General features: G+C 40.6%; 3 protein-coding genes across 4 annotated transcripts; 2 read left to right on the top strand and 1 right to left on the bottom strand.

The window, feature by feature from the left end:
- Nucleotides 1–5,975: 5,975 nt before the first annotated feature.
- Nucleotides 5,976–13,453, top strand: LOC124259985. 2 transcript variants are annotated; one of them, XM_046694211.1, is made up of 4 exons: nucleotides 5,976–6,056; nucleotides 9,377–9,522; nucleotides 10,696–10,813; nucleotides 13,307–13,453. In XM_046694211.1, exons 2-4 carry the CDS (start codon nucleotides 9,384–9,386, stop codon nucleotides 13,434–13,436), a joined length of 387 nt encoding a protein of 128 aa, XP_046550167.1. In that variant the 5' UTR covers nucleotides 5,976–6,056; nucleotides 9,377–9,383; the 3' UTR covers nucleotides 13,437–13,453. The 2 variants fall into 2 exon arrangements, with proteins under 2 accessions (XP_046550167.1, XP_046550166.1); XM_046694210.1 differs by lacking the exon at nucleotides 5,976–6,056 and adding an exon at nucleotides 7,270–7,317.
- A 16,239-nt stretch (nucleotides 13,454–29,692) lies between these two features.
- Nucleotides 29,693–32,634, bottom strand: LOC124259981 (RNA-binding protein 25-like). Its single transcript, XM_046694205.1, has 2 exons — nucleotides 32,588–32,634; nucleotides 29,693–30,038 (listed from the first exon to the last, which is right to left on the bottom strand). The coding sequence occupies exons 1-2, from the start codon at nucleotides 32,632–32,634 to the stop codon at nucleotides 29,693–29,695; spliced, it is 393 nt and encodes a 130-aa protein (XP_046550161.1).
- A 10,829-nt stretch (nucleotides 32,635–43,463) lies between these two features.
- LOC124259993 lies at nucleotides 43,464–54,997 on the top strand. Its single transcript, XM_046694222.1, has 5 exons — nucleotides 43,464–43,485; nucleotides 46,565–46,639; nucleotides 47,259–47,359; nucleotides 51,117–51,222; nucleotides 54,126–54,997. Exons 3-5 carry the CDS (start codon nucleotides 47,272–47,274, stop codon nucleotides 54,619–54,621), a joined length of 690 nt encoding a protein of 229 aa, XP_046550178.1. The 5' UTR covers nucleotides 43,464–43,485; nucleotides 46,565–46,639; nucleotides 47,259–47,271; the 3' UTR covers nucleotides 54,622–54,997.
- The last annotated feature ends 17,092 nt before the right edge of the window (nucleotides 54,998–72,089 follow it).

Here is a 72,089-nt window from a genome sequence, read left to right as displayed (position 1 = left end):
CGGCATTAATGGCTACAACAAGGACTGGTCGGCTCGGAGTCAGTATAATATGTCTCTTAGGGGGCTATTCATGCTTCACTGCGGCATGATATCTCAGTGGGCTAGCACTATAAAACCAGCTTCAGCCTGGGCTAGTACAAGCAGCCACACATACACATACACACGCATGCACGTCGTCATATGAGCGAAATATTCTCAAGCACGACGTTAAACCCAATTTCACCTCACCTATTTCCCAACATAGGTACAATGTGTACCCTAATGTGTGAAAGCCCATTTCTTCTGACCCCCGCCGTGATATTGCTGGAATATTGCTAAAAACGGCGTGAAACTAAACTCCCTCCCTCCCTCACTAAGTACTATATATAAGTCCTAAGTGGTAACCCCACAGCTAAAACCCATGTGGATCAACAATCTCGGAAAGTTATAATATATGTTCCAGCCATCAAACCCCGAAATATTTGGTTTTTACTTGTTCTACATTTTTGTGTTTCCAGGGATTCTAGGTTACATTTTTATTTTCAACACATGAAACGTGTGAGACATGAAATGATGGCCTTGGAAGTCAGACTGGGACGTCAGACACGGTAACAGTTGTCGCCGACAGCACTGTTCGTTAGGTTTACTTATTGTTGAGGCGCCGCCTACATCACGCCTTTAAATACTCCCTTGTGCAATATACCAGTATTGTCGTTACGTCATCTGCGTGTTGGGATACCGTCCCCATCAACGTGGTCGAAGTCTGTGACAATGCCAAGGCGAAATGCTCTTCAGTAAATCGCTCTGTTTAGCATATGTCTGTGAATCAATATGTTTACATTATATATCAAATCTATACGCGTTCATTCAGGTGACAAATTTCTTTTTTAAATCCTCCTGCGTTATGTATAATTTCATTGTACTGTAAATAATTTTATGAGTTTTTTTTTATTGGTACGGAAATTCTGTGACCTTTCCGGGAAAATTGACATAACTTTATTGTTTTCCTTTGAAGCGCGTTTTACGTACAACTAAAGACACGTTTTATTTGAACTAATCTTCAAAAGTTTCACCATCAGATAGGTGAAACACATGCTCCATAATCGTAAGGCATCGTTAAAGTCCATTCCGACTATATAGTTTCAGCTTAAAAATCCCTATCTGACCCGTGAAGGTCCGGGTTAGAATTGATCTTCAGTAACCCGTGCTTGTCGTAAGAGGCGACTAACGGGATTGGGTGGTCAGGCTCGCTGACTTGGTTGACAGATGTCATCGGTTCCCAATTGCGCAGATCGATGCTCATGCTGTTGATCACTGGCTTGTCTGGTCCAGACTCGATTATTTACAGACCGCCGCCATATAGCTGGAACATTGCTGAGTGCGGCCTAAAACTAAACTCACTCACTCACTCACTCAGTAAAAATCGCTATCTACCTGGGATGACACCAGGTGTTCTCACTTGATCAGGAAGGAGGAGAGCACAAAGCCACATAGATTACATCGGTAAGCAAGCTCAGCATTATTTACATTGTTTTCTGAGTAACATTTTACAACATCTACTTTCATCTTTGACAAATTGTCCTGAACCTTTAAAGATAGAGATTCTGCTATGGCTCTGGTCGCCATGGTGACGTGCACTTTTAGCAACGAATACCTATGCGTGAAGGAACGAAAAGTTTTCCTTAAAATTCACGTGTTGGATGATTATCATTTAAGTTGAAAACTTAAATGTGAAATAACAATCAAATGTCATTTCTTATCTAGGATGTTGTTAGTTCGAACAAATGCTTTGCGCCTTTGAAAATCCACATGGTACTATTTCCACTATAAATATAAAAGACGTTGTTTCTTGATCGTATCAAGGAAGGATTTAAATTTCGAGACGACTTGGTGGTCCATTTCCTGGACCCAGCAGTATATCTCTCTTTACGGAATTTTCAGCTTTCGAATCCCGTACGAAAGAGGGATGGACAAGTCTTGAGCTTGTAGTGTCAAGCCAAACGTTACTGATGCCGTTGTTACTGGCGTTATATTCAACAGTATTTGCTGTGCCATGTGATGAAGTGGAGCGAACAGCCGGTATCATCACTGTTTGATAGTGATTCACGAACACCTGGTATCATCACTATTTGATAGTGATTCACGAACACCTGGTATCATCACTATTTGATAGTGATTCACGAACACCTGGTATCATCACTATTTGATAGTGATTCACGAACACCTGGTATCATCACTATTTGATAGTGATTCACGAACACCTGGTATCATCACTATTTGATAGTGATTCATGGACACCCTGGTATCATCACTATTTGATAGTGATTCAGGAACACCTGGTATCATCACTATTTGATAGTGATTCACGAACACCTGGTATCATCACTATTTGATAGTGATTGATGGACACCTGGTATCATCACTATTTGATAGTGATTCAGGAACACTTGGTATCATCACTATTTGATAGTGATTCACGAACACCTGGTATCATCACTATTTGATAGTGATTCATGGACACCTGGCGTCATCACTATCATGATTTGATAGTGATTCAGGAACACTTGGTATCATCACTATTTGATAGTGATTCACGAACACCTGGTATCATCACTATTTGATAGTGATTCACGAACACCTGGTATCATCACTATTTGATAGTGATTCACGAACACCTGGTATCATCACTATTTGATAGTGATTCACGAACACCTGGTATCATCACTATTTGATAGTGATTCACGAACACCTGGTATCATCACTATTTGATAGTGATTCACGAACACCTGGTGTCATCACTATTTGACGGCGATTCACGAACAAATGTTCATGTTGGTTTCTTTGAATCTGTTTGAATTAATTTACATAAAAAAAATATACTTAATTTTCCTCTTCAGTGTATTATTTGACAAGAAAATCCAATTACTCTCTCTATATTTACGATATGTTTATCATGTGTGTTGATATGAAAGATCCTATAACTACCAAACGTACAGGAGACAAGTACTGCAAGCTAAAGTTAGAAAAATAATTAATTCAAGATTCATCAGATTTGGGAATATGTTTCAAATAATACCAATACAAAATCAACACACTAAACTAAGTTTAGAAACGTTAACTTTACATTCAGTTGGACTTTTAGAAACTGATCAATTTTCCCTTTATAGTCAATATCAACCACCTGTTTTGTCGCACGTTTTACCGCTCACTGCCATTGTATCGGTGTTCAGTTATTTGAATTGACAAGTCACACATTGTAACATTCAAAGTGAATTTTGAATAAAATTTGGTAACAGCTGAAACGATTTCTTCATTCCAGGATTCTTTCGATGACAACATGAGGGGTGGGATAGTCCAGTGGTTTAATGTTAGCTTATCACGCCGCGAAACAAGGGTTCGATTCCGAATATGGAAGCAGCATGTGAAGCCTAAAGGCCTTCGTACTAGCCGATATTGATAGCCTGAATAGTGCTGGAAGTGGTGTTGTAACACACGCACGCACGCACGCACGCACACAGAGCGAATTATGGCGCCTTAGACAACTTACACTTTTTTTTGTAGACGCTGCGTACCTTTCCCAGAAGTCCAGCAGTGTGTTAGACTGGGCACTGTCTGGTATTTGATCTCTATTCCCCTAACCCCTATATATATATAGATATACCCTGGACCCATTTGCATGCAGTGATCGTTTCGGAACCTATTATATACCACAAGCTCTGTTTTCTTATCACGAAAGTAGCACATAAGACCTCTCGCGCAAATACAAATAGGACCATTATGCCGGGAAACCCGTGAAGATCCGATCTTGCAGCCCATGCTTGCTTCTACTCTTGAAGATCCATGATGGTACTGATCTCGGGTACGAGACCCGTTCTTGTCTCCACCCGTGAAGATCCATGATTTATTGGTTTCTAGAAAACCCATACTTACATTAACTCGGTGCGCCTAGTAGGCAGCAAGAGTTGTATGCTCCCCAGGGAGTTGAGATTGAAAATACGATATGCCGTTGTGATGGACATCCAGTGATCGAGGGAAAACAATGCGCCTTTGAGCAGTTGTACTGGATATCGGCGCTATACAAATGTTTGTTTGTATGTATGTATGTATGTATGTATGTATGTATGTATGTATGTATGTATGTATGTATGTATGTATGTATGTATGTATGTATGTATGTATGTATGTATGTATGTATGTATGTATGTATGTATGTATGTATGTATGTATGTATGTATGTATGTATGTATGTATGTATGTATGTATGTATGTATGTATGTATGTATGTATGTATGTATGTATGTATGTATGTATGTATGTATGTATGTATGTATGTATGTATGTATGTATGTATGTATGTATGTATGTCAGATCCAGGTTAAAATTGATCTCCAGCAGCCTATGCTTGTGTCCCCCCGAGAAGATCAGGTATCAGGTATCAGGTATTTTTGTGTTCAGCAAACCATACTTGTCTTCCCTGTAAAGATCCGGGTTACAGTTGGTCTCCATGAGCCCACTTTTTGTCTTCCCTGTGAAGATCCGGGTTACAGTTGGTCTCCATGAGCCCACTCTTTGTCTTCCCTGAAGAGATCCGGGTTACAGTTGGTCTCCATGAGCCCACTCTTGTCTTCCCTGTAGATATCCGGGTTACAGTTGGTCTCCATGAGCCCACTCTTGTCTTCCCTGTAGAGATCAGGGTTACAGTTGGTCTCCATGAGCCCACTCTTGTCTTCCCCTAAAGATCCGGGTTTCCAGTTGGTCTCCATGAGCCCACTTTTGTCTTCCCTGTAGAGATCCGGGTTACAGTTGGTCTCCATGAGCCCACTCTTGTCTTCCCTGTAGATATCCGGGTTACAGTTGGTCTCCATGAGGCCCACTTTTGTCTTCCCTGTAGAGATCCGGGTTACAGTTGGTCTCCATGAGCCCACTCTTGTCTTCCCTGTAAAGATCCGGGTTACAGTTGATCTCCATGAGCCCACTTTTGTCTTCCCTGTAGAGATCCGGGTTACAGTTGGTCTCCATGAGCCCACTCTTGTCTTCCCTGTAGAGATCCGGGTTTACAGTTGGTCTCCATGGGCCCACTATTGTCTCTCCCTGTAAAGATCCGGGTTACATTTGGTCTCTCCTTGAGCCCTCTTGTCTTCCCTGTAAAGATCCGGGTTATAGTTGGTCTCCATGAGGCCCACTCTTGTCTTCCCTGTAAAGATCCGGGTTACAGTTGGTCTCCATGAGCCCACTATTGTCTTCCCTGTGCAGATCCGGGTTTCAGCTGGTCTTCATGAGCCCACTCTTGTCTTCCCTGTAAAGATCCGGGTTACAGTTGGTCTCCATGAGGCCACTTTTGTCTTCCCCTGTAGAGATCCGGGTTACAGTTGGTCTCCATGAGCCCACTCTTGTCTTCCCTGTAGAGATCCGGGTTACAGTTGGTCTCCATGGGCCCACTATTGTCTTCCCTGTAAAGATCCGGGTTACAGTTGGTCTCCTTGAGCCCACTCTTGTGTCTTCCCTGTAGAGATCCGGGTTACAGTTGGTCTCCATGAGCCCACTATTGTCTTCCCTGTGCAGATCCGGGTTTCAGCTGGTCTTCATGAGCCCACTCTTGTCTTCCCTGTAGAGATCCGGGTTACAGTTGGTCTCCATGAGCCCACTCCTGTCTTCCCAATTGAAGATGGAATAAGAGTTGGTTTCAGCAACAAAAACTTGACGACATATGTGATCGGCTGATCAAACTCGCTGACTTGGTCGTCGTTGTTTGTGGTTTCCCGAACCACGTAGATTGTAGATTCAGGATATCAATTTCTGACTTGTTTGGTCCAGACTGGATTGTTTACAGACCGCCCTGTGTAGCTGGAATACTGAGAGCACGCAAATAGAGTTACTCAACGGTGTGAATTGAAATCAAATTTAAAAAGCAAATGTAAAACCCACTGTGTTTAAGCAGCAACGTTCGATATAAGCACATCGATATTCACGGTTAGTTCGTGAGCGAATATTCCAGTCAAAATCGTACCCAGGCAGGGACTGTGTGGCCTCAGACGTTCACTGCGACGGAAAATCGGATGATCCCTGACAACACACTGGTAAGGTCTGCATAATTCCATTTCCATGCTAACAAGAATTATTTACTAACAGTCCAATGTACCATCCTATACATTACATGCCATGTTCAAGAATCCTTGTTTGACATTTTAGAAGTTGAGACGTACAATATGGAACAAGTTTTTATGTATAACAACTTCTTTATTTCGTGAGTGCGACGTTTCGATACAGATTCTTGTACCGTTGTCAAGCTCGTTCCATAATGTTCAAGAATCACTAATAAATGTGCGAAAATTGAGGCATTAATTAGAAGTAGTTGTCATAAAGACATGCAAAGGCAAGTCAATTGTATTATGCCATTCCTCGCTGGAATAGTCGCAGCCTTTTTCTGCGATACTACTACCTTATCTGTTCTTAACGGTAAATAACATTTCGTCACTTGTATCAGATAACCTATAGAATACCTTTGTGGTCTTGGTTGCATTAGGTGACAAAGTAGGATATATTCTTGTTACTATATTGTTTTACCTTTTATAAATCTAAAGTCATTTTTAAACCGTCAAAGTTAGAGCATAAGCGGTCTTTTTTTCCAACGAAACAGATTCTACTGGTTGGAGAATAGAGACAGCTTACGCTCTAACTTTGACGGTTTTAAAAAATAAATACTTCAGATGTATAAAAGGTAAAACAATATAGCCTCTTCCCAACTTCTAAAACACCATTCAAAGAAGTCTGCACTGGGTGTAAAACACCAACATAGCGATGAAAAGTATACCACTAGTCCGTTTGAGTCAGAAACGGACCGATGAATTGCAAATGTTATCATTGTACAAAAATTGCCACATAAATATAAATAGTACACATGTTTATCATTTACTAATACCCAACAGCTGTCTTATATTTGAAAATTTTCCGGACTCCACCAAAAAAGTTGTTTAAGAAACTATCATCATTGAAAACGCAAAAGTTGTTATCTGTCGCGGCGGGGTGAAACCGCAGAAACGGAACAGCCACTATCTCGTCGTGCACGGGATACACATGCCTGATGAAAAATGAAGTTGAATGCTGACGTGAAACAGTTGATGATTAAAGTGTACGATTTTTTCCGTGCTGAAGCCGAAAGGGGCAAACCATTTTATGCCATTAATAAATTCCGTAAGCGGGCAGCAAAAGCTTTTGGAAGTATCAGCAAGGGTACTGTACAATGATAAATTTGCAATTCATCGGTCCGTTTCTGACTCAAACGGACTGTACATGTCCATCACAGAAAATCATGGACGAGACAAGGTCATCACGATACGGGTACGTCTATAATGATGTTTTCACTGTAAACACTGTACATGAACATTCAGTAAGGGACAGTGGTGTGCTTCTAATTAGACTTGACCAGATTTGACAGAGTGATCTGGAAAGGCATTCAAGTACCTTATTCCAGAATCCGCGAGATGCATATAAAGGGAGTTAAATCTTGCCCCTCATCTCACATTTCTCACAAGGCATTTGGGATAATGATGCTTTGGCCTTGAATGAAGACGCCGTTTTGACTTCGAGGATTTTTTTAATAGAAATTCAGAAAGAAAAATTGTTGATTAGGCAGTTAGAAATTGAATCTAACTAAAAAACCCGAAATCTAGTAAATTTTAAGCTGAAAAAGTGTAAGATAGAATTTCATATTAAAAGAATCAACTCGGAGTACAAAGTCATCTCTCTCATAGTACAACAACAGATCGTTTGATGTTATAGGGCAGACTAGACTTGTCTCGCCTTTCTCTGAACGTGATGTTGATCCTTACATTTTGAAAAGATGGTTAACAATTTGAAAGGCTTGAACGTCAATCAACCATGTTGCTGCAAAGTGTATTTCTGAAAAACATCGGGAAGTTTTTTTCTGTTTTACCTATTGACAGAGTTCTGATCATCAGACTGCAGTATTGAAGGCTTAGGAACTGGTTTTTGACGGTAAGAGGGAAAGGTTTAGGTCTGCTAAGAAAAGCAATGGCACTACTTTTGTTGAGTTCGTTCGGGAGAGAGGAAAGGTTGTGCAGTTCGCATGAGGTCAGTGGTGATCTTGCCAGTTGAGACAGTTGGTCTTGCTTGAGGATTTTAAGCAGTGTCCGTCACTAGACATTTGGACTTATTTTGATGAGCAGAAAGTTGCACCAGAATGCGATCATAATGTTAGTTTCAGCCAGTCAGGGTTTTCAGTTCACAGTATTGAAACCTGGAAAGGACAGTTCAACTACTAAAAGTTCTCAGTTTTGTTTTGATGTGTTGAATAAAAAGTCAAGTTCTACTCCAGCTGGTTCTTCTAAGATACTCCTGGATTTGGAGACTGCTGGTAGATATTGTGGTAAACCAGGGCTTGTCATTTCTGACTGCAGAAATCTCGCTTTGTAAAACAAGTTCTACTCCAGCCGGTTCTAAGATACTCCTGGATTTGGAGACTGCTGGTAGATATTGTGGTAAACCAGAGCTTGTCATTTCTGACTGCAGAAATCTCGCTTTGTAAAACATTCTTTCCCCAATGCCTTTCTGAATGTCAAGCCACATCTTTGTTTTAGTTTTGGCTAATGAGGAGCTTCTATAGACCAGTCATCAGTCTGTGAGAGAGGAGTACGTATCTTTCGTTAGTAAAGGGTTTGTGTCAGCTAAACGGCGTGCTTGAGAATATTTCGCTCATGTGACGACGTGCATGCGTGTGTATGTGCGGCTGCTTGTACTAGCCCAGACTGAAGCTGGTTTTATAGTGCTAGCCCACTGAGATACCATGCCGCAGAGAAGCATGAATACCCCACTCAGACACATTATACTGACTCCCAGCCGACCAGTCCTTCTTGTAGCCATTAATGCCGAGCCCCAGGCAGGGACCAACAAGTACCATATTTTAACGTCTTTTGGTATGACGCGGTCGAGGATCGAACCCGCGACCTTCCGCTCTCCGGGCGGACTCTTTAACCACTACACCACGGAGGCGGTAGCTAAAGGTGACAGTTCCAATAATGAGTCCATTACCGTTTTGGTGTGGTGCTCTTCAAACTCTGATTCTGGGTGGCACTTTCCGAAGAGGTATCAGCCCATTTTGAGGTTTTGTTCGCGGATAAAATACAACGCAGACTTGTCATCATGAACAGTTGGTGTCAATACTGATTTTCAGTAATCCATTCGTACAATGAATGTTCACCACTATTTTCCCTTTTAAGCCCAGTGGACTTTGAGTTTTGCCCGTAGAAGAGACTAGGTTTTGTCCCGGTATTGTCATGAAACTGAAAACAACCTTAATTGTTTTCCTTGGCGGGATGATACGCTTGTAATTAACTGACCAGTCGGTGGAAGTAAACATGTTGTGAGCATTTTATTTCAGGTTGAACATGCGTGTGTGTCTTGCCTTGTATTGTTTGACACACCTGTGTCTAAACCTGTGTCTACTGCCGGGAACACAGCCAACACCTGTAACACAGTATAGGGGCAAATCCTGCACCATCTCCAGTCTCGTCGTTGAGGAGAATGGTGAGGATGTTTCCCCTACCATCATAGTATTGTATTGATTGCTAGGGAATATCCCTTATGTGTTCACATGATAAGGTAAGGATTTACTTTACCATCATGATATTGTATTGATTGCTAGGTAATATCCCTTATGTGTTCACATGATAAGGTTGAGGATTTACTTTACCATCATGATATTGTATTGATTGTTAGGTAATATCCCTTATGTGTTCACATGATAAGGTAAGGATTTACTTTACCATCATGATATTGTTTTGATTGCTAGGGAATATTCCTTATGTGTTCACATGATAAGGTTGAGGGTTTACTTTACCATCCTGATATTGTATTGATTTATCTTTGTTTACCCCCTTTGTGTTTACAAGAAGGATGTTTCCTTTACCAACACAAGATTGTATTGGTTGTTCTTGGGCATACGCCGTATGTGTTCACAAGAGAATGAGTTTGTTTTTAAGCCAATCTTAGCAATATTCTTATACGAGAGAGGGACATCAGATATGGGCTTCACAAAATGTACCCATGTGGGGAATCGAACTAGTACCGTCGGCTTCGGCGTGTTGGGCGAACGCCCCACTGAGGTGGGTGAGGTGAAATTGGGTTTTACGTCGTGCTTGAGAATATTTCGCTCATATGACGACGTGCATGCGTGTGTATGTGTATGTGCGGCTTCTTGTACTAGCCCAGACTTAAGCTGGTTTTATAGTGCTAGCCCACTGAGATACCATGCCGCAGTGAAGCATGAATACCCCACTCAGACACATTATACTGACTCCGAGCCGACCAATCCTTGTTGTAGCCATTAACGCCGAGCCCCAGGCAGGAAACAACAAGTACCATATTTTAACGTCTTTTGGTATGACGCGGTCGGGGATCGAACCCGCGACCCTCCGCTCTCCGGGCGGACGCTCTAACCACTACACCACGGAGGCGGTCCCGAACGCCCCACTGAAAATACGCGTGTAAACGTCATGAGGAAGGAATGGTTTCGATTGCCAAGATGGTGTTAACCCATCCCCATCCGTGAATTATCCCTGGTAGGGGCGATGGGAATCAATCGTTTACATCATCTTGGCAATCGAACCGATTCCTTCCTCATGACGTTTAAACGGGTATTTTTTACCCATCAACTTAAATTCCTTTAAAATAAGATGTGTTTACTGTTGTTTATTACAGGAAAGAAATGTAAAATAAGCAATAGCGTGTTTCAACACGAATCAAGAGTTACCGCCCCCGACTGTTCCCTGGCGCTGGACTTGCGCTGTAACACTGGGAGCCTACAAGGATGCACCAAGTGAGTCTACTACAAAAGATGAAATGCCATTGAGAGCTTTCCAAAATATACTGAGACCCTTTCACCCAATTCCTACCCCCACATACTTGTTCGGAAGCAAAATCTTCGAGTGAGTGAGTGAGTGAGTTTAGATTTACACCGCTTTTAGCAATATTCCAGCAATATCAGGATGTGGGACACCAGAAATGGGCTTGGTTCATTGTAGCCATGTAGGGAATGGAACCCGGGTCTTCGGCGTGAAACCATACTCACTCACTCACGGGCGAAAGGGGTACGCTTTAACTAAAACGTTAAACGTTGCCATCAGGTGTGCGAGAAAAGATGGAGACGGCACAGCACAGGTTAATGAATCAATAACTTTGTCGGCACTTGTGCACATGCTCCGGATACACCTGGCTGTCCCTTTCTCTGCACTTCTCCCTCGTAACAAATAGTGAACTGTGTCAATATTTTAATGATACATGTAGTTTGTTAAACAACTTTTTTTAAACAACGAGGAGAGTTCTATGGATATACAACTTCTTTAATATAATATGAGAGACGTTTCGGTGTAGCTACTAACACCGTTATCAAGCAAATGAGATTTCTATGGATATACAACTTCTTTAATATAATATGTGACGTTTCGGTGTAGCTACTAACACCGTTATCAAGCAAATGAGATTTCTATGGATATACAACTTCTTTAATATAATATGAGTGACGTCTCGGTGTAGCTACTAACACCGTTATCAAGCAAATGAGATTTCTATGGATATACAACTTCTTTAATATAATATGAGCGACGTTTCGGTGTAGCTACTAACACCGTTATCAAGCGCGACGTTTCGGTGTAGCTACTAACACCGTTATCAAGCAAATTGTTAGTAGCTACACCGAAACGTCTCTCATATCATATTAAAGAAGTTGTATATCCATAGAACTCTCCTCGTTGTTCATCACACCAACTTCTATAGTCCGTTTGGCTCAAAAGCGGACCGATGAATTGCAATCTAACTCGAAAACTAATAAACATAAAATGCTCAATGAAACGCTGATCATAATCGAAACATCAGACCAACTCTGTGATTTGTTTGCAGAATTTATGTTTTAAAATTAAAAAAGTTGTTTAACAAACTATCATTAAAATTTTGACACAGTTCACTATTTGTTACGAGGGAGGAGTGCAGAGAAAGGGACAGCCTGGTGTTAGAGAAGCAAGTGCCGAGAACGTTCTTGATTCATTAACCTGTGCTGTCCCGTCTCCTTCCTTTCTCGCACACCTGGCTGTCCCTTTCTCTGCACTCCTCCCTCGTAACAAATAGTGAACTGTGTCAAAATTTTAATGATAGTTTTTTATTTTTAGGACATAAATTCTGCAAAAACCTCCCAGAGTTGGTCTGATGTATTTATTATGATCAGCGTTTCATTGAGTATTATATGTTTATTAGTTTTCGAGTAGATCGCAATTCATCGGTCCTTTTGAGCCAAACGGACTACCCTGACTTTGGTAACTTTTCCATAGCTAACCCTTTCTTAAACAGTTGGGGGCGGTGGGGTAGCCTAGTGGTTAAAGCGTTGGCTCGTCACGCCGAAGACCCGGGTTCGATTCCCCACATGGGCACAATGTGTGAAGCCTATTCCCTGTTGTCCCTCGCCGTGATATTGCTCGAATATTGCCAAATACGGCGTAAAACCAAACTCAGTCAGTCTTAAACAGTGATGGACAGTGTTGTGTATATTTTATGTACGTTTCAGCTACCTCTCTCTGGCCTGTGTTCACCACAATAACCTGGTGAAGAACGTCATAACGCCAGCTATACTGGCCGATACATACATGATCAATAGTTGACTGCACTGCGTGTTTATCTCAGAAAGGTTTAGTTTTAAACGTATTTTATTGTGAAAAAAGACCGAAGTGCTCTACTCAGTGCAGCGTTCCCGCCAGTAAAGTTGTATGCATATTGGACCAATGTAAATTGAAGCGCATATAAATCCCTGGCTCATATCGACTCTTTAACGTTTTGTTAGTTTGTTTATTTATTGTGTGAGGGGCGGTGGGGTAGCCCAGCGGTTAAAGCGTTCGCTCGTCACGCCGAAGGACCGGGTTCGATTCCCCATATGGGTACATTGTGTGAAGCGCTTTTCTGGCGTCACCCGCAGTGATATTGTTGCAATATTGCTAAAAGCGCCGTACAACCCAACTCACTCACTCACCGACTTATACACATCTACCCGTAAGATCCGGGTCTTCAGCGGGAACGGGTGGTCAGACTCGCTGACTTGGTTGACACATGTTATCGTATCCCAATTGCGAAGATCGATGCTCATGATGTCAATCACTTGCCTGTAGGTCCAAAGTCGATTATTTACTGACCAGTGTCATATAACTTACATATTGCTGAGTGTGTCGATAAACAAGTAAACCTATAAACAACATTTCTACCAGAGCTGAGGTATACTAAACCCATCTATTTATTCAAATGTATATGTCTTTGGTTTTTGTGTTTCTAGGACCGACCCTCCCACGTGCATACAGTTTCCTCCCGCTTGCACCAGGATCATCTACTCACGCACCGACACTGTCACGGGGTACACGTGCACCGAGTCCGACTATGTAGGATCCTATAATCGTCAGGAGTAAACGTGTAAAGATATACATTACCGGATATTGTTGTTTTGTTAATTGTATATTCATCAAAGTGGAGAGTCTTCCCAGATGATGATGGGAAAACGGCAATGCCCTGTGGTTTGTTTCACTTGCAGTCTATACCTACCTACCTACCTACCTACCCATCTATCTATCTATCTCACTGTCTGTCTATCAATCTACCCATCTGTCTATCTATCTATACCCGTGAAGGTCCGGGTTAGAATGAACCTTCAGTAACCCATGCTTGTCGTAAGAGGCGACTAACGGGATCGGGTGGTGAGGCTCGCTGGCTTGGTTGACACATGTCATCGGTTCCCAATTGCGCAGATCGATGCCCATGCTGTTGATCACTGGCTTGTCTGGTCCAGACTCGATTATTTACAGGCCGCCGCCATATAGCTGGAATATTGCTGAGTGCGGCGTAAAACTCAACTCACTCACTCTGTCTATCTATCTATCTTTCTATCTATCTAAAATCTGATAAATTCAATCTTTCTGTACCCCCCTACACTTTGAAGACATTTGGAGCCAGATCCTTCAACCGCTCTGCTGCTGTGCTTTGGAACTCCCTTAACGGGGTAGTAGGGTGGCCTAGTGGTTAAAGCGTTCGCTTGTCACGCCGAAGACCCGGGTTCGATTCTCACATGAGTACATGTGTGCAGCCCATTCTTGGTGTTCCCCGAAGTGATGTAGCTGCAACATTGCTAAAAGCGGTATAAAAACCATACTCACTCTTCCCGTTCACCTCAGATGTTCCCCTTCCTTGACTACTTTTAATCTGGCAGTTGTTCATGCCGTCATCCACTGGTTTGTTTGGTCCACTGTCATTATTTATTGGCCCCCGTGAAATGGCTGGGACAATCTGACTGAGCTAACAATTTCACGTTGTCACAACGTTGTCCTAACGTTATGCTGTCGTTGTTCTGTGGACTCTCATTTACGTTGTCACAACGTTGTGGCCTGACGTTGTGATACGCCATGTTTACGTCGCCACAAGGTTACGTTATTTGATACTAACGTATTTTACGTTGTCTTAACGTTCTATTTAACGTGAACAGCTGAACAGTACACAAGAAACAAAGGAGAAATTCACTTCAATGTTTATTCGTCAATTTGCGTGTTGGTTTGGTCGTGTGTCTCCTGTAGCTAGCTGTAGCTGAATAGTGAATAACGAATCTCAAAGTGAAACGTTTTACAGAAACTGAACGCTCTTTCGTGACAATTTATAAGAAACGTTGTTATAGTGCAGGGGCTTGTGTAATTCCGTGGGAATTGCATGTTAATTTTGGGAACCAATACTAATTGTAATCCCTGTTGTGTATGGAGTCAGGAAAAACATGGTTCCATTTTTCTGTTTGCTAGAAGTGTCATTGTGGGGTGATTGAATATGAGTTCCCAAAATTGCTTGCCACACCATTTCGAGAAAAACATGTTTTTATAAACCTATCACAATATAGTCATGTAGCATATCAAACAGGGTTGAATACATACCCTCTGCAACACGTTTTGGCAGAAGCAATTATGATCATAGTGTTTATTATGCATACATATATTATTGAGATTCATGATATATAATGGTAGTTGTAAAGCACACATCACAAGGTACATTTTGACATACTACATGCCTATGTTGTAATAGGTTTATAAAAATATGCTTTTCTCACATTGGTGTTGCAGTTACCCCAGAATGACACTTATAATCATCAGAAAAAATGGAACCATGTTTTTTCTGAATCCATATGCAATACTGATCACAATTATCAGTGGTTCCAAAAATTAACATGCACTTCCCACGGAAAGCATTTTTGCTACATAAGCCCCTGCACTATTATATTATAACGTCGTGAGAAACCCCAAACGTAACGCTTCCTCAACGTTGTGACAACGTGAAATTGTTAGCTCGGAACTAACCTACGACTAGAGGCGACTTACGGGATCGGGTGGTCAGGCTCGCTGACTTGGTTGACACATGTCATCATATCCCAGTTGCGTAGATCGATGCTCATGTTGTTGATCACTGGATTGTCTGTTCCAGACTCAATTAATCCCAAATATAACATATGTTACATTTGACCACTTTCTAAAATGGCATTGTGTATTTCATATTCACCCACTGCCGCCATATAACTTATTGACAGAATAACAGATGACAATGTGTCATATAGCAGAACAATGTATTAGACGGCAGAACAGTGTGTCAGTATAAGCAGAACAATGTATCAGACAGAACAATATGTCAGTAAGAGCAGAACTTTGTGTCAGACAGCACAATGACGTGTCAATAAACGAAGAACAATGTATTAGACAGCTGAACAATGTATTGGACAGCTTAACAATGTATAACAGATAGTTTTACGCCCCACACGGCAATATTCCATCTATATGGCGGCGGTCTGTAAATAATCGAGTCTGGACCAGATAATCCAATGATCAACAGCATGAGCATCGATTTACGCAAACGGGATACGATGACATGTGTCAACCAAGTCAGCGAGCCTGACCACCCGATCCCGTTACTCGCCTCTTACGACAAGCATGGGTTACTGAAGATCAATTCTAACAGGGATCTTCATGGGTCCAAAAGCAGAACAATTCATCAAATACTAGAACAATGTGTGCTTCTAGTAGTGGTGGAATCGTGGATGGTTCTGTCGACCAAAGCGTGCCAGATTTGCCCTAACTATATTTCCAGGTTTCTAGGTTTCCGGGTTTCTGGGTTTCTAGGTTCCTCGGTATCATCCCATTGTGATACACGCCTAATGCCTGGTACATCTGCTTCTCCCACATCAATCAGACGCTCTGTGATAAACTGAAATACTGTACAAAGCGGCGTAGTTCTGGCTAGAATGTCGGTGTCCGGTGTAGCTGTTGCTGACAACGACGACGTGTCACATTACCTGACCACACAAGCTGCTGCTGTTAATGGATCCTACTCCATCCAGACCATCATCATCACCCACTTGGTTCTCGTCCAACCACCGATCGCCATTTGATCACGTGGTGTATATTACTCTATAATCAATCCATATACTACTGGGTTCCTAGCATGCCGTGGTCTAGGATTGCCCAAGACAGTCACATCTGGCTGGGCGACGCCTCTGCCGAATTTTAGGCTAAATGCCTAGACACTTGTACAAGCCGAGGATCTGTAATCTCTAATTCACTTAGGATTTTCTATTGATAATGCTGGTTTGGCAATGAAGTGGTGCGTTTTGGCCTTTTCCCAATAATAATAATAATAATAATAATGTGTCCATTTATATAGCGCCAAATTCCACACTAGGTATGCTCATAGCGCTATCAATCAAGGCACAGCACATTATTACCCCGGATAACCCAAGCTGCCTGTTAGGCGCTAGAAGGTTATAGTCATATGACTTTTTCCACCAGGTACCCATTTTCCTGCTGGGTGAACAGAGACAATTTTGGACAAACTGACTTGCCTAAGGTGAAACCACATGTGTCACATGTGCTTCGTTTAGGGACAGGACTCAAGTCTAGAAACTCTCAGGAGTCAAGCTGCCAAACACGGTCACCCATCCAAAGACTCTCCGAGCTCGACGCTGCTAAACTTCACCAATTTGTGACCTGAGCTTTGAGCACAGCACCACGCGCAATCACAAACATTGACATTGTTCCATAATTTGATGTATGTTCAGGCTTGGTTGTGGTGCTCAGTAACCTTACACCCATCATCTGATACAAGTGGTTGTAAACGGCAACTTTGATAGTCTCCACGGGACTATGAATACACAATGCCATTTGGAAAGTGGGCAATTGTAACATATGTTATATTTGGAATTACACTTTCTCAGTAAAGTACAGATTGTTGGTTGAATTCTGGAATTCGAACTCGAAGGACTAGCTTAGTATTTCAAGAATTGCTTTTCACACGAGAACCTGGATTCGAATTTAAACCTTGGTACAATTAGTCTGCCTCGGTGTCCCAGATCCACGTTATTTTCACCCAGGTCTCTCAGTAAAGCAGAAACCTCAAAGGAAGCAAGTGTAGATGCTTCTCAGAAACTACTCTCTCACTTTGAGGCCTTTTCAGTTTAAATGGGGCTTTTTGTTTCCATCAAGATTTATACTATCATTAACTAAGAGTTAGAGTATTGTATATCGTTCGTATTCAATCCTTGGTGAGAGAGAGTCTGGATGGCAGCATGGTATAACACCGACATGTCATACAGAAGTTTAAAGATTAGTTCTCCATTAAGGTGCAATGTGTATTTCTCACCACCACAACTACACCATCACAGTTCCAGCCACACACCCACCACTCCCTACAGTGATATAACTGGAATATTGTATCATTCTTCTCATTTAATCATTAATTCACTTGTTCATGACGTAATAAATCACACACACTGACTCACTCATGCACAATGACTCACTCATGGACAATGACTCACTCATACACAATGACTCACTCATGGAAAATGACTCACTCACACGCAATGACTCACTCATACACACTGACTCACTCATACATGATGACTCACTCATTGACAGTGACTCACTCATACACAATGACTCACTCATACACAATGACTCACTCAAGGACAATGACTCACTCATACACGATGACTCACTCATTGACAATGACTCACTCATACACAATGACTCACTCATACACGATGACTCACTCATACACGATGACTCACTCATACACATGACTCACTCATACACAATGACTCACTCATTGACAGTGACTCACTCATACACGATGACTCACTCATACACAATGACTCACTCATACACGATGACTCACTCATTGACAGTGACTCACTCATACACAATGACTCACTCATACACAATGACTCACTCATTGACAGTGACTCACTCACACACAATGACTCACTCATACACAATGACTCACTCATTGACAGTGACTCACTCATACACACTGACTCACTCATACACAATGACTCACTCATACACAATGACTCACTCATACACAATGACTCACTCATACACGATGACTCACTCATGGACAGTGACTCACTAACACACAATGACTCACTCATACACAATGGCTCACTCATTGACAGTGACTCACTCATACACGATGACTCACTCATACACGATGACTCACTCATTGACAGGGACTCACTCATACACGATGACTCACTCATACACAATGACTCACTCATACACAATGACTCACTCATACACGATGACTCACTCATTGACAGTGACTCACTCATAGATGACTCACAGTGACTCAGTCATACACAATGACTCACTCATACTCACTCAATGACTCACTCATGGACAGTGACTCACTCATACACAATGACTCACTCATTGACAATGACTCACTCATGGACAGTGACTCACTCATACACTATGACTCACTCTCACTCACACAATGACTCACTCATGGACAGTGACTCACTCATACACAATGGCTCATACACAATGACTCACTCATGGACAATGACTCACTGACTCACTCATTCACAATGACTCACTCATGGACAGTGACTCACTCATACACAATGACTCACTCATACACAATGACTCACTCACACACAATGACTCACTCATACACAATGACTCACTCAAGGACAATGACTCACTCATACACAATGGCTCACTCATACACAATGACTCACTCATAGACAGTGACTCACTCACACACAATGACTCACTCATACACAATGACTCACTCAAGGACAGTGACTCACTCATACACAATGACTCACTCATGGACAGTGACTCACTCATACGCAATGGCTCACTCACAATGACTCACTCATGCACAATGACTCACTCATGGAAACTGACACACCCACTGACTGACTCACGTACGCACGCATGCTCACTCACTCACTCACTCACTCAGATCTTCATACAGAGTGTCAGTATCGACCGTTTGAAACCTCTGATTACTAACTGCGGTAACAGCAGCGACCCGTGCTGCTATAGATTCAACTACCGCGTCACGTGTGACAACGTATACAACAACATCAATACAACCATATGTTATCTAAATAATTACACAGCCAATCGGTCGGATCAAGGCCGCTAGTACGTGAAACTCTCAACAAGGTATACAAGTAAATCTAGGATCGGCAGTTTTGTACCGTGACAAATGTGTTGTTTTTATTTGCTTTTGATTAACATAACATATGTCGCCAAGACCAGATGTTTTACACGTAAGATTCACTAATTCAATCTAAGAATGCACACACCTAGATGTACCTGTAGAAAAACAGTCTAAAATTTGTCAAGATCTGTGTTGCTCAAGTTAAGTAAGGGGCAACTGAAAGTATTTGATTTTTGTATAATTGAAACTTGAAAGTACTTTTGTTAGATTTGATCTATATACTGAGTCAAAAAAGAAACTTCACAAAATGTAATCTGAAAAATAATGAATAATTTTTCTCTGATGATACATCTATGTATCCGAAATGGGATCCCTATCTTTCGACTCTAGAAAAACGTTAGCAAAACCCACTCAAACCCATCCATTCGTCGTGCAAATGACGTTAGTGCCAAATCAGGTTTTGCACGTGCAGTCGATCACGTGATCTTCGCATCGAAGTTTTCTTCATATGCACGTGTTTGCATTGGCCTCAAGAATTGAAAAAACACTTTTAAACCACAGTTCTAACGGTACTTGAAATGCCACGATTGTCAAATGTGCAACGTGAACGTGCCGTTGGCATGTTGCAAGCGGGAAGATCAGTTATTGACGTCGCAAGAGCAATGGGATGCAGCCGTCGTACTGTGTATGACTTGCGAGGTCGTCTACAACAAACTGGCACCACTTCTGATCGCCCAAAGGTCGGGTCGTCCACGTGTGACGTCACGAGCAGAAGACCGTCAAATCGTCCTACGTCACCTACGTGACAGATTTCTGCCGGCAACACGAACCAGGGCTGAGATGTTTAGAGGTCGACTGTCCTCACAGACCATTCGAAATCGGTTGCGGGCTGCCAATCTCCATTCTCGACGTCCATATCGTGGGCCAATATTGACGCCGTTTCATCAACGTCAACGTCTGCTGTGGGCCCAACGTCACCTCCGATGGACCAAGAGAGACTGGAATCGAGTCGTCTTTAGCGATGAATCAAGGTTTACCCTCAGATTCGCGGACGGCAGGCATAGAGTCTGGAGACGACGTCGTGAACGGTATGCCCAATGTTGTGTACAGGAAGTCGACAGATTCGGGGCGGAAGTTGCATGGTGTGGGGTGCTTTCTGTGGGAACAACCGTTCCCGACTTCTGGTCATCCGTGGAAACCTCACAGCTGCTGCTTACCGCGACCAGGTGCTCACCCTGAACTCGTTCCTTTCATGGCGGCTCATGGCCCAGGTCTACAGTTCCAGCATGATAATGCTCGGCCGCATACCGCGATGTTGACACGAAATTTCCTTCAAAACGCTGGAATCAACGTCATGGACTGGCCATCGAGGTCCCCTGACCTTAATCCAATAGAGCACGTTTGGGATGCACTTGGGAGAAGGCTTCGTGGTCTTAGGAACCAACCTCAGAATTTGCAGGAACTTGGCGCTGCCTTGCAAGAGCAATGGCGCAGAATCCCCAACCACGTGTTCACAAGCATCAGGCAGTCGATGAGGAGACGGTGTTTGGCAGTGGTGAATGCGCGGGGCGGCCATACACGATATTGAACTGAGAAATTTCGCATTTTTATTCTTGTGACTTGACATTCTGTATACCCATGTTTTGGAACGGCGGTGTAGCCTAATGGAACTGATTATGGCACTGTCAGTGTATCGAGTACATCACACAGATCTCAGCAATGAAATAAAAACAATTTAACCATCTTACCATCTCTTGTTTCTTTTTTGACTCAGTATATTTAACAAAAATCATTTATGTAGTAAATTGGCAAAATGTAACCTCTGACTGGGTAATTTGGGGTAGAGTAAAATATTTAGATGAAGACTAAAGCAAGAAGAAAATGAATTTCAGCAATTATCCCCTTCGATGTATGAAGTGTTGTAAATTTGTGTCGAATAAGCAAATCTACTAGTATTGTCTTCCAAGGATAAGATTTTCTTGCAAAACATTTAGAACGTGCACGAACATGAATGCTTTACACGTTTTATGGATAACAAAATCATGTTGCTCTTTATCACGATACCTGTGAAGATCCGGGTTAGAATTGATCTTCAGTAGCCCATGCTTGTCGTAAGAAATGACTAACGGGATCGGGTGGTCAGGCTCGCTGACTTGGTTGACACATGTCACCGTATCCCATTTGCGTAGGTCGATGCTCATGCTGTTGATCACTGGATTATCTGGTCCAAACTCAGTTATTTACAGACCGCCGCCATAAAGCTGGTGTATTGCTAAGTGCGGCGTAAAACTAAACTCACTCACTTCATCACGGCATGATGAAGGAGCCAGAATTAGCTCTGAATCGTCGTGATAAAGAATGAGTGAGTGAGTGAGTTTAATTTTAAATCACGTCAGCAGTAGTTCAGCCATATTGTCACTTGATCAAGTTGTACAGTTATACGACAGTTATAAACAATACATTTCAAACTGTTATAAAGAATAGAGACGTGGTTATCCATAACACGTGTCATGTTTTCACGGATAATATACTCATGCCAATAATGGTTGTCACCCACTTCAATTTTTTTAATTGGAGGAGGGGTGTAGAACTGCAGTTTTAAAGGAGTGACAACCAGGTGTGTGTGGGGACTTGAGGTAATAGCTATCTTCCTTATTTGCATATATAGCTTTTAGCATGCCAGTTTATCTGAAAAAAACCCAACATTTTTTTACATATTGTCAAATCAATGAGTTTATATGACTGATGTAACACACCTTGTTTTAAGACCTCATTATCTACTGGAGTATCTGGTTATTTTAGAACCAAATTACCCCTAAACATTGACTTGAAACAGAAATAGCCAGATCACCGAGATAACAAATTACTTTGTATTCCATAAATCAAAACTAGGCTGTCAGTAAGCCGTGTTACATGTGTTTGGTATGATCGAGTTACCTCCCTTGTCAGGCCTGTACACGTATATTGCACAGTCCGTTTTCATATTCCCATAGTTAATTTCTGTAATAAAATATGTTATTGATATGAAACCTTACAAATTTGAATTAACACTTTACTACAGATAATTTGTTTAAAGCCTGGGACTTTGTTTAAAAAAAATATTCTTGCATTTTCTGAGATCGTCATAGAATGTTATGTCACCTTCATGTATTGAACGACTGTCGCTCTGGTAATAATGGTAACTGATGTCAAGCGGCAAATATGGCACTATTCTGGCAAAACCCCTTGGAGGTGAAACTCTGATGGTAGATGGTGGGCTTGTATGACGACTAACGGTTTAGGATACTTGTTCAGAGTAGATTATGTTTCCATGCTCCAGAAGCAAAACCAGTGAGTGAGTGAGTGAGTGAGTGAGTGAGTGAGTGAGTGAGTGAGTGAGTGAGTGAGTGAGTGAGTGAGTGAGTGAGTGAGTGAGTGAGTGAGTGAGTGAGTGAGTGAGTGAGTGAGTGAGTGAGTGAGTGAGTGAGTGAGTGAGTGAGTGAGTGAGTGAGTGAGGAGTGAGTGAGGTGAGTGAGTGAGTGAGGTGAGGTGAGTGAGTGAGTGGTGAGTGAGGTGAGGAGTGAGTGAGTGAGGAGAGTGAGTGAGTGAGGAGGTGGAGGTGAGTGGAGCATGAGTGAGTGAGGAGTGAGTGAGTGAGTGAGTGAGTGAGTGAGTGAGTGAGTGAGTGAGTGAGTGAGTGAGTGAGTGAGCGAGTGAGCAATCTTTGCTTGCCGTAAGAGGCGACTGACGGGATCGGGAGGTCTGGATTGCTGACTTGGTTGACACATGTCATCGTATCCCAACTGTGTTGATTGATGCTCATGATGTTGATCACTGGATTGTCTGGTATAGACTCGATTATTTACAGAACGCTGTCATATAGCTGGAATATTGCTGAGTGCGTCGTAAATCTAAACTCACTCACTGACTCACTCGTATCTTAGTGAGCGATATTACATAAAAAAATGAAATATCAACACTTAAGGAATAATTCTACATGGTGTAGTTTCAAAACTATAACTTGATTTGAACCAACAACCAAACAAAAGAAAACGTGACGGAAGTGGGAAAATGCCGAGATTGAACGCTGCCAATGGCAACATCGCCATACGACGAAATGAAGCTGTGTTTTCACGCCATAGCTCGGTCCCTCGTATACTCATATACCGGCCTAAATTCAACCCACGATCGTCCGAGAAGTGGCAGGCCAAATGTCCCCTGTTTTGCACAAGATCGCTACTTCCGGGTCTTTCATCAACGTCATCAACTTTCTTCAGCCAGGCGTCAGAACGTGTGTCTGGTTTATAAACGGTATTGAACTAGACAATCAGGAATCGTGGTGAGAATTAGACCGAGAGGACCGGTATTTGTCCCCGTATTAAGAAGTCGTTTACATCTACGACAACGCATGCGGTGGAGTAGCACGGTACAGGCAATGACGTTGAGACATGGCAACGTGTCTGTCTCAGTGATGAATCACGATTTCTTCTATTAAGACAACATGACGGACAGCGTGTGTACCGACGTCGACATAAACTTTATGAGCTGGTTTTGACAGGTCGTCAATTTCGGTGTAGAAAGTGTGATGGTGGGTTGCATACACACGGTTGGGTTGTTTGTTCTTTAACAGCACACTCAGCAATATTCCAGCTATATGGCGGCAGTCTGTAAATAATTGAGTCTGGACCAGACAATCCAGTGATCAACAGCATGAGCATCAATCTACACAAGTGGGATACTATGACATGTGTCAAGCATGTCAGCGAGCCTGACCACCCGATCCCGTTAGTCATCTCTTATGACAAGCATGGGTTACTGAAGATCAATTCTAACCCGGATCTTCACAGGTTTCATACACGCGGAGATCTGACAGGAGGTGGTGGCAACATCCTTCGCTACATCGGCAACATTCTTCAAGGTGACCTTCTTGCGATTATCAACTGACAGAGAAGGTTGTTTCAAAATGACAACGTTACACCACTGGAGTCTTGCCGTACCTGAGTTCCTTCATAATTCAAACGTCAATGTCTTGAGCAGCCGAAGGATCTGCGAGATGAACTCGATAGATGCGTGCGTCGACTAGGAGTGAGTGAGTGAGTTTAGTTATACGCCGCTTTTAGCAATATTCCAGTAATATCACGGCGGAGGTCACCAGAAATGGGCTCACACATTGTACCCATATGGGGAATCGAACCCGGGTCTTCGGCGTGGTGACCGAACGCTTTAACCACTGGGCTACCCCACCGCCTCCGTCGACTATGAACATTGAACATGTATCACATGCTTCCTCACAGGATTGACGGGGCGGTGGGGTAGCCTAGTGGTTAAGGCGTTCGCTCGTCACGCCGAAGACCCGGGTTCGATTCCCCATATGGGTACAATGTGTGAAGCCCATTTCTGGTGACCTCCGCCGTGATATTGCTGGAATATTGCTAAAAGCGGCGTAAAACCAAACTCACTCACTCACTCACAGGATTGACACCCAGCAAGGCACTAGTGGTCCATCGTCTCGGACAATTGTCTTAGCCTCTCCAGGGTCCGGTGACCGGGTGTTTACAGTGTAATCACACTGACTCTTAACAAACGAAGGGGCTCCCTGGTTTATGTTTAATGCAGATTTATCGATCTGTAATCCCTGCCACGTGCGTGGTATCAACAGAAGATATCGATGTGTATCATTACCGAGGCGTGTCGGGTCATACATACCTGTCGGGTCATACATACTTATCGGGTCATACTTACCTGTCGGGTCATACATACCTATCGGGTCATACTTACCTGTACACATCTACACGGTGTCCTCCCAAAAGTTAGGCGTCCCAAACGTTAGACGCGTTAAAACAACAAAGGTTATGGTTGGTTGCACTGAGGTTCACTACACTGTTACCTTCGTTAATTAATGGACTAGTCCAAATGTACTAATCCAAACACAAAGAGAAGAGATTATGAATAATGACAATGACTTTATTTGACATAAAACAAAATAAGTTAATTCAATGTGATAATTTAAATGACCGATGGATGACTTTGTAATGACTTTATTTGGCATAAAAACAAAATAAGTTAATTTAACAAGACAATTTAAATGGTCAATGAAATCATTCAAGATTTAACATTTCACATCTTTCACATCATTCTCTATACAGGTAGGAATGTCAACCAAGTCTGAGCAAATGCTCAACTGCATCTGGGATACTTGCCAGTTATAATTAAATGTTAACCCTACACCCTGAACTTCTTTTTATATTTTGGGCGGTGGGGTAGCGTAGTGGTTACAGCGTCCGCTCGTCACGCCGAAGACCCGAGTTCGATTCCCCACATGGGTACAATGTGTGAAGCCCATTTTCGGGTGTCCCAAGCCGTGATGTTGCTGGAATATTGCTAAAAGCGGCGTAAAACTAAATTCAGTCAGTCTTTTTATATTTTATATTGTTTATGTTGGAAAAACAATGTTAGGAAGGAAGTAACTCCATTAGGTTAATGAAAACTCAAAAACATAAAAAATCTATAATCCTGTTTTTGATCAAAGGGAAGGTTGTGAAAACAAGTATGCAAAATCTATAATCTTGTTATGATAAAATTGAACATTGCGAAAACACATTTGGAGATCCCAGTGATTGAGTAAGCCAGTCAACATTAGTATTCTGATCAAAGTATTTCTGTACAAATGTGAAAACCATCTCGTCGGTGTATGGGACAGGTTCATTATACCAGTGGGTAAGACTAGGTTGTAGTCACAGTCACGCCTGATTGATTTGTCTGACACCTGGGATGTCTGACTTTTGGGACGTCTAACTTTTGGGAGTAAACCATTTACACTAGTCCATTAAACAGACTACCCTTACAGGGATAAATATACTGACCTATTGGCCTGGGTGCCGTTGCACAAAGCGACTTTAGCGCTAAGGTGACCTTAACTCCCATACCTTAGCATAAACTTAAGGTAGCCTTAGTGCTAAGGTTGTTTTGTACAACGGCATCCTGGTTGTTAAAACGTTGTCGTCACACTCAAGTACGTGTACACGAGTACGAGTCCACCCATTGGAAGAACACGCAATGCTAAAGGAAGTGAGATTTTTATGGATGTCAATATCTGTATTATGAGGAACACAACGTTTCGGAGTATATCCTTACTCCTTCATCCTTACTCAGGTGCAGGAGTAAGGATATACTCAGAAACGCTGTGTTCCTTATAATAAAGGAGTTGACATCCATAAAAACACTCTCTGCCTCATGTGTATCACGTCTAAATGCCATTCAAAGACCTAACGCATAAAGCGATGTTCCCTGCGGTTATATTGATGTCACTTTGCTGAAGAGAAATAAAAAAACCTCAACATACTCACTCATCCACGCTATTTACCTTGAGTCCATTTCTGGTGTCCCCCGTCGTGATGTTGCTGGGATATTGCTAAAAGCGGCGAAAAACCATACTCACTCACTCACTATTTACCTTGAGTGAAACAAAGACGATGGTTGTGTATCATCATTTAACAGCAGATCTGTTTAGGAAAATATACTGACGTTCAAAAGAAATTCTAATTCAACTTAGTATGTAACACGAGTTCTGATTGGTGAATGCCATAAATTTCCGATCGTATAATCAGCATATTCGGTCGCAATTTGAAAACCGATTCACCAAAACCTTTGAATGTGTCCCTACTCATTGGGGTAACGCTGTTTTGCAGGACATTGTCATTTGCAGAAGCTATTGGTCAATTAACCAAAATGGGGGAAATTTGTGTTAAAAAAGACAAAACAGTATCATAAATTTAATTTTAAATTCAACTTACTCGCAACGGGCTGTTGACCCAACACTGTTAGATCATGAAACAAGATTTATGACGTCATTATGGAGCGTGACGTCACCTGCTGTGACGTCATTTAACAACAGAACTGATAATGGCCCGTAGTTGAGGAATCAGCGGATCGCTCATTTCTGATAACCAGAGGGCGGTTTCATGATATAATTCCGTCCCTTTAGCTTTAACACTATGATTTATTCATCATTGTCATATTGCTAAAAGCGGCGTAAAACTAAACTCAGTCAGTCATCATTGTCAGATTTAGTCAGAGTCCACATAATAAACGTGTTTAAGTTTGAAAAGTGAACTACTTTTTCTGGCGATGGTGTAAGTTCAAGGAGTGATATGATTAACCTTTGACCTAGAGGAACTTTGATCTGGTTTAAATAATGAATTTCTTTCACGAAAAAACAGCGTAAGGAGAGTTGAATTAGAATGGGGATAAATGTACTGTGTTTGACGAATTGGGGACGTATACCGGTGATTATATAGCTGCAAATTTAGCGTAAGCGGAGCCGATATAACATTATATTTGCGGCTATATAACCACCGGTATACGTCCCCAATTCGTCAAACACAGTACAGTTATCCCCTAAACAGAAACAGTCCGTCTTGAATGACCTCGATCAACTTAACTGGAATCGTGAATTGTGGTCAGTCTACAGCGATATTTGCTCAATGCTCGTTGCTTGTTTTCGTTCACTGACGTGTCCAAATGACGTCTGTATTTACAATGTCGCCCCCTTGGGCATTAATATGTATTGACATTTTTGACTGAAAAATGTGACAGGCGGCAGAGGCAGTTCACCTTTGTCACGCAAATAGTTTCACCCAGGACAATACCGGAATCAGCCGGGGCACAACAATCACACCCCTCTATTTCTTTTATTAATATAATGAACCGTTTCTGCTTATGAAGGCAAAACGTCTAGGGCATGAAAGTAAATGCAAATACACAAATTATGCCGGACAGTTGACGTTTCATGTGTCAGGGTGGGGTAACACATGGGGGTGTGAATAATTAGTTGGGACTGATGTGGTAAATATAACCATCGATTTCAACAATAAATCTGTATATTTGTACAGGCGCGGTAATATAAGACATTGGTTTGGACAGGGATGTCAATAATCTATTTAGTTTGGTTCAATGCCTCTCTAAAACAAACACTGTTCTTAAGCAACTCAACATGCTTCGTCCAGATGGTGCCGCGTGTATTGGAAATCGGCATTAAATAGTACATATAGGGTTCAGATATTGTGACTGCTGTAGTCCGGTGAAGGATCTAGTGAGTACACACGTCCAGTGAGTATTGTATCACATACGCAGTAGTTAAGATATATCGTGTCTTGGTGTGATCTGTTGGAGTGTCTCGTAAATGGTGGTTAGACACAGAATTGTTGTGATGTAAAGAGAAAGAAAGAAAGTGAGACACTGTGTGTGAGAGCGAAGGAGAGAGTGAGACAGAGAAAAAGAGAGACTGTATGTGAGAGTGAAGAGATTGAGAGAGAGAGAGAGAGAAATAGAGAGAGAGACTGTGTGTGAGAGCAAAGGAGCAAAGAGAGAGATTAAGTGAGAGAGAGAGAATAGAGACTGTGTGAGAGTGAAGAGATTGAGAGAGAGAGAAATAGAGAGACTGTGTGTGAGAGCGAAGGAGATTAAGAGAGAGAGAAATAGAGACTGTGTGTGAGAGTGAAGAGATTGAGACAGAGAGAGAATAGAGAGAGACTGTGTGTGAGAGCGAAGGAGATTAAGAGAGAGAGAAATAGAGACTGTGTGTGAGAGTGAAGAGATTGAGAGAGAGAGAAATAGAGAACTGTGTGTGAGAGTGAAGAGATTGAAGAGAGAGAGAAATAGAGAGAGACTGTGTGTGAGAGCGAAGGAGATTAAGAGAGAGAGAAATAGAGAGACTGTGTGTGAGAGTGAAGAGATTGAGAGAGAGAGAGAAATATAGAGAGGACTGTGTGTGAGAGCCAGAAGGAGATTGAGGAGAGAGAGAGAAATAGAGAGAACAGAGACTGTGTGAGGTGAAGAGATTGAGAGAGAGAGAAATAGAGAGGAGACTGTGTGTGAGAGCAGAAGGAGATTAAACTCCATTTCCTATCTCCATCCTGTCTCCTTCCTCAAGCTCCTGTCTCATCCACGTCCACTCCACCTTTCTCCATCCGTCAAGTCTCTCTCACTCCGTCTCTCATCCTGTCCTCTCCTTCCACTCAAGGCTCTCTCCTGTCTCTCCGCATTCTCTCTCTGTCTCATCCGTCCTCCTCTCTCGTCTTTCCTGTCTCATGTCGGCTCGGCTGTCTCGTCTCTCATCTCGTCTCAGTCCTCTCCTCTCTCGGCTGTCTCTCTCTCCGTCTGTCTCCTCCTCTCTCCTGTCTCTGTCTCGTCCTGTCTCTCTCATCTGTCTCTCTCACTGTCTGGTCCTCGGCTCGTGTCTCTCGTCTCGTCTGTCCTTGTCTCGTCTGTCGTCTCTGTCTGTCTCGTCTCCTCGTCTCTGTCTGTCGTCTCTGTCTGTCTCTCGTGTCTCTGTCTCGTCTCTGTCTCGTCTCTCATCTGTCTCTCTTTCTCGTGTCTCTGTCTCTCGTCTCTCTCTCTGTCTCTCGTCTCTCTCGTGTCTCGTCTCTGTCTCGTCTCTCGTCTCTGTCTCTCTGTCTCGTCTCTGTCTCTCGTCTCTGTCTCGTCTCTGTCTCGTCTCTCTCTGTCTGTCGTCTCTGTCTCGTCTCTCCTCGTCTCTGTCTCGTGTCTCGTCTCGGTCTCTGGTCGTGGAATCTCGTCTCGTGTGGTCTGGTGTGTGGTCTCGGGATCTCGTGTGGAGTGTGTGAAGTGTGTAGATGTGTGATAAGTGTGGAGTATGGTCTCAGTGTAGATGTGTGATATATGTAGTATGGTGTGTGTGATAGGTGGAAGTGGTGTAATACAATCTTGAATAATGTAGTGTGTGATAAGTGTGTAGATTATACGGCTTATTAAATTATGTAGATGTGTGATATAAATTAATGTAGGAGTGTGTGATACAAATTAAATGTGGGTGATGTGTGATAGAGTGTGAATTAATGTGATAAAGTGTGTGTGATAAAATTAATGTGGGTGTGTGATAAATTGTAGATTATGCTTACAGTATAGAGTGTGTTATGTACAATGTAAATTATGTGTGTGTGATGTAAATTAATTGTGTACGATGTAGGTGTGTGGTGTGTACGATGTAGGTGTTATGGTGCGTGATGTATGTAGTAGTGGTGTGTACGATGTAGGTTGTGTGTGTACGATGTATTGTGTGGTGATGTAGGTGTGTGGTGTGTACGATGTATGTGTGTACGTGTGGTGTACGATGTAGGTGTGGTGGTGTGTACGATGTAGGTGTGTGGTGTGTACGTGTAGTGTGTGGTGTGTATATGATGTAGGATGTAGGTGTGATGTAGGTGTATGTATGTATGTGTGTGGTGTGTACGATGTATGTGTGGTGTGTACGATGTAGGTGTGTGGTGTGTACGATGTAGTGTGTAGTACGTGTAGGTGTTACGTACGATGTAGGTGTGTGGTGTATGATGTGTGTAGGTGTGTGGTGTGTACGATGTATTTTGATGGTGTGTATTATTTTGATGTAGGTGTGTGGTGTGTAATTATGTATTACGATGTAGGTGTGTGGTGTGTACGATGTAGGTGTGTGTGTATTGTGTACGATGTGTGTGGTGTGTATGATGTGGTGTGTGCGATGTAGAATTAGTATTGAATGGTGTGTACGATGTAGGTGTGTGGGTGTGTACGATGTAGGTGTGTGGTGTGTATTATGTAATTACGATGTGTTAGTGATGTAGGTGTGTGGGTGTTATTACGATGTAGGTGTGTGGTGTATTACGATGTATTTTGGTGTGTGGTGGTAGTACGATGTACGTGTGTACACGATGTACGATGTATTTGTACGATGTAGGTTGAATTGTTACGATGTAGGTGTGTGGTGTGTATTACGATGTAGGTGTGTGGTGTACGATGGTGTGTATGTGTGTGGTGTGTATGATGTAGGTGTGGTGTGTACGATGTAGGTGTGTGGTGTGTAATATTGATGTAGGTGTGTGTGTGTGTACGATGTAGGTGTGTATTACGATGTATGGTATGTGGTGTGTACGATGTAGGTGTGTGTGTGTGTGTACGATGTAGGTGTGTGGTGTGTAGCTTGATACGATGTAGGTGTGTGGTGTGTACGATGTAGGTGTGTGGTGTGTACGATGTAGGTGTGTGGTGTGTACGATGTAGGTGTGTGGTGTGTACGATGTAGGTGTGTGGTGTGTACGATGTAGGTGTGTGGTGTGTACGATGTAGGTGTGTGGTGTGTACGATGTAGGTGTGTGGTGTGTACGATGTAGGTGTGTGTGTGTGTACGATGTAGGTGTGTGTGTGGTGTGTGTACGATGTAGGTGTGTGGTGTGGTGTGTAGTACGATGTAGGTGTGTGGTGTGTACGATGTAGGTGTGTGGTGTGTACGATGTAGGTGTGTGGTGTGTACGATGTAGGTGTGTGGTGTGTACGATGTAGGTGTGTGGTGTGTACGATGTAGGTGTGTGGTGTGTATGATGTATGTGTGTCGTGTGTACGATGTATATGTGTGATGTGTACGATGTATGTGTGTGGTGTGTACGGGGTAGGTGTGTGCTGTGTACGATGTAGGTGTGTGGTGTGTACGATGTACGTTTGTGGTGTTTACGTGTACGATGTACGATCCATTTTCTCTTTGATAAAATATAGCCATAACTTAACACATCAAATTCTGTTTTATGAGCCTGTGTAGCAGATGTCCTGTTTGATATTGTCGTTATCTAAATGATTAATTGTCACCAAAATGTAACAATCGCTCGTGCCCGCCAACATCTATAATATAAAATCATTCCGTTGTAAAGGGACCTATCATATTCATCATTTCACATAACCCATGAAGCCCAAAAGTTCCCAAGAGGATTTACAAGTAGTTTCTTCTGAAATCAAACCAATAGTCAAATTATCAATATACTAATTTCAAAAACAACTTTGCTATCGTGATTTTCTCGAAGGATATGAAACTGTTTTCTAATTATTCAACGGTAGATCGTAACAAGTGTACCTTTTCACCGGACACCCTTAGTGATCCATTCATTTAATTATATGTATATTCCTGTTATGTCTGGGTCGGTGGGGTAGCCTAATGGTTAAGGCGTTCGCTCGTCACACCGAAAACCCGGGTTCGATTCCCTACATGGGTACAATACGTGAGGCCCATTTCCGGTGTCCCCCGCCGTGATGTAAAAACGGCATAAAACTAAACTTACTCACTCACTCTGACATCTCAGCTGCCCTTGCACGTGACCGACTCAACTCACTCATGCTTCATTTCAGCTACAACGATGAAGCTTGTCTGTGGAATCCTGCTACTGGTGGCCTACGCTGTCTGTGATGAGTGCACACTGAAAAACCTTAAAGTTGTCAGAGGAGGTACAATGTTTACAACACAGCCGATACATTCAACACTGCATCTGTCTAATCAGCGTATATTTTAACTGCAAATAACTCAAACCTGTCCTTTCTGGAAAAATCTACTAAGAAATGAATTTGTCGAAATGAAATCAAATTCACTGGGCTTAGAAAAAACATGTGTTTGAGATTCAATAACTGTCTATACATCTGACAAATTAGAAAACTTAATCAAATTCCTTCGGAAAACACTTAACGAACCATCTTCCATATTATACCCACCATTGTGGCATTTCATCTCATACCACATACCACGACTAACGGTACAAGGTGGTCAGACTCGCTGACTTGGTTGACACATGTCATCGTATCCTATTGTCTTCCAAGGATACGATTTGCATGAAAAGCATTTAGAACTTGGACGAACATGAATGCATGACACGTTTTATGGATAAAATCATTTTATTCTTTATCACGGTATCCGTGAAGATCCGGGTTAGAATTGATCTTCAGTAACCCATGCTAGTCGTAAGAGGCGACAAACAGGATCGGGTGGTCAGGCTCGCTGACTTGACTGACACATGTCATCGCATCCCAATTGCGTAGATCGATGCTCATGCTGTTGATCACTGGCTTGTCTGGTCCAGACTCGATTATTTACAGACCGCCGCCATATAGCTGGAATATTGTTGAGTGTGGCGTTAAACAACAAACAAACAAATTTTAAGTGACGCTCGTTCTATAATCTCTATCAATCCTGCTCTTGGTGTTTACTTTCAGTTCACATCTGCCGCACGACAAGACAGACACTGGGGAAGGGAGCTTACGTCAACGACTGCGACTTGTACTTCATGTGTAGTCTGAAGGGCATCGCGGCCTGTCCCAGGTGCGCATGACTAATCGTATTGAATCGTCACGTGACTAAACCATGCATACATATATCCTTAAATCGATGAAGATTGGGTGGGGTCCCTGTGGTTAAAGCGTCCCCAAGTCACGATGACGATTTCCAAAATTTTTTATGTGTGAAGTCTTTTGTCCGCTGACCCTCACTGGAATGATGCTGAAAGCGGCGTAAAACTATACTCACTCACTCGATAAAGATTTTGTTAGTCTTTACATCGTGCTAAAATATGCGTCGTAATTCTTTTAATAGGGTAATCGTTCTCAGCATCAAGTCAATCCAACCAGCAGTGGTGGTTTGACATTGCGTCACTGAAAAAGAGTCACATGGAACGAGTCGACAATGATCTAATCGACTGCAAATAGTATACATCCTTACAACTAAGAGTCAATATATAGTATCTATTCTTACTACAAAGCGACAACAAATATCACCATCACATGACAATGACAATCTTCAAATCAGTAGCTAAGATTTATTGTCACAGTATAGCCTTTCTTGTGTTTGTAAATTTATATCCCGTTCTCGTGAGTTTATATCTTCGTTCTTGTCAGTTTATGTCTCAGTGTTCGTGAATTTATATTCCCATGCACGTGAGTTTATATCCCCGTGTACGTGAGTTTATATCCCCGAGTACGTGAGTTTATATCCCCATGCACGTGAATTTATATCCCCAGTTATATTTATATCCCCGAGTTCTGAGTGAGTTTATATCCCGCGCGTGCACGTGAGTTCGTATTCATCCCGTACGTGAGTTTATATCCCTATGCACGTGAGTTTATATCTCGTGAGTAGTCCCCAAGCACGTGAGTTTATATCCCCGAGTTCGTGAGTTTATATCCCCAAGCACGTGAGTTTATATCCCAGTGTTCGTTCGTGAGTTCATATCCGCGCGTACGTGAGTTTTATATCCCCGTGTATGCAGTTTATATCGTGAGTTTATATCTCAGTGTTCGTGACTTTAAATCCCCGTATACGTGAGTTTATATCCCCACGTAATGCGTGAGTTTATATCCCCACGTACGTGAGTTTATATCCTCGAGTTCGTGAGTTTATATCTCCGTGTACGTGAGTTTATATCCTCGAGTTCGTGAGTTTATATCTCAGTGTTCGTGACTTTATATCCCCGTATACGTGAGTTTATATCCCCGCGTACGTGAGTTTATATCCTCGAGTACGTGAGTTTATATCTCCGTGTACGTGAGTTTATATCCTCCCAGTGTACGTGTGTGTACGTGAGTTTATATCGTGAGTACGTGAGTTTATATCCCGTGTACGTGTTTATATCGTGAGTTCGTGAGTTCGTGAGTTTATATCTCAGTGTTCGTGAGTTTATATCCCGCGTACGTGAGTTTATATCCCCGTGTACGTCAGTTTATATCCCCATGTACGTGAGTTTATATCCCCGTGTACGTGAGTTTATATCTCCGTGTACGTGAGTTTATATCCTCGAGTTCGTGAGTTTATATCTCAGCGTTCGTGAGTTTATATCCCCGTGTACGTGAGTTTACATCTCTGTGTACGTGAGTTTATATCCTCGAGTTCGTGAGTTTATATCTTAGTGTTCGTGAGTTTATATCCCAGAGTTCGTAAGTTAAATAATCGCTTGTACGTTAGTTTATAAATGTGCCCGTGGTCGTGAGTTAAATATAATCTCCAAAGTGATGCATTTCAATCATGGTGGACACCATAGATCTTGCTGACATCCCCAATTGCACGTCATTGTCTACCTAATCGACATCAAAAGGCTGGTATTTACGACCTTATACAGTCAACGGACCAGACGAGGGGTCATTTACAGATAAATGAAGAAATATTGCTTCAGACTGCTGAAAGACAAGTCTACCCCCTTCCCCCACCTCCAACCAACCCCCATAAAATGCAATGATGCAAGACGTATTGAGAACAAATATTTAGGTGCATAATCTTAAAAACACTCTCCATTTAAAAACCCACCTCCTTTAGAAAACCAGACCCTGGTCCAATCACATACCTTGAACAATGTTAACCTCGATGCCACTTTCTGATTCCAGCCCGAGTTCAACGGCTGCCTGCGTCACAATACACGAAGACTGCATCATGCTGGAGAGACCTGAAGGAAGCACACAGTTCTCCTGCAAGACAACCCTGGATTAGGGAGTGACCATCGGGAACTCACACTAAAGGTTACAACGGAAGGACATTTGACACAAACACGTTAATGTCCCGCAATATAAGGTCCCAGGTTTCAGATAGGTCGACGCACTTACAGACTCTCCTACAGAATGTGACCAAGAGCAATATAAAACAAAGCAGATGCTTTATTCTGTCCAAAAATTCAAATTTCCCAATATTTTGATAAACAGGTTGTGGGTACGGGGTGTTTATGATGTAACTGCCTTGTTGGTCATAAAATAGGAGAATAACAATACATGTGTTAATGTTGTATTTACGAAAGGCAAATCAGTTTGCAATCCGAAATATTCACCATATATAGCTGATGTACAAACCATCCATATATTCCAGTTTCAACGTATCTTCAGACAAATATGTGCAGACTGGTCAGACGTTTATAGTACTGAAAACAGGAGGCAAGTTACGTTTTTTGAAAACGTATGTAAATTTAAAAAATCGAGGATCAATTAATTGTCAACATGGATTATATTGGAGTGAGTTTTGTTTTACGCCGCTTTTAGGAACAATCCAGCAATATCACGGCGGGGCACACATCAATGGGCTTCACACTGTACCCATGTAGGGGGTCGAACACTTTAACCTCTAGGCTACCCCACCGCCCAGATATTGGAACAGCTGGATAGAATCATATGTTGTCATGTACATTGAACAACACTGTCGTTTCTTAGCACCAAGTTTGTTTCAAGGAGAGTGAGAGTATAGTCTTAAATCCTGCTGTCAGATTTGTAGTTAAATAATTTGTGTGTTGCGGGGAGTGAGTATGGTTTTACGTCGCATTTAGCAATATTCCAGCGCTATCACGGCGGTTGACACCAAAATGGGCTTCATACATTGTACCCATTTAGGGCATCGAACCAGGGTCTTCGGCGTGACGAGCGATCACTTCAACCACTGGACTACCCTTCCGCCCCAAACGAGTGGTTGAAAACGATCCAGCCCGTGCAGCAGTACCACATTACAGTGTATAACCACCCGCTCTCAACTACCGCCGTGTCTTACGACAAACATTGGGTGTTTGGAATCTTATCTGACTTGGAATTCATGGACACATACCGTTTTAAATAGTATTTTATGGTGCCGCATTTCGCCTTGCAAGGTAACATTCCTTGGCCATGTCAGGACCAGCTAAACTGTGAGTAAGATAAGTCAGATTCGTTCTAATTGATTCGTATGCTGTACTGTCCTGTTTTTAAATCCATGGTCTGCCATTATCTCACCTTGGGTGTGCCGTTGTCAAATCCATGGTCTGTCATGATCTCACCTTTTGTGTGCCGTTGTCAAATCCATGGTCTGCCATGATCTCACATGTGATCTGCCGTTGTCAAATCCATGGTCTGTCATGATCTCACCTGTGATCTGCCGTTGTCAAATCCATGGTCTGTCACGATCTCACCTTGAGTGTGTCGTTGTCAAATCCATGGTCTGTCATGATCTCACCTGTGATCTGCCGTTGTCAAATCCATGGTCTGTCATGATCTCACATTGGGTGTGCTGTTGTGAAATTCGTGGTCTGTCATGATCTCACTTTTTGTGTGCCGTTGTCAAATCCATGGTCTGCCATGATCTCACCCTTTGTGTGCCGTTGTCAAATCCATGGTCTGCCATGATCTCGTCTGTGATCTGCCGTTGTCAAATCCATGGTCTGCCATGATCTCACCTTTTGTGTGCCGTTGTCAAATCCATGGTCTGTCATGATCTCACCTTTTGTGTGCCGTTGTCAAATCCGTGGTCTGTCATGATCTCACCTTTTGTGTGCCGTTGTCAAATCCATGGTCTGTCATGATCTCACCTTTTGTGTGCCGTTGTCAAATCCGTGGTCTGTCATGATCTCACCTTTTGACCCGTTGTCAAATCCATGGTCTGCCATGATCTCTTGTCAAATCCATGGTCTGTCATGATCTCACCTTTTGTGTGCCGTTGTCAAATCCATGGTCTGTCATGATCTCACCTTTTGTGTGCCGTTGTCAAATCCATGGTCTGTCATGATCTCACCTTTTGTGTGCCGTTGTCAAATCCATGGTCTGTCATGATCTCACATGTGACCTGTTGTCAAATCCATGGTCTGTCATGATCTCACCTTTGTGCAAATCCGTGGTCTGTCATGATCTCACCTTTTGTGTGCCGTTGTCAAATCCGTGGTCTGTCATGATCTCACCTTTTGTGTGCCGTTGTCAAATCCGTGGTCTGTCATGATCTCACCTTTTGTGTGCCGTTGTCAAATCCATGGTCTGCCATGATCTCACCTTTTGTGTGCCGTTGTCAAATCCATGGTCTGCCATGATCTCACCCCGTTGTCAAATCCATGGTCTGCCATGATCTCACCCTTTGTGTGCCGTTGTCAAATCCGTGGTCTGTCATGATCTCACCATTTGTGTGCCGTTGTCAAATCCGTGGTCTGCCATGATCTCACCTTTTTGTGTGCCGTTGTCAAATCCATGGTCTGCCATGATCTCAGCTTTTGTGTACCGTTGTCAAATCCGTGGTCTGTCATGATCTCAGCTTTTGTGTACCGTTGTCAAATCCATGGTCTGCCATGATCTCACCTGGGATCTGCCATCGAATCCATGGTTTGTCATTTACTCAAACTCACTCATTCACTAAACAACAGAGGAAGGGTTCTGAAATATGTATTTAGTAGAAATAACGCGATAATCATTTCTTGGTTGACACAAGTCATCGTAATCATGTTGTCACAAATGCGTAGATCGATGCTCATGCTGTTGATCACTGGATTGTCTGGTACAGACTTAGTTATTCACAGACCGCCGTCATATAGCTGGAACATTGCTGAGTGCGGCGTAAGACAATCTCGTCTTCTTAACATTTTGTGACAAAAATGGATCTGTGTTTGTTGAACATTTGACTGTTCTCCAGAGGAAATACACTAAACGCCAAAAGAAACGTTACCTTCCTTCCTTAATGACGGAGGTACATATCTACAGCTGGCGTTGTGATGCGTGGACGTCCATTTCTTGGTCTGTCTACGGTGACCCCAGTCTGTCTGAAGCCCTGAATAAGTCTTATAACCGTGATACGGTGGCATCCGAGGGCGTTGGCAACAGCATTGTATGTCGACCCCATCTGCACCATCCCAATGGCTCTTTCTCTCTCTTCAGCTGTTAATCGTGGCATATTTCTCGTACTTGTATATCATATCATGCATTCTAGTCTCTCTTTATACCACATAGCATAATTCTACGTGTGAAATTGATGCAAATACTGCTTGAATATTGCTGCGTTTTGATTGATAATACTATGTGTAAACAGAAAATGGAAAAACATGTTAACAAAGATAAGTTTAGATGTTCATAAACATTTTTTCACAATATTAAAGACACGTTTTACTTGTTTTCACTAATGCAAATTAGCAGAAAATGTTTTAAAAGACTGAAATAATGGGAGTGATTATTTTACAATTTTACACACTCTCCAACAGTTGTTTCTTGTTTTAATAGTTGAAAAATGGTGACTTTAAATGGTTCATCTTTGTCTCAAAGCAGAATTTTATTTCAACCGTTCTTTTGGACATCCTAATCACTGTAAGCTTTCATCTAAACTAATATCATTTAACATATCTTTGAAAGTGTTAAAGTAAATTCACAAAGGTAGGAGGGTAACGTTTCTTTTGGCGCATAGTGTAGTTGTTATGTTTTAGAAAAAACACATGTCACTGCAACTATTATAAAACAAGATTGGCCACCAACATGATTATGTGCACATATTGGAATCTGATATCGAGGTTTGAAATATCGTAGGGTTATCAATATACTGACAACTCTTTAAAAAATAGGGGAACCTGAACTTTCAATTTGGATAGGAAGTATAAACGTTAACAAACTTTTCAAAGACAGACATCTTATGAACGCACAACCATTTTTCTTTGTCACCACCCCTAAACACAACACATGGTATGCACGTGCACAACGCAATAACCCCCCCCCACACACACACACACCCACACGTGCATGGGGTGTTATTCTTGATTTTGACGGTTTTTCAAGAAGGTTGATAAAACACTGCAGACAATTAATTTTGACAATCATCTTGCATCACACAGTTCTCAGTGTTTGTTTCAAGCCGTGTATTTTTTTTTTGAAAATGAAAATCGTACACATGCTTATTTCACGTCATACACCTATCATCCTCCAAGAGCGATTACTGTACAAACAACTATGGTCATAAGGAAGTGCAAGTGGTGATGCACTCTCAAAACATTCATTAATATCGTATCAACATTGATTGACTCCGATATATCTCACATTTCTTTTCAATCGTAAATTAAAAATGAAGTTCCCCTACCTTTTTATTCAAAACCTTTAAAAATTAAGAAAAAGCATATTTCGCATATTACACATCAGCTAAAGGGTATCTTAGAATCTAATATTTGACAATCAGTACATTTGATTTGGTTGGCACAAATGCACAACGTGGCGGGGCAATGTGTTGCAAATTTATTTTTTACCCGAGTCTTTATTGAAACAGTGTCGTTGTATTATCAGGAAGAGTAAATACTGCGATGAAAGGCCAGTTTAGATTTATAAGCTGTAGTATTGACTTCACAGAGGGACCGGCGCCATCTGGTGGGCGAACAAAGAACCTGTCAAACACGAGGTGATGTAAACGGTCATTATTGTCGACACTGGAAACGTGTGTCATGTTGTACAGACCGATTTCGTTAAACTTGAGATTTTTTCCAGAAAACCTGCCAATATACAGCACATGAGCTTGCTGAATACAGAACCGACCCCACCCACTTCACCCCAAAATACTTACACTTAGTCAGTCGATTACTTTCCCCCTCGAAGGTGAAATGAAATTTTCACTCAAAAATAATTTTAGCGCTTAAGTACCTTTGTACTACGTACCTTAAGTACCGCACTACAGAGAAATACCACTTTTTGATAACAAAAAAATGCTCGAACATAAACCTCTGCTATTTTAAATGACATATGGTGACGTTGAAATGAAATACCAGACATTCCACTAATGCTTGAACATAAACCCCTCGCTATTATAAATGACATTTGGTGACGTTGAAATGAAATACCAGACATTCTACTAATGCTTGAGCATAAACCCTCGCTATTATAAATGACATTTGGTGACGTTAAATGAAACACCAGACCAGACATTCTACTAATGCTTGAACATAAACCCTCGCTATTATAAATGACATTTGGTGACGTTAAAATGAAATACCAGACATTCTACTAATGCTTGAACATAAACCCCTCGCTATTATAAATGACATTTGGTGACGTTAAAATGAAATACCAGACATTCTACTAATGCTTGAACATAAACCCTCGCTATTATAAATGACATTTGGTGACGTTAAAATGAAATACCAGACATTCTACTAATGCTTGAACATAAACCCTCGCTATTATAAATGACATTTTGGTGACGTTAAAAATGAAATACAGACATTCTACTAATGCTTGAACATAAACCCTCGCTATTATAAATAACATTTGGTGACGTTAAAATGAAATACCAGACATTCTACTAATGCTTGAACATATACCCTCGCTACCCTCGCTATTATAAATAACATTTGGTGACGTTAAAATGAAATACCAGACATTTTACTAATGCTTGAACATAAACCCTCGCTATTATAATTGACATTTGGTGACGTTAAAATAATACCAGACATTCTACTAATGCTTGAGCATAGACCCTCGCTATTATAAATGACATTTGGTGACGTTAAAATGAAATACCAGACATTCTACTAATGCTTGAACATAAACCCTCGCTATTATAAATGACATTTGGTGACGTTAAAATGAAATACCAGACATTCTACTAATGCTTGAACATAAACCAGACTTCGCTATCGCTATTATAATGACATTTGGTGACGTTAAAATGAAATACCAGACATTCTACTAATGCTTGAATGAACATACACCCTCGCTATTATAAACCCTGAATTTGGTGACGTTAAAATAAATACCTTGAGCATAAACCCTCGCTATTATATAATGACATTTGCAAATGAAATACAGACATTCTATAATGCTTGATAACTAAATGACATTTGGTGACGTTAAAATGAAATACCAGACATTCTACTAATGCTTGAACATAAACCCTCGCTATTATAAATGACATTTGGTGACGTTAAAATGAAATACCAGACATTCTACTAATGCTTGAACATAAACCCTCGCTATTATAAATAACATTTGGTGACGTTAAAATGAAATACCAGACATTCTACTAATGCTTGAACATAAACCCTCGCTATTATAAATGACATTTGGTGACGTTAAAATGAAATACCAGACATTCTACTAATGCTTGAGCATAAACCCTCGCTATTATAAATGACATTTGGTGACGTTAAAATGAAATACCAGACATTCTACTAATGCTTGAACATAAACCCTCGCTATTATATAATGACATTTGGTGACGTTAAAATGAAATACCAGATATTCTACTAATGCTTGAGCATAAACCCTCGCTATTATAAATGACATTTGGTGACGTTAAAACGAAATAACCAGACATTCTACTATTGCTTGAGCATGAACCCTCGCTATTATAAATGACATTTGGTGACGTTAAAATGAAATACCAGACATTCTACTAATGCTTGAGCATAAACCCTCGCTATTATAAATGACATTTGGTGACGTTAAAATGAAATACCAGACATTCTACTAATGCTTGAACATAAACCCTCGCTATTATTATAAATGACATTTGGTGACGTTAAAATGAAATACCAGACATTCTACTAATGCTTGAGCATAAACCCTCGCTATTATAAATGACATTTGGTGACGTTGAAATGAAATACCAGACATTCTACTAATGCTTGAGCATATACCCTCGCTATTATAAATGACATTTGGTGACGTTAAAATGAAATACCAGACATTCTACTAATGCTTGAGCATAAACCCTCGCTATTATAAATGACATTTGGTGACGTTAAAATGAAATACCAAACATTCCACTAATGCTTGAGCATAAAACCCCGCTATTATAAATGACATTTGGTGACGTTGAAATTAAATGCCAGACATTCCACTAATGCTTGAACACAAAACCCTCCTTATCTTAATGGTGTTGCTGGTGACCTTAAGATGTTTGAACAAAAAGCCTTCTAGTCACAGTGACAATGTTTACAAGCCTTACAAACATGTCGTACAAGCCATAAATTATGACATCGCAAATGCTGTAATTCTCCTTTGCAAAAAGACAAAGACTTTATCGGACGAAATTTAAGAAGAATTTACTGGAAATGTGTGGTACGTCAAACAAAGTGAGTGAGTATGGTTTTACGCCGCTTTTAGCAATATTCCAGCAATATCACGGCGGGGGACACCAGAAATGGACTTCACACATTGTACCCTCGTGGTTGACAAAAAAGAACTCTCCAGGGATGGTGCATCACCCATCCCAAACCTTATGCAAATGCTTTGTCAACCAACCAATAGCGGACCATAAGGACACCAAAGGGATTCTAATTGGTTACTAAATGTGCGCGCCACTTAGCAGTATCTGTTTATTGTATCATCATTTAAGCCACTGTAATATGACACGTTCGCTGCCTCCAGCTGCTGTTTACGATGCAACTTTATGATTTTCAAGAATCCAAATATCACGATATGAGTATCATATGTAAATTTCACCTTGTGTTATGAAGAGCTCCTGCACGGCACTCTGTGAGTATATCATGTTCTGTAGAATATATAACATGTTAATTACTACTATTAAGACTAAGTTATTTTGTTATACGATGGATTTCTATAAACACTAGATTTAGTAGCTACTTTGGACAAAACCAGTCATCTGTGTTTCAATACATGAAGCCCTGGTATCAAAGTGCCGTAAGCCGTGTATGACTTGCAATTGGTTGGTACTCCTTGCGTTTCTTCATCACGGAATGTATTATTTTAAAAACAAAATCATCTTTCCGGTTTCATATCTGCCTGCGTCACTCTCCACTGTAATCGCCCACCTCGGTGGCCAAGAGAATCTGCCCGGAGGTGGCGGTTGGGGGTAAGATGTCCAGGCAACGTCATACCAAAAGACGTTAAAAGACGGTACTTGTTGCTGACCTGCCTCGGCCGCATTACAAGGCTAGGGTGACACAAAGACGTTTCGGAGTCTGTATACTGTGTCTTTGTGGGTATATATTGGATATATCAGTGGGTGAGTGTTGTAAACCCAGTCTACGCTCGGGCAAAGCAAACAACCACTCCCACGTGCACGATATGTATAAAACGTAAAACATCAACGCCAGACAGCAACCAGACTCGATCGTCCGCCGAAGCAGATTCATCTACCAAAACACATATACGTTAGTAAGTGACATTCTCTTGAAGGCAACATTGAGTTTACCAGGACTACAGGTGAACAGTTGGCAACCTTTGCATATGTTTTTGACGGGTGCCACCGGTGGGACATGCATATGATACGCTCACCGTTTCACGAACACCTGGTGTCATGAACATTTTGATTCTTATACACATGCTTATGATATACTCTAAATTGTACAAACGGATCTTTCTAATGTATATGGAAAAGGTTTTGTCACATGTATTCTGTTGTGAACGTCTAATACCAACATGACACTGGGCTGGCCTTCCACACCAACGTGTGACGTCCCCGAAATACTGTTCTAAGTGGCTTTAAGCAAAAACGTAATTTCATTGTTTGCTTGATAATTTAATTAATATACTTTAAAATATTTGCATCTTTCTTGGAAGTAACTATTCGTTCATAGCGTTCAATTTTAGATTTCTTTAAGGTGGTTTTCTGATTCTTGTTGATTTTCTTGTGACTTCAGCTGGTTCATAATTAATAACACAACTAAGTATTATTTGTGTGGGGACAGACAATATATCACATCTACCATTATGGACATCCCCGTGTGTACTCAGGGTCCTTTGAGACCATGACCATGCATCATGTGGTCACTTGATGTATTGTATCTTACCGTACCCGACGTTAGTGGTCAATGTCAATCACTGGATTATCCGGTCTAGATTAGAGTGAGTGAGTTTGGTGTTGCGCCGCACTCAGCAATATTCAAGTTATATGGCGGCGGTCTGTAAATAATCTAGTCTGGACCAGACAATCCAGTGATCAACAACATGAGCATCGATTGGCGCAATTGGGAACCGATGACATGTGTCAATCCAAGTCAGCGAGCCTGACCACCCGATCCCGTTAGTCGCCTCTTACGGTATGTGAGTCTTCGAACAATGCATGATGTATCGTAGGTTCAAGTTATGTAACATTGACATAAAGATGCTCAACAAATTGGTATTCAGATAACATGTGATTGCTTTTGAATATTTGCGTTTCTCGACTGAATATTGAGCATAAAATGATGATTGTTCATTTTCTGCAACATTCACTTTCTCACGTGTTCCGATGTTTTTAGCATTTCGAAATATTCCTCTATACATCTTTAGATCTAATAATTAGCTCTGAGCTGAGCAAGCGGGACTGAAACAGTTTGGGCTGTAGCTAATACTAGATATTCTTTGTTATTTGAAGTAAAAACGCATTATTCACATTTTCTATTTCTATTCCTTCATTTGCTTGAATAGCCCCATTAGTTCCTGGTGTTAGAATGGCATAAATATTTCCAGCACCCTGAAATGACTGTATGATTTGTAAAGGTAGGACAGTAATTAAGTAGAATAGTAAAAATACTTTGAACTGAAAGCAAGTGCATCAAATTTGGCAATGATTTTAATAGACAACGACGTGCTTAGAATTGGTAAGCAAAAAATATAATTACCTCGACAGAGATTACATGTATAAAGGTAACAAAACTCTTTCTATGCTATAAAACGTTCTGTCCAAAGCAGAGTCGACTGTGAATCACAATCAAATTGGGGTAGACACCAGGTGTCACATCATAAACACATACAAAGGCAAGTCAACTGCTCGCCTATAACAACGTAGTCGGAATAGGAACATTACCTCTTACATCATATTTTACACATGTATTAATATCATCCATATGGCTACATTAGAAACTATTTTTAAAGCTTTACTGAGGTTTAGAATTTTTTGATTAAACAACATCTAAGGTAGTCTGGTGTGGCGCTCTTTGTTATCTATGTACCTGGAGCTTAAGCCATCCTTCATGTCATACAGTCTTGTGGTGAGTATTCTGTCACTGTAAATCTTTGTGTTTAGATTTGTTGATCCATCTGTGAGAGAAATATTTATCTTTAATTTCTGAAAATGCTTGTCCGTACAATAACATTTTAAAAAAGCCTTCTTCAGTTTTGCCATGTCTAAATTGACATCGTATTGTTTCAGGCAAGTTAAATTTTGAGATATTATCAAGATTTTAATTTGCAGCCCTAATATATGACTGTATACGTAGGCACTTTACGTTTATTACTTTGGAATATTTAAACCGTTTTCCAGTGACCATGACCATTTGTGTACTAAGACAAAGCTGCACTTGTCTTTCACTGCAATTCGTGTAGGTTCCACGACTTATGTTAAAATAATTTACAAAGAGAGAATCATCTATATTGTCGTTTAATAATTTCACCAAATTGTTGATTTTGATAATAAATGGGGTGACAAAATACGTCCTTGTGGAACTTCCATTATAGACGTCAGAGGGAGTGGATTAACTCTAACCTTAACTGTCTGTCTTCTAAAACCTGATTCCAGTCCAAATGAATAACTTAAATCACTGAAATAACTGGTTACATGACTGAAAATAGCACAGGAGATATATAACATGATATTGTGATTTATTTTCAGAGGTAAACTAGCACGTGACATCACCTCCTTCCAGTATCGCCGATCAGCCAGTTACAAGATCCAAGCATATACACCGTACGTATATTTCAGAGATCTTATAATATATTACATCTTGTACATTTGTATTCAAAGATTGTATGTGTCCTTTGCATATCAATACAAAACATTACCAAACCTGAAGCATTACGTGAGTGAGTTTAGTTTTACGCCGCTTTTAGCAATATTCCAGCAATATCACGGCAGGAGACACCAGAAATGAGCTTCACATATTGTACCCATGTGGGGAGTCGAACCCGGGTCTTCGGCGTGACGAGAGAACGCTTTAACTACTGGGCTAGCCCACCGCCCCATAAACATTAAGTGTGTTAAAAACTTAACAGATGATTATATCACCTCAATTAATAAGCTAAGTTAATTTGTTCGGAAACAGTAAATTTTCTGTATAACATTTACATTAATAAGTGTAATTTGACGTTTTACACTTAACATCAGATAATATGATCTTCTTCAGCATCAGCAGCGATGACACAACTTTAACGATGATGATGTGTTCAGGTATTGGTTAATGCTTAAAACCCAAGAACTGACAGATACACGTAATTCAAGCCACCAAGTTGATCAATTAACCCACGCACATGTTGTCGGATTGATGAGGCTGCTGCTGATCTGTGCTACGTCAGTTCATGTGTTTCAGACACTCACCCAGGATGCAGACACTTCTACTCTTTCTCTCCTTCGTTTCCTTGGCGAGCTGCCATGACTGTGTGCTTCAACCACTCAAGATTGCTACTCGTGGTAAGTAAGATGGTGTTTTCCAACGATCAATTGTAAAAATTGAGTTTTGAATGAAGCCGGCTGAATTACCTGTAAATAGGTATGAACACAAAATATACTCCTCAAAGTTAATGAACGTTCCATCTGGAAGGAGACGTGTTGGAATACCCATGAGCGATGTCACAGTCATTTGTATTGGTCATAAAACATGGTATGATACGATGGCAGTCTGAATTTGAACCTTGAGCGCCTGACAGGCGACCGGTTGTATTCTCCACAGGGAGTGTTCTGTACTCGTTGACCAGGGGTAATATGTCAGCGCTTTGGGCATGCAATGTGCATGGAAAAATAAGCAATATAAATTGACTATTGCCATTATTATTATAATACCACGCAGATTATAATTTGTACATTAACACTGTGTGACATAAAAGTGTAATGATGTGTCAACTTAGCGGTGTGCGTTTGAAACAGTTTGTATTTCGATATGTTTATTTGCAAAGGGTACATGTAGGCCACCGGCCCACGGTACACTGATCATCTGTCCACAGTTAGTCATACATAATACGGTCAGTGCAACACGTTTCATAGTTTTAACTTAAGTAAACATACATCGTTGATAACAGAGCTCAGAGTTTGTGGCACATTTCATGATTCAACATTAGTATTGGACCATAGTACATATATCATTGGTCCATAGAGTTTCGAAGTTTGCTTGCACGTAGTACAAACATTGCAACACGTCTCATGATTTCAACATTGATATTGGACAACAGGAGGTTAAATTTATGAATTGTAGGGTTTACGAAATACTTATGTGGTATAAACTGGTTTCTAAGGTTACTGTAAGCGCTACATACAAGTAGAAAACGAAATTCATTTTCGACATTACCATTATTACAGTGTTTACAAACCCTTTGATTTCTTGGAATATTATGATACCTTCCCATTTCGATGTTTAAAGAATGAGAACTGCAACGGAAGCGCCAAAGCTGTTTTAAACTTGTCAAGATTTAGTAATAGTAAATAAGGTTCAACAGTGAAAACAGCCTTGAACTGAGAATACAAACACACCTTAGGGCTATTTTTTAAGAGCGGAATGTCAATTCTGTTGGTAAATGGCTTTTAATCTAGATTCAAATTCTGCCAGAAAAGAGACAGGGGAATATACACTTTGGGCTTCCCAGATATAGCCAAAACCATAAATATAAATCAAGGATTTAATGTTAGATGCCCAGTTAGTCTTCCCACGAGAGGCCCCGAGATACAACATATTACACCCTTTCCTAGGAAACCGAGAATAGGGCATATTCAAAAGTTGACACCAGTATGTCAAACAACGTTTGAAAACTGAAATATAGAGGGGATATCTTCCACACTCACCGCGAGCGCAGTGGTCGGCGGTAGAAGTTTCAACTCCTAAAAATAGCTTACAAGCCAATAAATGAACTGATTCTATTTCCTCGATGTTATCTAGTCCCCATATTTCAACCCCATATAAAAGGATAGGAACAACCTTTGAGTCAAATATGTTGAAGAATACATTATAATCTATTGGTTTCACATTATTAAGTAACTTTATTACACAGAATAAAACCTTTTTGGCCCGCAGTGAAGCATTAGCAAGGTGCTTATTCCAACTCAGACTCTTTGCGAAAGTAACCCACAAGTACATATATAAATGAAACACACTCTATCAACTTATTACCATAGTACCACTTTTCATACCTTGATAAAATTCCACCATTTTTAAAGACAACCACCTTCGTTTTCTCCAGATTTACAGAGAGTGAATACCTCTCTGGCAAAATCATATCGGAAATTTATCCTCTTTTGAAGGCCAAAAACCGTGTCTGCAATGAGAGTAATATCATCAGCAACAAGCAGGAGGAACACCTGGACCAATTCGGGGTGAAACTGAACGCCTGGGAAACATCCTAACTCTATTTCCTTAGCCCAACTCATTAATAAATAAGTTAAACAAGATGGGGCTTAAGATGCAGCCCTGACGGACACCAAGTTTACACTCAAAGCTATCTGAAAATTGATTATCAAACTTCACGCAAGAAGAGACACGATTATAAATAGAACGGATCCAGTTAAACATTTTAGGCGAGTTTCCATTTTCCTTCAAAATCAACCACAGAAGAGATCTATCAATACTGTCGAACGCTTTGGAAAAACCCTCATAGAGAATATACATATTACCTCTCTTCTTGCATAGATACCGCTGGATGACTGCATGTAGGGTAAAAATATTGTCTGTAGTGGAGTATCCAAAACGAAAACCTGCTCGCGATTCCACTATGTTATTAAAGGCATCACACCAAAACCGCAATCTTATAGTAATGATATATATATATATACTTTACTGAAGATACTAAGTATGGTTATACCTCGATAATTTGATGGGGAGTTTAGGTCACCTTTTGTGTGTATAGGAACAATAACGCCCTGCGACCACTGAGACGGAAAATATGCAGAGTCAAATAAATCATTGAACAACAATGTCAAAACTGGAGCTAAAACATCCTGCGCACTTTTAAACATTTCAGATAAGAGTCCATCATTCCCAGCCGACTTCCCCACCTTCAGACCATTTATAGCATCAATAACTTCATCCTGTTGTATAGGAGAATCAAGAATAGTCCTCGACATAGAATCATAGGTATATGCAGTGACAATGTTAACTCCAGTATCACAGCAAGAGTTAAGCAGTTCCTGAAAATAACTGAACCATTGATGAATACTGATATCTGGCTTTGACACATTACCCTTGTTAGAAAGACGTTTCAAGGAAGTCCAAAACAATTTACTGTTATTAATTCTATCAATGATGGTCCTACGTAATTCCTGCTGAAAAAGAACTTTTGTATTTACAACCCATCTGCAACTTCTTTGAGTGGCATATTTGGAAGTACAATACTGACATAACTTATAATAACAACATGTTTTATTTAGTGAGTGCGATCAACAATACACACACTTTGGGACGGTGGAATTTCAACCAAATCTGCCAGAATGACCACCCGATAGACGCTTATATCCATCATTAGGCATACATCTCTGTCTAACCGCGTAATAGTTTTATTTTGCCTGTGCTTATGTTTTCGTCTTGAACTGATCGTATTAGCAGGTTCCAAAAGGTTTCTTCATTAATGGCTCCATCTGGGTATAGACTCAGTGACCAAGAAAGGTATTGGTTAACTAATCTGGTGTTAAATTTGCATATTTATAAATTAGTACCCATTTAACGATCACCCCTCCTACAAAAGTTAATCGACCAATCAATCATATTTACCATGAAAATGTTTGTACATAAGGCAAATAGCAAACGTACACATTTTGAAAATGATTATGTCTTAGATATATATCAACATTTATGTATTATCTCAAATTTCTATTATACATTTTCAGAAATATTAACAATAAAATATACTTTGCAAATAAAATAACACAATATATAGAGCACAGTGCTGTATATTTATAGAAAAGGAATTATCAGTAAATTAAAATACTTACAATTTGAAATGTGAAAGTTGAGAAGATCAGCTGAGTTAAAGTTCCTTTTCTTCCTAAATGTATGTGAAGGTCCGGTTCGAATTGGTCTGCGTAGATAGATGTTCATGCCATGGTCACTGGATTGTCTGGTCCAGACTCGATTATATACAGACCGCCATCATATAGCTGGAATATTGCTGAGTGCGGCGTTAAACAACAACCAACCAACCAAGTCCTAAGTTAATGTCAATCATAATGTCGGCTGTTTCTTCCACAGGACGGACGTACAAGACACCAGTCACGGAACTGAGGGAGGGCGTCCATCCAGTCGATAAATGTGGATTTGTAGTTGTGTGTACTTCATCCAGGGCACACGTCTGTAGGTGCGTGATGACATACTGTATCAACATGGTTCAAGATGCACGGGGGCGGTGGGGTAGGCTGGTGGTTAAAGCGTTTGCTCGTCGCGCCAAAGACTCGGGTTCGATACTATGTGTGAAGCCCATTTGTGGTATCCCCCATCGTGATATTGCTGGAATATTGCTTAAAGCGGCGTAAAACAACTCACTCACTCAGGATGCGTGAGTCCTCGTAAATATAAAACGTCAATGATAAAGAATAACCCGACTCGATAATACGCCATTCAGCTTATAAATTAAAATGGCTGTGAAAATTTGATGAACGAATTACTGAAAGGTAGTCATGACACAGGCATTAGATGGGTATATCCTGCCACACACCTGCAACACACCTGCCACTCATACAGTTTACATAAAAAGAAAATGGTTTTACTTGTTGCTTGGCCCCGAAAGCTGTACTCACGCCATACGATGGCGGTCCGTAATCTAACCAGACAATCCAGTACCACGAAACACACTGAACTGGTTGTATGAATATCCGGCTGAGTTACTAAACTGATGTCAGAGGTAAATAAAGAATATGTTAAGCTACGTTAAGGACACGTTAGTAAAATTATTAGTATTCATGAAATTATTTTTCTATATGTGTATATCATGCAGGATATAACATCAGAATAAGCATGTTCCAAACTACAGTACGTTTGATCTCATGAATTGCTCACTAACACAAAATCTAATAAATGCTACAAAACCACAATTTGCACAGTCACATGAAATCGACAGACCAACTGATTTGTCTCATAATTTTGGACACCTGAACAAAAATGTTGTTTAACAAACGATCATTATTTTGTCAATTTTCGCTATGTTTTACGAGGGGGACCACTTGCTGGTAGAACAGCCAGGTAATGAACAAGCGTGTGGGGTGAAATTTCAATTTCACACGTACAACTTGCACACCTGGCTGTTATCAGAGAGATATGATCAGATTTGGCCATGGTCTGTGTATGTCATGTGACTGCAAAATGAGGTTTTGTTGCATTTGTTAGATTTTGTGTTAGTGGGCAATTCATCGGTCTCAAATGAAATCAAACGGACTGTAAACGAAGCACATGTGTAATGATTCTTGCACGCTACATCATTTCTGACGTAATGCACACATTTGATGACGTATTACACACATCACCGATGAATTGTCATAATAAGTAGATAGCCACGTCAAGCTATCATTTGATTCTCGATAGAGGAAATCTCTACAACTGTTCATCAATGATGAAGACAAAGAGACTGATACGTTGTACGTATCACCGTCAACGTAGAATAAATACAGTGTACATGTCTCACAGTCTGGCTAATTCATCATACCTATATACATGTCTATATATACATTTGTATGTGTGTGTGTGTGTATCGCGAGAAAATGCTGACTCAGCAAAGTGATAACAGCTTGATAAAAACTGTGTCAGGGTTGTTTGGCAGCCTTGTGACATTTACTGTTTAATAATTCATCACTTAAATTATATAAAAAATATAACCTTACTCCATTATAATGATAGATCGTTTTTCTAAAACTATAACCGTTGGCTAATGTTTTATTGGCTCAGGAAGGTAATATTATTCGTTGAATAAACAAGTAATTGTAAACAAGTCATAATTTAATGTTTAGGAGGGAATGTGCCCGCGTTCAGTGTTTTTTTTGTATTCTGGTCCAGACGGTGTCGACATTTCACGGTTAACGTCACCAACGATGACTGTAGGTTCCTACACCTCTGTCGGTTTATATTTTGTAATATACCCTCTGTTCAAAATCAACACATTTTCAATCACTCTAAGTTTGTTTCAAAGGTCAGATCTACCCAATCGACAAAGAAACGAAAGCGGCTAATGGACCCGTCTCGTTTGTTTTGTGTAGATCATGCTTAAAAAGTATCACACAAATTGCTTTGAAATTTCACTTAAAAGGATTCCTGGCTTCTGGGAATATGAACGAGAGCATTTGTAAGCATATTCAAAGTAAATCCTTACTTCACATAATCTGGATATGAAATTTGGGCATTCACACACTCACACGAAAGCTCAAGACAATACTTAAACAATAGTCAAACCATCCTCGATCTTCCCTCAAACCCTTACACCCGTGAAGATCTGGGTTAGAATTGATCTTCAGTAACCCGTGCTTGTCGTAAGAGGCGACTAACAGGATCGGGTGGTCAGGCTCGCTGACTTCGTTGACACATGTCGTCGTATCCCAATTGCGTAGATCAATACTCATGATGTTGATCACTGGATTGTCTGGTCCAGACTCGATTATTTACAGACTGCCGCCATATAGCTTGAATATTGTTGAGTGCCGCATTAATTACATACCAACCAACCATATTATGCATAACAGGTCACACGTATCTGGGAGTGCTTCAATGTTTTGGTGGGTTCGACTAGGCAGCGCTTCCTAATAAACGTTCCATTCGCTGTCTGGGCTGCCTGTACAGGGGACAAGGGCCCTGATCTAATGATCAAAAGAACCAATCTGACTTGGCCAGACGAACCAATCTGAATGGGCGAGACGAACCGACCTGACTGGGCCAGACGAACCAATCTGAATGGGCGAGACGAACCGACCTGACTGGGCCAGACGAACCAATCTAACTTGGCCATACAAACTAATCTAACTGTGCCAGACGAACCGAACTGACTGGGCCAGATGATGAAATCTGATTCGGACAGACGAACAAATCTGACTGGGCCAGACGAACAAAACTGACAGGGTCAGTCGAACCGACTTGACTGGGCCAGACGAACCGACCTGACTGGGCCAGACGAACCAATCTGACTGGGTCAGACGAACCAATCTGACTGGACCAGCCGAATCCTTTTTAGTGCATTTCTTTAACCTGTCTGTAAATAATACTAATGTTCTGTACTTTCAGGCACAAACTTGACAACAGCTGTTCTGAGATTGGTAAGAACTGTTCTATACTGGCCCAGGCAGGCAAGAATGGTCCTTTCCGATGTGTGACCAAGCTTCCAAGGAGCAGAATACCATCAATCCCAAATATTGTTGGCCAGCTTCGAAGACGCAAAACCCTTAGACCATCAGCATCGACTTCAACAAAACCAGAAATAACGGGAGAACTTCCAACAGATTCTTGGTGTGCGGAGGAAGAGGAAACAACAGGAGAAAGTAAGACGTCATCTACTCCAACAACGGAAGCGACAACGACGACCACAGAGGAAGTGACACTGACTACCACTAAAGAAGCGACCACTGTCGTTAATTTTGAAGAATCAACAACAACAACGGAAGGCTGGAAGCTGGTTCGGGAAGGTACTACATCTATTCCTATCACGACAACGACTGCTACAACACGTCCATTTGGAAAGGAGAAAAGAAGATTACCATTTCGTTTTCGGCACAGGTCTTAGAATAATCGATCGGAGAGAGGGATATATTATGGGAAATCTTATAAGAAACATGCTGGTTTTAGGAGACGTCAGCCGTGAAACCAAGACGCATCTTTTGAGATAGAAAGAAAAACATAGACTTTCTTATCTAACAATAAGGCCAAGTTTGCTCATATTTGACTCACCCAATCGTTAGTGTTTGTCTTGCTTTCTCATTTTCCTATCTGAAATTACAAGACCCAGCATGATCCTTCTCTGCGTGAATGATAACAGCGTCATCTGTTTTCAATATCGACTTTACGCTCTTCATAACACTGATAAAATTTGCTTTACACTCATCAACAGGATATGTTTCCTCAATGTGTTCTTGGTTTACAAATTAAAGCTTCTATTTGTCTTGTATGGTTGTACCTTGAACCTTCACATGGACGAAAAACAACTGATGTTTTTAAAATGCAATCTCTGACAAAAAATTGGGAACCCTGAACTTTAAATTTGGATAGGAGGTTTAAGCGTTAACCACAGGCTAATGTAGAGCAAATAAGGTTGCGCAACAGAGAGAAAAATTACTAGTCTTCCTATATGCAAGCGAAGCGAGCAAAGGTTGGCAACGTACTTCTCTCACTTCGGGTCGAAAAGTATTTTTAATGCCAAAATAAAATATCGCTACCATCAAAGGTGACACCCATTTCTAAGAGGGTTTTGCTCTCAGATTTCCAACCTCATATTTAATGATAACTCACGTAAAATCTATTGCATTCAACATTTTAAGAGCCACTCGTAGCATATCAAATCGTTCTGCGCCCCCATTACCCCTGCCAGCTTCCGGTTCCACGGAGTGAAGGAACACGGGAGTTAACTCTAAATATACTTGTTGAATCAAATGTCCGCCATATGAAATAATTCCGGAGTCCCTTGCTTTCATTCACCCGCTACATCAGTAGTGTTTTTGTAAATAAGTGTTATGAAAATTCTAACAATAACGATGGCAGATGAGATAAATATTCTTCAACAGTTAAATGGTAAAATCAGGCAATATGATATTTCTTCATAATTTCTGCTTATTCTTGTTCCTTCACTCCCTTGAGCTGGAAGAGTTGCTGAATGCGTCATAAAACAAACAACGTTATTGTACAACCGTTCGTCTTCCTTTGGCGAAAACGATTCATTAGAACACCACACCACATAACGCCGTGTTGGTAGATATTGCACTTTCTCTGGTGCAAAATGGAGGATAGTTGAACAACATGGTCAGTCCATAAATCATTTTCTTCGCTATGCAGAGTTGCGTCCCTTTGCGGGCCAGAAACATCTTCATCGTCAATTCTGGGAATGTATAATAAGGTTTTGCTGAATCAGCCTATAGTTATTTTGCACAAAAAAAAATACCTGGCAGAATAGTTCCGGCACCATCCAGTCCAAAAAGCAAGGAATAGCATGCCTTTGGATACCTATTTTCAGACATTAATTAACAAATGTCATCGCTTCCAACCAGTATCATCGATTAGCCCGTTACAAGATCCAAGCATATACACGGTACATGTACACTAAACGCCTAAAGAAACGTTACCCTCCTTCCTTAATGCATTTCTTAAAATTTAAGATGAAACGTTCTCCTGAATTGTGATGCGTGGACGTCCACTTCTTGGTCTGTCTACGGTGACCCCAGTCTGTAGCGCTGAAAAAGTCTTATAACCGTGATACGGTGGCATCCGAGGGCGTTGCAAATAGTATTGTATGTCGACCAAATCTGTTCGTTCTCTCTCTTCAGCTGTTAATCGTGGCATATTTCCCGTACTTGTGTATCATACCATGCATTCTTGTCTCTCTTTATACCCTATAGAATCATTCTACACGTGAAATTGATGCAAATACTGTTTAAATATTGCTACGTTTTGGCGATTGATATTGCTATGTGTAAACAGCGTTTTCACAATATCAAAGACACGCTGTACTTGTTTTCACTACTGCAAATCAACAGAAAATGTTTTAAAAGACTGAAATTATACGAATGATTCTTTTACAATTTTACACACTCTCCAACAGTTGTTTCTTGTTTTAATAGTTGAAAAATGGTGACTTTAAATGGTTATATTTCAACCGTTCTTTTGGACATATAAATCACTGTTATTGGTGTATTTCTGCATGGTCTATATTAGGACAATTGAACTCTATCGAAAAAGATGCATTTCACCTCAATATGAATGCATTTCAGAATTTGGTTTTCGTGATCTGCATAAAACATTACCAATACAAAACATTACAAAGCCTGAAGCATTACGTGAATGACTGAATGAGTATAGTTTTACGCTGCTTTGAGCAATATTCTAGCAATATCACGGCGGACGACACCAGAAATGGGCTTCACGCATTGTACCCATGTGGGAATCGAACCCGGGTCTTCGGCGTGACGAGAGGTCGCTTTAACCACTAGGCTACCCCACCGCTCCGGTAGTATTACTTGTGTTAACGGATGATTATATCACCTCAATTAATAAGCGAAGTTATTTTGCTCGGAAACAGTAAATTTTCCGTATAACATTCACATGTATAAGCGTAATTTGACGTTTTCCACTTAACATCAGATAATATGATCAATCTGTATGATAAGTATGTTTCTTCAGCATCAGCAACGATGACACATCTTTAACGTTGAGTATCTGTTCAGGTATTGGTTAATGCTTAAAACCAGCGTAAAACCCAAAAACTGACAGATACACGTAATACAAGCCTCCCAGTTGATCAATTAACCCACGCATATGTTGTCGGATTGATGAGGCTGCTGCTGATCTGTGGTACATCAGTTCATGTGTCAGTTTCACTCACCCAGGATGCAGGTACTTCTATTCTTTCTCTCCTTTGTTACTCTGGTGAACTGCCATGACTGTGTACTTCAACCACTCAAGATTGCTACTCGTGGTAAGTAACAAGGTGTTTTCCAACGATCAAATGTAGAAATTGTGTCATGACTATGTACTTCAACCACTCAAGATTGGTACTCGTGGTAAGCAAGATGGTGTTTCCAACGATCAAATGTAGAAATTGTGTCATGACTGTGTACTTCAACCACTCAAGATTGCTACTCGTGGTAAGTAAGATGGCGTTTTCCAACGAAGAAATGTAAAAATTGAGTTTTGAATGTAGCCGGCTGAATTAACTGTATGTAAGTATGGAAACAAAATGTACTGCTAAAAGTTAATGAACGTTCCAACTGGAAGGCGACATGTTGCAAAACCCATGAGCAATGGCAGAGTCATTTGTATTGGCCATTGCTGCATCTTGAAACAGTTTTTCAGTTTCGTGTAAAGTAGTGTGTTATAACACGCAGATTACGCTGACATGAACGTATCGGTGTGTCAACTCAGCGTTGTGCGTTAAAGCCTCTTCATGTCATACATGGCTGTATTTACAACGCATCTGCAACTTCTTTTAGTTGCATGTTAGAAGTTGAGAAGAACAAAATTGACCTCCTTTATGGATAACAACTTCCTTTATCTTCTTTGAGTGGCATTTTTGGAAGTTGGGATGTACAATATAGAACAATCTTTATGGATAACAACTTCTTTTTATTCATGAGTGCGACGTTTCGATACAGATTCTTGTACCGTTCCTGCTTGACAACGGTACAAGAATCTGTATCGAAACGTCGCACTCATGATTAAACAGAAGTTGTTATCCATAACGTTTGTTCTATATTGAACTTCCTTTATTTCGTGAGTGCGATCATTGATCCACGCATTTTGGGGACGATGACATTTATTCAACCAAATCGCCAAACTTATGACTTCCTCAGATTCCTTAAGAACTGGCGACCTATTTCTCTCTTAAACGTTCTATACAAAATCGTAAGCACTTGTATCAAAAACAGGCTAAAGAAGACTATATATCTACTCATCAATGAAAATCAAACGGGTTTTATTCCAGGACGATGCATATCAGATAACATAAGACTTCTCTACGATATTATGTTTGAAACTAAGAGATTAAATAAAAAGCTTATTAATACTGATTGATTTTGAAAAAGCATTTGACACGGTTTCTAAAGAGTTTATGATGATGGTCCTGAATAAATTCGGCTTTGGGAACAAATTACAGAAATGGGTTAGTATTCTTATGTCAAACGCAACTTCTTGTATTGTACAAAATGGACATTTATCTACTTTCTTCCAAAACGAAAGAGGTTGCAGACAAGGAGATCCAATTTCACCGTATTTGTTTTTGTTCGTTGCAGAAATACTAGGGATAATGATTCGTAATAATGTCGAAATAAAAGGTGTCACCTTAAATGATATTGAATACATTATAGGTCAATATGCAGATGATACGGATGATGCAGATGATTATTTTTAGATGGATCAGACACCTCTCGTAAGGAAGCAATAGATACTCTATCAAGCTTTTATGAAATGTCTGGACTGAAAATTAACGTTGAAAAACTAAGGCAGTATGGCTTGAATCACTCGCTGGAAGTAAGATAAAACTAACCCTTGACCTTAATCTAGATTGACATGTAGGAAACTTTGACGTATTGGGAATAACACTGAACGCTTCTTTGCAAAACCTGTGGGTCATCAACACTAGAAAAAGACCAGACAACATCAAAAGAATTCTTTCAAAATGGCGTAAACGTTATTTGACTTTGATTGGCAAAATTACCATAATTAAAACGTTGGCCTTATCAACCATAGTTCATATATTTACCTCCCTTCCAAACCCACCACCCAATTTATCGCAGAATTGAACACTCTCTTTTTTCAAGTTTATATGGAACGACAAAAAGGACCAAAAAAAAAGAATCAATCTTATGCGGAAATATGAAGATGGAGGTCTAAGAATGATTGATATTAAAAACATTTCATGTCTAAAAAGAAACATCACTAAACAGAAACAATATGACATCTCCGGTTTTCGGTTAGACTATATTTTCAATTTCGGTGCAAATATACCGTTTTACTTGAAAATTTAAACTCCCTTCAGGAATGATGTTCTAAAGGCGTGGAGTTAATATGTAAAGATCCATTCTGTTAATACTGAGGATATCAACGACACTTTAATACAACCGCTGTGGTTAAACCAACACTCTCGTGACTCAGACTTTATTATAAAAAAACTGGTTTAACAAAGGTATAGTTTATGTAAAAGATCTCTGTGATGAAAACGGATTAATTCCATTCATAAACCTAAAAACATCATCAATATAAAGGGTACCTTACTTGATTACAATCGTTTATTATTTAACATCCCAAAGGTATGGAGAACAAGACTGCAAAACGTTAAAATAGATTTTTTTCACATTAAAACTGTATGCCCTTGGAACGATATTAATAATCCCTGTAAAGGATCTAGACTTCTCTATGATAAACTCATCTCAGCTACCAGCTTCCCGAACGTTTGTAAAAAATGGGAAAGAGAAGTTGATAGATCTATTGATTGGAAATGTATTTTTTCACGATACAGAAAAGCCATAAGTGATACAAAACTTTTATAATTTCAATACAAATTCTTGCATAGAATAATTTATACCAAAAAAAGAACTACTAAAAATAAAAGTGGTTGACTCTGATTTGTGCGCTTTCTGTGGGTCAAACCCTTTTGGGACGATTTTAGCAACTATGTTAATATAATATTCGGAAAACATATTGAAATAACACACAATGACATTCTTATTTCGTCTTGTGTTGACAGTTTATGAACTCATATGATCATTCTAGGCAAACGACATGTATTTGTTATGAACATCAAAGGGCTTAAACCATGCATTAATTCTTTTAAAGTTACCCTAAAAGACGTCTTCACAGTAGAAAAATACATTGCTATTAAAAATGATAGAATCAGTCTATTCAATAAAAAATGGAATGTACTACAAAACATGCCTTAACTATACTATCCCAAAAAAGAACGCATAGGCGATTTGTATTTTTAAAAATCTATTAATTGCCTATTGTGTTCAAACAATCGTCAAAATATGTAACAAAAGTGTTGATAACATGATTTTACACAATTGCACAAGGGAAAAATCGACTTTACCTGAAAATGTTGATTTTGATGAGATTTCTAACAAGGATTAAAAAGGCATCGCCACAACGGAACAGAAATCACCTTCCAGTTGAAATTGTGCAGCAAAGAGCATGCACTGTCTGGCTATAAAAATCCAGACTACTTTCGGAAATTGGCATTCGTTTTGAAGGAGTTTCAAGGTCAAATCACTACGCCACGCCTTGATGCTGCGACACGGAACATCGTCATTGAAAGAATTCACGCTGGAGATTACCAATCTTCTGTTGCCAGGCGTCTAAATGTTAGTCTGAGCACGATATAACGGCTTGCAGCCCCTTGCAACCAAACAGGTATAACAAATGACCGTCCCCGTACAGGCAGAACTCGAGTCACTACTGCAGCCCAAGATCGGTACATCCGGGTACTACATTTGCGTGATCGTGCTGCCACGCGTGCTGCCACAGCAGCCAGGGTGCCTGGACTTCGGAGGATATCCGGTCAAACTGTACGGAACAGGTTGAAGAGATTGGTCTGAGAGCCAGGAGACCCGGCGTCGGGAGCGTGCTACGTCGTCACCATCGCGCTCAACGTCTCCGTTGTCTTAAAAGTATCCACTTGGTTGTATAGACATTACCTTCTTCTAAACTGGTGTAACAAATTTCATGTACTAAAGTCTATATATGGACGAGTTATACATGTTTGAATATACAATATTTTCGCAACAGATTTCTGGCCTATGCGTTTCTCTTTTGGGATAGTATATTTTGCCCATATATTAGCGTTCACCTTTATTGCTATCTGATCAGCTGTTACTACCAGTGTCAATGCTCACCTTGCCATCAGTGCCGACTCATCAACTAGAGTTTTCTCTGTTCTGATTGATACTGTATCTTATTTTGAATGTACTTTAACTATGTAACTCACTGAGTATAATAAAGAAAAGGTTAAACAAAACCCACAAACTTATGACCTCCCGATACATACTTATATCCATACATCCAGTGTACGAAATAGCCACTGGCAAGCTTGCCCGTGGCTAGTAACATCCAGTCGGGACAGTAAATCTCCACAGTCACTGGCCCGACTGGCTAGTGAATCATGGGTCATTTTTCAGATAAATCAGTCTCTCCGACTTGTTAAGTTATCATACACTTTTAAATTATGCAAGATTATGGCTTGATAAATTACGATTTTGACCTTTTTGCAATCTTTGCTTAGTTTCTACATTCAAATTTCGGGCTAGCGAATTTTTTTGTAGGCTAGTAGCTTCCAGGCATAGCTAGCCTGACTGGGTAGGCTAGCAAAACGTGGAAACTATTTCGCACACTGTATACATCTCTATCAAACCTGTAATAGTTTGATTGTATCTGTACTTGTGTCCTCGTCTAGATCTGTATGTATTATCAGGTCTATATGTACAGCAGGTTCCAAAAGGTTTCTTCTTTAATGTCTGTGTCTGGGTATAGACTGAGGGACGAAGAAACATATTGATTGGCTAATCAATCGATAAATTTGAATATTCAATACCCATTTAATAATCATTCCCTCCTGCAATAGTTTGTAAAATGTAATCTATGGCTCAATAGTTTTCAAGAATAAATAAATTGTTGCAATGAAGGCAGGGAATAGAAATTAATTTCCTACCACATTTACTATGAAATGTTTGTATATGTGGCAAATAGTACACGTATAGATTTTAAATGATTATGTCTAAGATACAAATCAACATTTATGTATTATCCCAAATTTCTATTATACATTTTCAGAAATTATAACAATAAAATATACTTTTGAAAAATATATAGAGAGAGCACAGTGCTGTACATTTATAGAAAAACAATTATCAGTAACTTAAGATATTTACAATTTAAAATATAAAAGTTGATAAGATCAACTGAGGTATGGTTCCTTTTCTTCCTAAGTGTATGTACCCGTGAAGGTCAGGGTTAAAATTGGTCCTCAGCAACCCATGCTTGTCGTAAAAGGCGACTAACGAGATCAGGTGGTCAGGCTCGCTGACTTCGTTGACACATGTCATCGTATCCCAACTGCGTAGATCGATGTTCATCACTGGATTGTCTGGTCCAGACTCGATTATTTACAGACCGTTGCCATATAGCTGGAATATTGCTGAGTGCGGCGTTAAACAACAACCAACCAACCAGGTCCTAAGTTTATGTCAATCATAATGTCGGCTGTTTCTTCCACAGGACGGACGTACAAGACACCAGTCACGGAACTGAGGGAGGGCGTCCATCCAGTCGACAAATGTGGATTTGTAGTTGTGTGTTCTTCATCCAGGGCCCATGTCTGTAGGTGCGTGATGACATCTTGTATCAACATGGTTCCAGATGCGCGGGGGCGGTGGGGTAGCCTAGTGGTTAAAGCGTTTGCTCGTCGCGCCAAAGACTCGGGTTCGATACAATGCGTGAAGCCCATTTGTGGTGTCCCCTACCGTGATATTGCTGGAATATTGCTAGAAAGCGGCGTAAAACAACTCACTCACTCAGGGTGCGCGAGTCCACGTAAATGTAAAATGTCAATGATAAAGAATAACCAGACTCGCTTATACACCTAAACAAATTCCATTCACCGTACAAATCAAAATGGCGGTGAAAATTTGATGAACGAATCACTGAAAGTTAGTCATGACACAGGCCATGACATGAGAAGGGTGTATCCTGCCACACACCTGTCACTCATACAGTTTATATAAAAAGAAAGTGGTTTTACTTGTTGCTTGGCCCGGAACAGGATTACTCACGCCATACGATGGTGGTCCGTAATCTAACCAGACAATCAAGTGATTGTCAAGACAATCCTGTACCACGAAAACTGATGTCATTGGTAATTAAAGAGTATGTTAAGCTACGTTAAGGAACAGGCAGGTGGACACGGACGCAATTATTCATGAAATTATATTTCTATATGTGTATATCATGAAGGATAATACATCAGGATAAGCATGTTCCAAACTACAGTACGTTTGATTTCATTTGAGACCGATGAATTGCTCACTAACACAAAGGCTAATAAATGCTAATCGACAGACCAACTGATTTGTCTCATAATTTTGGACACCTGAATAAAAAGTTGTTTAACAAACGATCATATTATGTTGTTAATATTCGCTATTTTTTACGAGGGGCGACTTGCTGGTAGAACAGCCAGGTAATGAGCAAGCGTGTGGAGTGAAATTTCAATTTCACACGTACAACTTGCACACCTGGCTGTTATCAGAAACAAATTATCAGAGTTGGCCATGGTCTGTCGATTTCATGTGACTGTGCAAAATGTGGTTTTGTTGCATTTGTCAGATTTTGTGTTAGTGAGCAATTCATATTTCTCAAATGAAATCAAACGGACTGTAAACGAAGCACATGTGTAATGATTCTAACATGCTATATCATTTCTGACGTAATGCACACATTAGATGACGTAATACACACATCACTGATGAATTGTCATAATAAGTAGATAGCCACGTCAAGCTATCATTGGATTCTCGATAGAGAAAATCTCTACAACTGTTCATCAATGATGAAGACAAAGAGACTTATAAGTGGAATAAATACAGTGTACATGTCTCAGTCTGGCTAATTCATCATACCTATATATATGTCTATACATACATGTGTGTGTGTGTGTGTGAGTGTATCGCGAGAAAATGCTGACTCAGCAAAGTGATAACAGCTTGATAAAAAAACCGTATCAGGGTTGTTTTGCAGCCTTGTGACATTTATTGTTTAATAATTCATCACTTAAATTATGGAAAAAAAATAACCTTACACTACTATAATGATAGATCGTTTTTCTAAAACTATAACCGTTGGCTAATGTTTTATTGGCAAGTGCAGGGATTATTATTCGTTGAATAAAAATAAAGGTAATTGTAATTCGTCAGACACAAGTCATAATTTAATGTTTACGAGGGAATGTACCCCGCGTTCAGTGCCTATTTGCATTCTGGTCTAGACGGTGTCGACTTTTCACGGCTAACGTCACCAACGATGACTGTAAGTTCCTACACCTCTGTCGGATTATATTTTGTAATATACCCTCTGTTCAAAATCAACACATTTCTAAATATTGTTTACGTCTTGTAAGCTGAAGGATTACTGCACTTGTACGCAATAGCCGTAAGTCAAAATTAACATATATATTATAGTTTCAATCAAATTAGCAGATGATCCACCGTATCACTCGATTGTCCGGTCCATTACCTAAATGTCTTGTGTAATATTTACAATCACGTTCAGTTTGTTTCGAAGGTCAGAAGTTATTCCGTTCGAGAGATCTACCCAGTGGACCAAGAAACGAAAGAGGCCAATGGACCCGCCTCATTTGTTTTTTATGTAGATCCATGCTTAAAAAGTACCACACAAATTGCATTCTACTTCACTTAAAATGATTTCTGGATTCTGGGAATATGAACTAGACCATTTGTAAGCATATTCAACGTAAATCCTTACTTCACATAATCTGGATATGAAATCTGGGTATTCACACACTCACACGAAAGCTCAAGACAATACTTAAACAATAGTCAAACCACCCTCGATCTTCCCTCAAACGCTTACACCCGTGAAGATCCGGGTTAGAATTGACCTTCAGTAACCCGTGCTTGTCGTAAGAGGCGACTAACGAGATCGGGTGGTCAGGCTCGCTGACTTGGTTGACACATGTCATCGTATCCCATTTGCAGAAATCGATACTCATGCTGTTGATCACTGGCTTGTCTGGTCCAGACTCGATTATTTACAGACTGTCGTCATATAGCTGGAATATTGCTGAGTGCAGTATAAATGTTTTGGTGGGTTTGCCTATGCAGCGCTTCCTGATAGGCGTCCCATTCGCTGCCTGGGCTGCGTGTTGGCCAGACGAACCGATCTGGCTCGGCCAGCGCCAGCCGAATCCTTTTAGTGCATGTCTGCAAATAATAATAATGTTTTGTACTTTCAGGCACATAATTGACAACAACTGTTCTGAGATTGGTAAGAACTGTTCCATACTGGCCCAGGCAGGCAAGAATGGTCCTTTCCGATGTGTGACCAAGCTTCCAAGGAGCGGATTACCATCAATCCCAAATATTGTTGGCCAGCTTCGAAGACGCAAAACCCTTAGACCATCAGCATCGACTTCAACAAAACTAGAAATAACGGGAGAACTTCCAACAGGAGGACCAAAGTCTGCACGTCCAACAACATCCTTCTGTATGAAGTCTACAGATTCTTGGTGTGCGGACGAAGAGGAAACAACAGAAGAAAGTAAGACGTCATCTACTCCAATAACGGAAGCGACAACGTCGACCACAGAGGAAGTGACACTGACTACCACTAAAGAAGCGACCACTGTCGTTAATTTTGAAGAATCAACAACAACAACGGAAGGCTGGAAGCTGGTTCGGGAAGGTACTACATCTATTCCTATCACGACAACGACTGCTACAACACGTCCATATGGAAAGGGGAAAGCAAGATCACCGTTTCGATCTCCGCACAAATCCTTGAATAATCGACTGAAGAGAGGGATACATCGTAAGAAATCTACCAGAAAGGGTGCCTGGAGGAGACGTCATATCCTGAGACCAATACGCATCTATGGAAGATAGAAAGAATAAACCCAGACTTTTCTATAACTAAGGCCAAGTTTGCTCATATTTGACTCACTCATTCGTTACAAAAGTCCGTTTGAGACAAAATGATACCGATGAATTGCAATCTAACACAAAAACAAACAGAAATAAAAGAATCCAAACCAACGCGGACTGCAATTTTCCAAGTTTGTTACAAGGACGCATTGGCAACTAAAGGAACAGCGCGAATAGCGAGATGCACGTGCGTTAGTAACGTCAGAGACATGTGATTACTGCTGACCGACAAAGTGAGAGAAAATGAAATTTTCTCCCGACGTAAAGTCTATAATTTACGAAGTCTATGATTTCTTCAAGGATGAAAATGACAGGGGTGACCCAAGTATGCAATTACTAAGTACACACAGCGCACTGTACAGTTGAGGTGTCATCTCACCAGCTCAAAATGTGTTGAGAACCCGTTAAAGCACGTGCATATCGCTTTTCGCGCTGTTCCTTTAGCCGCCAATGCGCCCTTGTAACAAACTGGGAAAACGCACAAAAAATGATGACAGTTTCTTAGACAACTTCTTTATTTTTGTGACGGAAATTATGCAATTTTTTTCTAGAGTTGGTCTGTTGTTTTTATTGCAGTCCGCGTTGGTTTGATTCTTTTATGTCTTTTTGTTTTTGTGTTAGATTGCAATTCATCGGTATCATTATGTCTCAAACGGACTGTAGTTTTTGTCTTGCTTTCTCATTTCCCTATCTGATATTAAAAGACCCAGCACGATCCTTCTCTGCGTGAATGATAACAGCGTCATCTGTTTTCAATATCGACTTTACGCTCTTCATAACACTGATGAAATTTTGCTTTACACTCATCAACAGGATATGTTTTCTCAATGTGTTCTTTGTTTACAAATTGAAGCATTCTTCTATTTGTCTTGTATGCTTGTATCTTGAACCTTCACATGGATGTAAAACAACTCGATGCTTTTATAATGCAAACTGACTTGTTTTCAGCTGATTTCCAAAAGCATTACTTGAAGGAACCGTTTGTTTATTATTGACTGACTGAGTTTTGGTTTTACGCCGCTTTTAGCAATATTTCAGCAACTAACGGCGGGGGACACCAGAAATGGGCTTCACACATTGTACCCATGTTGGGATTCGAACCCGGGTCTTCAGCGTGACGAGCCAACGATTTAACCACTAGGCTACCCCACCGCCCCGTTTGTGTATTAACGTTAACAGTACAGGCGGTCTAATGTATCACAATTGCTGTACAAAATGCTGTGGTAGCCCAGTGGTTACAGCACACCAAAGACCCGAGTTCGATTCCCCCAATGTAAAGTCAGAATCTCATACCTTGTATTCTCCATATCCATGTACAACAGTGAGTGCGTTTAGTTTTACGCCGCTTTTAGTAATATTCCAGCAATATCACAGCGGGGGACACCAGAAATGGGCTTCACACATTGTACCCATGTGGGGAATCGAACCCGGGTCTCGGTGTGACGAGCGAACGCGTTAACCACTAGGCCACCCCACCGCTCCCTCATATACAACAAGACTGCGTGGTTTAGGTTGATAGTGTAAACACGACGGAGAGGGGAAAACCCGAGAATGGAACGGGGATTGTTTTATCTGACTTATATGTTTAAACAACAATCGTGAATGTATAATTAGGTTTTGCTGAATCAACCTACAGTTATTTTGCACAAAGAGAAATCCAGGGCAGAATAGCTGCTGCAGACTGGGTTCGAACACCAGGAATGGGTTTAAGACATTGTATTCAATAAGGGGAATCGAACCTCGGTCTTCATCGTGTAAAGCGAATCCTTAACCGCTGGGTTACAGCACCGTCCTGTGATCAAGGGAATGTAGCGTCTATCAATCGTTATTAACACACATACTGAAAGGACACATGTCAATTATAGTTACAACAGTTATTGCTAGATTTTTCAAACACGTAAATCTGAGTAGGTAAATTAATTTCTCTTTCAAATGATCACGAAGTTACCTACACAAAGTGTTTATTTTTTAAAGCCATTTATCCGAGTAGGTTAATTACTTTATCTTTCAGAGTTTCATTAAGTTACCTCCACAAGATTCAGTTAAATAGCTAATCCATAATTAGCTGGGGTTAATCCATTCTATCAGATAGGGGAGTAAGGTGTGTTTTCTTTGCTAATTACCTACTCTACTGTCTCACAACTGGGAGTCTCACAACTGGGAGTTCTCACAAATGGGAGTAGACCATATTGTACAGATTGTCGGAGAGTGTAATATACATGTACATGTTATTGATAATTACGGAAGATAAAACTACATTAAACTTAAAAATGTTTGGTGGCTGTTAGGTATATGGCGATATATATTTAATACGCAAATACACACATGCTGTAATGCAAAAAAAATATTGTACCTATCTTCTACTTGGGGCGTATTGTACAATTGACAATCTCTATGTTACTTTATTACTTGGATTTATCTACCCGGTTAGACTGGCTGGTTGGTTGTTGTTTAACGCCGCACTCAGCAGTATTCCAACTACATGGAGGCGGTCTGTAAATAATCGAGTCTGGATCAGACAACCCAGTGATCAACAGCATGAGCATCGATCTGCGCAGTTGGGATACGATGACATGTGGCAACCAAGTCAGCGAGCCTGACCACCCGATCTCATGGTTTGGTGAAGATCAATTCTAACCCGGACCTTCACGGGTCATACCTGTTCGAAATTAGTGTTTAGTGTTTGCGATGAGCATCGTTTTCAAGAAAAGATATTAAAAACTTTGCAAAAGAGGTTTTAAAAGATGCTCTTGAGTTTTAAACTGAGTTTTAAATATTTAATCTTTCAAGGGCATTTAGAAATGGAATGCATAAGAAAAGCACGAAATATGAATGTCAACTTCTTTATTGTTAATAACACGACGTTTCGGATAGTATGCTTCCTCCTTCATCAGGTGAACTCCCTACCGTTCACCTGTTGAAGGAGTAAGTATGCACCCCAAAGCGTCGTGTTATTAACAATAAAGAAGTTGACATCCATATATCTTGCTTTTCTTTTTAAATATTACATAATAATTACATTTTGGTGATAATAATTAAGTCAAAATAGGGAAATGACTAAACCAAACCAAATCAACAATAGCTAGGTCAGATTTTCCTGTTAACGTAATACTTTCGGGTGCCACTTAATGTTTCGATTAAGGCACACGTGTTCTGCCAGTCATTTACAAGCTGCATACGTGTGGCAGTGTGGCAGTGTGGCAGTGTGGCAGTTTTGTGAAATTCCTCAACGCGGACTTATTGCTGACAATCATAGAAACCCTATCGCGGGTGTGATTTGAAAACACGATCAACAGCTTTCTGGTGGGATAAGGGACGCAACTCTGCACTGCGAGAGAACGCTGTATCGACTGAACATGCTGTTATACAGTCCTCGATGTTTCAGAGATATACAATGTCTAGATTGTCTACAAGATTGTGTTGCATGTAGGATATGCAATTCAATTCTGACGCCAGCTTTCACTGAACCAGTTTCTTGTATTTACTCGTGAAACAAAATAGAATCACTAGGGGCCAGTTTCGATTTATAAACTTTACTATTGACCTTACCAAGAGACCCAACCAAAACCAAAACTGAATAGGATTGAGTGAGTTTAGTTTTACGCCACTTTTAGCGATATTCCAGCAATATCACGGCGGGGACACCAGGAATGGGCTTCACAGTTTGTACCCATGTGGGGAATCGAACTCGGGTTTTCGGCGTGACGAGCGAACGCTTTAACCACTAGGCTACCCCACCGCCCCTTAAGAGAATGGAGATACAATACACTGGATAAATGAGGATGGTGTCGAAGAGCAGCTGATGCAAATGGGCTCTTGTGTTAGTGTTGTTTTGTAGAGACACCCTTCATATGAACTGAAACCCTGATCTGACCAACATGGAATGGGCTCCGTGGTCGTTAAATGCCGCTGACATTGAAAGCAAACCAGTATATCAACGCAGATCCCTAACGCGCAGATTAGGTGACAAGATGATGTCAACATTCGTGAGAAACTTTGTTTGCAGCCCTTGAATACTCGGGGCGGTGGGGTAGCCTAGTGGTTAAAGCGTTGGCTCGTCACGCCGAGGACCCGGGTTCGAATCCCCACATGGGCACAATGTGTGAAGCCCATTTCTGGTGTCCCCGTCCGTGATATTGCTGGAATATTGCAAGAGCGGCGTAAAACCCAACTCACTCACTCACTTTTGAGCACTTCAAAGAAACATGTTGAATATATTCAAAATGCTTCTTGACAGTTGTCAACTAAAACAATGGACACTTTTGGAAATACTAATTACTCGACCAGAAACATCAATATACATTAAACTACAGTTGTAACAAACACAAAGGAATTATATGTACGTTTGTGAAGAGGGGCGGTTGGGTAGGCTTGTGGTTAAAGCGTTCGCTCGTCACGCCGAAGAACCGTGTTCGATTCCCTACATGGGTACAATGTATGAGGCCCATTTCTGGTGTCCTCCGCCGTGATAATGCTGGAATATTGCTAAGAGCGGCGTAAAACCAACTCACTCACTCACTCACTCACTTTTTTGAAGACTATACAATAGAGTATACAGCGAGTGAGTGAGTGAGTGAGTGAGTGAGTGAAAAGTGAGTGAGTGAGTGAGTGAGTGAGTGAGTTTATTTCACGAGACTGACTGAGTGGTTTGAGTGAGGCGATACATGTTGGGTAAATAACTTATTTCACGTTTCCATTATCAGTTTCCTCAGTGAACCAGATCTCTCTGTACTTATGTAATGAGTCAACCTAAGCCTAAAGGACATACATCAGTGACATACTCTGCGTGAGTGAGTTAGTTTTGCGCCGCTTATTTGCAATATTCCAGCAATATCACGGCGGGGGAAACCAGAAATGGGCTTCACACATTGTATCCATTTGGGGAATCGAACCCGGGTCTTTGGCGTGACGAGCGAACGCTTTAGCCACTAAGCTACCCGACCGCCCCTCGTTGTAAACGTGTTCTCCATGAACGTAGTTTTCTGTCATCAGTACGTTATCCCACACTGTCACAGCAAAAATAACCTGGTGGAAAGTGGACTGAAACTTAAGTTTCCACCTAGAATCCAGTGAGTTTCCGTTCTTTTACATTGAGTTTCGGCAATTACCCACTTTCTAAGGGTTTCCGCAAGGTTTCCGTGACCCCCACACTCCAACAGGTTTCCGCAAGGTATCCGTTACCCACACTCCGACAAGTTTCCGTTGAGTTTCAGTTAACTTTGAATCCATCAGGTTTCCGCAAGGTTTCAGTTATTAATAAGACTCCAACAGGTTTCCGCATAGTTTCAGTTACCAACAATCCGACATTTCAGTTAGTTTCCGCATAGTTTCATAGTTTCCGCATAGTTTCAGTTACCGGTTTCAATTTCAGGTTCGCAGGTTTTCATATGCGTTTCAAAGAGCCAAATTTAAACATTCTTCTTTATTCATATCATAAACTCTTGTTAAAAACAATATAAGCAATTTGTTATTATCATGACATTTACTTACAGAAAAACAGAATATATAATAAGATTCATTGTTTTATTTTCTCAACATGAATATGAATTAACATTTAAGGCAAATAAAGATCATACATATAACTAGTAATATAGCACTAAAAAAACAAGGCAAAACATTTTGGCATAACTCAATCCAGTTTAAGAAATCATATATCATTTATAACAAAGTAGTAATTTTTCATCAGTTAAACTTTCATTCACTTATTATCTTGAAATAGCATGTTAGATATGAAATTTATTTCTAAAATCATGCTAATGGTGAAAAATAACATTAACATACAACTTAACACAGTAATAAAACATAGCTGCATCGGACATTTATTTGCACGCCTTGGCATTCA

This window comes from Haliotis rubra, unplaced genomic scaffold (assembly GCF_003918875.1).
Source record: "Haliotis rubra isolate DU_JTF1 unplaced genomic scaffold, ASM391887v1 Scf746, whole genome shotgun sequence".
Taxonomy (NCBI): Eukaryota; Metazoa; Mollusca; class Gastropoda; order Lepetellida; family Haliotidae; genus Haliotis; species Haliotis rubra.
The sequence above is the reverse complement of the archived record's forward strand: the minus strand, read 5'-3'. Positions and strand labels throughout refer to the sequence as shown.

Excerpts from the sequence above, each read along its gene's own strand:
- LOC124259985 (XM_046694210.1), top strand. The coding sequence starts at position 7,289 with ATGGACGAGACAAGGTCATCACGATACGG. Across the intron at positions 7,318-9,376 it reads ACAAGGTCATCACGATACGG|GTTGAACATGCGTGTGTGTC; the intron begins GTACGTCTATAA and ends ATTTTATTTCAG. Across the intron at positions 9,523-10,695 it reads TCTCGTCGTTGAGGAGAATG|GAAAGAAATGTAAAATAAGC; the intron begins GTGAGGATGTTT and ends TGTTTATTACAG.
- LOC124259981 (XM_046694205.1), bottom strand. The coding sequence starts at position 32,634 with ATGAGTGAGTTGAGTCGGTCACGTGCAAGGGCAGCTGAGATGTCAGA. Across the intron at positions 30,039-32,587 it reads AGGGCAGCTGAGATGTCAGA|AGACCGAGACGAGACACGAG; the intron begins GTGAGTGAGTAA and ends TTCCACGACCAG.
- LOC124259993 (XM_046694222.1), top strand. The coding sequence starts at position 47,272 with ATGCAGACACTTCTACTCTTTCTCTCCTTCGTTTCCTTGGCGAGCTGC. Across the intron at positions 47,360-51,116 it reads ACTCAAGATTGCTACTCGTG|GACGGACGTACAAGACACCA; the intron begins GTAAGTAAGATG and ends TTTCTTCCACAG. Across the intron at positions 51,223-54,125 it reads TCCAGGGCACACGTCTGTAG|GCACAAACTTGACAACAGCT; the intron begins GTGCGTGATGAC and ends CTGTACTTTCAG.